The sequence below is a fragment of the Rhea pennata genome, chromosome 6, assembly GCF_028389875.1.
Source record: "Rhea pennata isolate bPtePen1 chromosome 6, bPtePen1.pri, whole genome shotgun sequence".
Classification (NCBI taxonomy): Eukaryota; Metazoa; Chordata; class Aves; order Rheiformes; family Rheidae; genus Rhea; species Rhea pennata.
The window spans coordinates 23,850,637-23,922,725 of NC_084668.1; the positions used below are offsets into that span (position 1 = coordinate 23,850,637).

Sequence of the window (72,089 nt, forward strand, 5' to 3'; positions counted from 1 at the left end):
GAGAGAGAAAAAACTAAGAGAAAGGTGAATAGTTTAGATGGCAAAGTAATAATAAGACTCCATTTGGAAACTTCTTAACTCATACATAGGAATTCTGGAGGTGTGAATAAGATAAAAATAATGATCTGTTCTGGATCTGAATATTGAACAATTATTCAATATTTTAATTCTGATTATGACATAAAATTTGATAATAAACATTTCTTTACCATTGCTCTTTCAAATTTATCTATTAGAGAACAAAAACAGTCCTTGCTACCCAAGATTTTATACACATATATACATATATATATATATATATATACACACACACACGCATGCACACATACACACACATATATTTCCTTATTATAGTTCTATAAAAAAATTGCTCCTTTGGTATATTTACAATATAACATTATAACAAATAGAGCCTTAGTAGTATTGCTATGTGTTACTGGTCACAGAAAAAAGCCCTACCATTTCTTTATTTAAAAACAAAAGTCTTATTTTGATTTCATTAAACCAAACAAAAAAAAAAAGTATAATGAGAATTTCACATATGTTGTCTTATCATTCACTACTGTTCTCAGAAACTGGTTGCTAGTGATAACCAGATACAGTACACAAACTGAATATTTACACTTCGTCTTGGGTTCCGATCTATGCAGGGAAGGGTAACTAAGCTCTTGCTGCCATTAATTCTTGAAGAAGTTTGCTTTATTTTTTAGCTTTTCAATATACATTTTCACACCCTCAGACACTGCTGGTAGCCAGCCATCATAATAGTTTGGGCTGGAAAGAACATCAAGTAGAATTTGTCAACAGGACAAATGTAGGGAAATAACTGAGGTTCTAAAATGTGAATCTGGGAGCTGGTGAGGGGATAGCACATTTCAAAAGAAACCTCTCAGCAATAAGAGGTCAACAATGACAGTGCAGAGACCGAGATAACATGATAACATACATTTAACACCCCCATTCCATTCCAGCTCTTCATCTGGGAAGGATTTATCCATATTTCCTGTGTTCTAATTGCTTTGTGATAGAACATACGTGGAACATATTACAAAGCCATTAGCTGATACACTTTATTGTAGGACTATCATACTCTGCCCAGTTCCTACACACACAAGCATTCAGGCCTGCCAGTAAAATTTTCATGAAGTGATAACATCCACTTGCACCTTATTGCACGTAGTTACATCTGGCAAGTCAGCTATTAAAAGGAGAATACTGATTCAGTGTTCTCTGCAAAGACTTAAGACTGTTTGAGAAACAGCTTTAGTTACTAGGAAGATAAGGTTTTAGTGACAATCAAATATACTAACAGAAGGTTACAAATATACTAACAGAAGGAAATAGAGCGACAAAAAAAAATCAATTTTGAACTTGTTACTTGCATAGTGTGATATATACTTACATTCTTAGTCTTCAAAATAATTTTTAATTATATATTACTTCTAAGGGTATCACTAACTGTAGTGTGGAAAGTAATTACAGCATTGTATATCCAAAGAAAGTACTTAAACTGACAGATGTAGTAAAACAGGGATAGGATGGATTGTCCTAAAGCATGTGGTTATTGCTTCAGAATGTTTAGGAATTTTGCAGTTGAATTAAGAAACAAGCAACGAGCAAATATGCAAAATCGTATGCAACCTACCAAAAAAAAAAAAAAAAAAAAAAAAAGGAAAAAAAAGGAAAGAAAGAAAGAAAAAAAAAGAAAAAAAAAAAAAGAAACCCTGCAGATGAGGGCTAATCTTTTCTACTGAGCCAAAATTCACAGGCTCTTTCACGCCCCAGAGGCAGGTAATCAAATCAATATGGAATCTGATTTATATATCAGTCCTTAATTCCCCGTAGGTTCTGTAATTTGGGGGTTTTAAAACCCATCTCTTAAGCTTTGTAAACTCAGGGCCCATTTGAAACCTTTCACTGCAATACAAGTTCCTGTTGAAAGGAGAGGGTCTGTAGTGCCTATCAGCCCAGACCACAACTGACTTTCAGTCAGCTCAGACGGCAGTCACAAAGGGTATATGTCTGAGATGTGGGAATCTGAGAAGGAGTATTAATTTTAACCCTGACTTACAAATCTTTCCAATTTATTTTTCTGTTTGACTCTTCAGGGATATTTATAGGGACCTGGCAAACATGTATTTCCTTCTCAGACTTCATCATCTTATGGGAATTGGTATGCTAGTAAAATAGCCTTTAGTTGCCAGATTCTTAAAATGGCTGCAGGAGGTCCAGAGTATGGGGACACCGGGCAAGAGGCATAATGTCATCTATATCTATCTACCAATCTGAGCAACCGGTGCTCTTACTATAAGCTAGGCTTATTGTGATGATTATAGCCTTCTAATATATTATACTGCGACTGAGCTTAACAGAGGTACTTTAGCAAGCTCACGAAAAGCAACATACCAGCTTCCCAAAGCAGAAGGTGTTTGGTCTTTAAGAGTAGCGATTAATATCACAAATTTCTGAGTACGGGATATAGAAGCACTCAGAGACCTGCTCTGTGGGCTAACAGGTATTTTTCCAGAGATTTTTTCTAATTTCTTCTTAGTCAGATGACTTGGGCATGGTGATTTGGGCACCTGGAAGCTGGGGCATATTTGCTTCATTATATATATTATTTTGTCAGATGGAGCTGATTTTTTTGTTCATATACAGACGGACATAGAAAATCTTCAAAGGCCTTACAAATATATTTTGTTTTAAACGTAAGTATCACCCTGCTATCACTAACAGTCAAGCTATCTTGTTTCTCTTAGCATTCTACACCTCATACGCCACTAATCTCAGGACTTTGTCTTGCCTGATACAAATTTTCATTAGCCTGAGGATGGCTCTTTTTGTCTTTCCTGACTGATTCAGGTTTAATTGGCCTCTAAGGATAGTAAGCTGCTTGAGGGTTCTTTTAGTATCTGTGTTCCTCTGCTGCTTTGCCAAATATTTTTTTTTTAATTTCATCTAGTAATTTGTTTCCATCAGCTTCCTTTCCCTACTCTCTACCAGAGACAAAGCTGCTACATTTCTCCCTCGTTATATTTTTATAAGCATCCCACCAGCAGTGTTTTCTGAAGAATCACAATTTACCAGGTAGCTCCACCTCTTCTTTGAAAGTCTATTCTGCTACTGTCCTAACAAATGGTTTAGTCAGAAGACTTTTGCACTTTGTCTCTAGTCCAGTCTAACTGAATATAATCTCAAAAATAGGTATGTGGGCAGACCACGCTACTTAACATCTTTCCAACAAGGCCAAATCTAGTATAAGGAAGTCAGAATGTAATTGAATCCAACAGAGACACTGTGAAAAATGGCAACTCCTATTCAAGGGGTACAGAAAAGTACTTTGTCTTTCAACTTTTTTTCTTTCTTTCTTAATAATCCTTTAGGATATCTTGGAGCTTTTCCCCCTTCTTCCTGTCTATCAGGAAAGAGTAGGATTCTTAAATTATTTCCTTTAAATTGAATCAAGAGTTTTGTTACCATGGCACATTGTGCAACCGTTGTGTTCTGAGTTTTGCTTTCATTCTCTTCTGTAGGGGTACAGGAACCTCCATTTCAGCAACATATTCTTTCCATGAACAGTACTGAATCTATTATTTGCCTGCCATACCTCTAAGTACGCTTTCAGGATTTCAGAAATAGTCCCATTCTTTGACAGTAACTAGCATATTTTAAGCTGGTAGCTCAGTTTGCTTCACTGGGCTGTCTTTGTAGCCAGTACACCTCTACTTCTCTATGCAGCTTTTGTAGCTCTTTTTTTCTCGGGGGGTGGGTGTTAGGATGGGAAGAGAAGGTCTCAAATTCTAATAGTAAAGTTTGTGGCAGCCAAAGCCCTCTGTCTTTTCATAAATGACCACAATATTTAAATAAATAGCAATTTCACATGCCTGAGTACTCTGAGGACCAAACTTCACCTGAGATAAATTCTGACCTCTCACTGGTTTTCAGTAGTGCAAGGCACAGATTTTGAACCATGACATTCTCAAATATGCTCTCATGGTCATGTCATATTCCAGTGTTCAAGAGCCTTTAAAAATGGAACAAACAACTCTTTCAGTATTTGGTCAATTCCTGGATAATAATAGCAGAAACTGTATCAGGAGGAGTCTAGCAAAAGTCAATAAATTAGTATACAATTTATGTCTCCAAACTAAAATTTGCACAGAAAGCTAAAACAGTGTGCTTTGTACCTTCTATTACTGGAACAGAGGGCAGAGGAAAGGACTTCAGAGAGATAAAAGGAAGAAGAGAGAAAATAAGAGGGAGAGGATAGAGAAATAAAATATTAAGAAGGACTGAAAGATGAAGGAACAAGTGTGCTTCTGACCCAAATGTGGTAGATGCTTCCTACTAAAGCAGTTGTCTCTAATTAATTTCTTAAATGAAATTCTGCATTCACTGAACATTTAGGGGGACAGGATTCTTTATAATAAAAAACAAATAACTGGAGAGGTGTTCAGAGTACTTTCTGCAGTCTTTCTTGAAATAAAGAGAGAGAAAAACATGAAAGTAAATAATTAAACAGTTTCACGCAAGTATTTATGCTCACCTGGCTGATGAGAAAGAGGAGAGAATGTTTTCCTAGCTCAGTCACTTGCTTTTAACAAGTCTTGGAGCCTTGTGCTACCTTTGCCTGCTTCAGAACACACAAGATTTTCATATTCCAAGAAATAATCACCTAAGATAAGCAGCAATAATATTTCTTTGCCTTAGTAAGTTTACATTTAGCTGAAGATCTCAAAAGATCCCTTTTATAAACAATTAAGTCACACGTTATCCAATAAACATCTGATACAGTATCTGTACTTCAGCCTCTTTTTGAAATCTTGGGATTATGAAACTATTTTCTGTTGTGCACAAATCTTCTACACACACTAAATTGACAGATCACAAGCTATGCTGACAGATATACAAACTAAACAAGCAAAGAGCAGAAAAGTTCTGGTGTCTGTGTTTTTGTTTTTTTTTTTTTTTTGTTTTTTTTTTTGTTTGTTTGTTTGTTTGTTTTTTCCCAGTTACAGCTATTTCAGGTGTTCCTTAAATTAAGTGCAGGTTCAAGAATACTCAAAGAGAAATTTCATTTTAAATTGCAGGGCTCATTCATATGTACTAAACAATGCTCTTGAAAAACAAATCATATTATGCATGCACACCAGTCTAAGTATTCAGGTTGCAAACTGTTGATACTGTACATACCATTTTTTTTAAATGTGCATAACTTTATTTTTGTTGTTGTTGTAAGCTTTTGCAGCTACTTACATGATCTGATCCTGAAATCTGCAGTCCCTTTTTACACTATCTGCAACAGAATTTCAAAATTAGCTTGTTTCTAAACTATGAAAAAAAAAAGCTATGAACATTGGGACAAAATTTACAGCCCTTGCTCAAAATAATAAATAATTCTCTTTAGTGATTTTTTTTGTAGTGCAACATTGAAGTGAGTATTACTGCGGCAATCCCTTACTAGTCATAAATGTAGATGTGAGCCTTGCCATTTTGAACTAAAGTGTAGTATTTGTATATTAATTTAATCAATAAATTATTTCTGAATTTGTACATTTAATTTTTATAAAAAGAATTTTTTTTTAATTGCATAAGCTTTGTTATATGAAGTTATATATATATGACAATACAATCTTACACACAGTATAAAAACCTAAGTCATGACTGCAGAAGACACATTCACACTTAGCTCCTCTGCGAAGGCCCTTTACAGGGATATCAGGCCACAATTAACTCTCTGTCCCCCTTTTGTGTATTCAGCATTCAAGAGTGGGGTCTGCATTTTGTTTTTCACACTGCCCCTCTTAGAGAAAGTTTTGACCACTTCTACCCCAATGCTTTCTGCCTACCACAAGCAACACAGGTGAGAGGCAGGAAACATCTCTTGTTCTTGCTCCAAGAGGCAGAGGAACCAAGAGACTTCTAAGAAAGAGAGAGCACTGTGGAAGAGGCCTCTTGAAGTGAGGCTGACAAGGGTCGTGAGAGGATTAAAGCTTGGAGGTGGACATGTCGATTCATCTCCGTTACCCTGCTCCGGCAGTCAGAATTCAGCTATGATTGCTCTGCATTCCCATTTGTTAACGTTTTGTATCATAAACCAAGAGGAAAACCTGTAAAAGAAGCCAGATCCTCCAGTCCTTCTGCCTTTGAAATAATTCTCATAGCTATTCCTTTCTCTAAGAACTCTTAAGATCTCAAGGAAAGCTCAGAAACACATCCCTCACTCTGAATCTCAGATGAGTAATTAGGCTTTTTTAGATGTCCAATTATGTATTTAGCACAACTGAAAATGGTGATATTCTAACCCTTCAGGTGAATATTGAAGGGGGGAGCATTGATTCTGTTTTTTAAGGGAATGCAATAGGAGACCCAGAATGACTATACGTATTGATATAGTTTTAAAAGATGTTTATTTACAGAAAAGAATAACTCCTACAGAAATATTTCAAGTGGTTAAATAACTATGTATTTCGAACACATCATATTCAGTAAAAACATCTATGACCCCACATGGAAAAATTACTTTGCAGCACCATAGTTAACTACTCCTATCTCAGACAACTGCCTTGGCATAAAGAGTCACGGACCAAATTATGGACAGATCAGTTGTCGTAATTTTTCCTGGGGTTTAAGCCAAGAATGAACAGCATTGGCCTGGATATCACACAGCTTCAAAACTTAGGCGATCCTTCGCTTTTCACCCCCAGGCCTAAACGCTGACCAAACACCGCTTAAAACTAAAGCCGGACTCCGTGTGCGCGTGGAAATAGCCCACCCCACAGCCCAGGCAGACCGATGAGGAGGAGGGAGGCAGTCCGGGGACGAAGCGCCCCCCTGCTCCCAGCTGCCCCACCGCGCCCTGGCGCTGCCCGCAGGCCAGGCCCGGACCGGACCGGCCCGGACCGGCCGGAACCGGCGCCGCCTTGCGCCTGCTCTGCCCCGCGTGAGGCACCTGGCGCGGCGCCGCAGCCCCGTGTCACCCCGCAGGAGTCGGTTACTCAGACAGCTTTTTCGGGCAATAAATAAAGCCAACACGCAAAGGACACGTGGAGATAAAGAGGCAAAAAAGCTCTATTTTTCACAGAACAAAACTTCTCTGGTAAATTTTCAGTCCAGCTCCTAAACATTGGTATTCCTCTATTTAAAAGGAAATGATGGGATTCAGCTAAGATATCTCTCAAGCAACAGTCCACAGTTCAATTTTGAATGTTTATCTTTTTTGCTGCCTCATAAATTGTCTACAATAATGCATACTGCCAGATAAGAGCTTTATTAGTCCTAAACCAATAATGCGAACTTCATATGGCAAACTTCAGCCTAGCATGTGCTCTCTTACTCGCTCTGCAGTATTGTCTAATGGAGCGGGTGGCCTAGCAGAAGACTTACCAAGGAAGTAAGAGAAGCACAAAGTCACAGGGAATCAAAAGGAAGTAAAGACTGCTACAAAAGCATCCTGAATGCAGAAAAGCTTTATGTATCACAGAAATTTAGCCTTCTCACCCCCTTTCCTGCATCTGCACCCGCCGCAATTCTACTCATGCTTGGCAGGAACCTGGACTCAAAGGTTTTGGTAGGGGAAGCCACAGGCTAGTCCTCATGAATTGCATTAGTTACTGCTGTTGCTCCTTCGCAGCCTTCTGCAGCCCTGCTTCAAGCCACTTGTCCAACGCATCTGCTTCTACCTCTGTCCCGCCATCCCCACTTCATTCTTTTATTCACAGATCTTCCTACCAGATTGTAAGCAGTTCCACAAGGGCAACCTTTTATTAACCATTTGTATAGTGCCAGGTCTTAAAAGGCTGGTGGGTTACCAGGTCACTTATCTCAGCTTTTCTTACCTAATCCTCCGTACTGCTCTTGAAGAATACAGTGTAGTGCTGCAATACACGCCTATATTTGCTCCAGCCACACTTGAACATTAAATGTTTGTTGATTTAAGGCTGTAGCAAAGGTACCAAAAGGATCCTAGGCTTACAGAGTAAGAGATACAGGCCACGCCAAATCAGCCTGTGCTCCAAACTAATGACACAAAGAACGTGACAGGAAACTGTAGGAGCTCAGAGAAGGGGAAGTACTGGCAGAAGAGCCCTGAGCAGGTTGTGGCCGAGCTACTCATAGCAGTAATTGTTACTTACCTTCATAGTTCTCCCCAGTAAACCTTCCATCAGCACCTTTCATAGTACTGGAATGAGAGTCTAGCAGCAGGGAAGAGGAATGGCACACAAAATACACAAAAACCCACAGCAACCAGAAGTAGTAGTATTTTTTTTGTCTTCACCAATCTTCTCTACATATTGGTAATAACTCATGCAGTGGCCTAGACAGAGAGGATAGGTATCAGGAATTGAGGAGTAAATGTAGATCAGTCCTATCAAAAACATTATCACAATGTCTCCAGCACGGAGCAATGAGGGGTGAACACATGCACAGAGCTCCAGTGATCTTTCCTACAAACTTCTACGATAGTGTCACTTCTTAGCACAGCAGCAGTGGTTGCTTGCAGCAAAAAGAATTGGGCTATGATTCTGATAAGTGTTTATCTGTCACATCAAACCACAACCTGATGGAAGAAAAAAATCTAATTAGGAGGCATCTGATGAAATAGCCATTTCTGTTTTCTGTCCAAAAACTATGAATAAAATTATGGGAATATCCTATAAAGGGGAGTAATTTCTATAAACAGAATAGAGCACCTAGGAAGGTATATGGGTAGTTGGCTTAGTGGGTAGGTGAGTGGGAGGCTTAGAATATGTGAAAGACCACTTTGGATAACCAAAATCTACACTTGTACTTTGTCCACACTGGGAACCAAGCTGTCAGAAATACACTGGACAGAGTATCCCAGCTCAGTCATTTCTCTGATGATTCTTCTTTCCTCATGGTCCAAGATGTCTGTACTTGAAAGATCTTTCCTCAAACAGGTGGGTTGAGTTTTATGATGCCAGTTGGCAGTTAATCACTGTTGCTTGAAAATCACTTGCTCCAGTGACCTAGCAGCATATAATCCTTGCAAATTATTGTTCTTCAATTAGTTTTTGAGAAATATACAAAAACACTTTAAGACAGAGAAGCAAATCTTGCTGTCTATAAACATGCCACTAGCATTCTCATGATTTGAGCTGATGTCAGTCTCTTCAGAGCAAAAAGGAAAGCCAAGCACATACAACAAAAAGCTCTGAATCTGGCTTTGGAACCTTTTTCCCAGGAGTATCCATCTCATGTTGAGTCCAAAATCTACACAAGTGGTCCTTTCAACTAAAGACAGCATAACAGGGCAGAGAAAGCTATTTCCTTGCAAATATTTTTCAGAGCATTATTCTACCAGCTTAACACTAATAGGGCTTGAGAATGTGCACCAACTTGCCCAGACAGGTGCTCAACCAGCTTCAAGAGGCAAAAGTGAGCTCTGGAATTGCATAGACTCTCTTTTTGGTCTGAGTCAGAAACAGCTTTTCTTTGCTTGCTTTCAAGCTTTCAAACTCAAAATGTTTCCTGTTAATTTAGTCTTTCACAAACTAAAGCATCTAAGCACAGAAGAAACTTTGTGATGCAAACCAGCATACTCACTGGTGCGGAAAGTGGACGCTATTCCTTTCTAGTAGAAACATCAAGGACTATGCTAATAGGGTCTTTCTCTGAAGGGTGTTTAGGGAAGGAAAGTTGTATATTATCACTTTGCAGACTGTTTTGTACCTCCATTAATTTCAAAACATATAAACTTTGCACTTTCATTGCAAAGCAATTTATGGTCCTAATGCCCACCAAACTATGGGATTTATTATATAGTCTGTAGTTGTCAATAGCTGTGAGAGATAAAGGAGACTTACCAATGAAACAAACAGTGGTCCTCATGAGTATGAACAGTTCTGGCTTCTAGATGAAAATTAAAAATCTTAAAATAACATATAACCCCTCCACACATATATACAGAGAGAAAAATGCATGTAAATGTTATATATAATACAATAGATAATGCATTGTGTACCTAAAAATTATATACACACTTTTTTAAACATTTATTTTCCAAGCACAAATGCTGAGCCATTATGCAAACAAGGTTCAAATCAGAGAGAGAATCTGAATTTTTAGCCTGCTGCAAAAACCAAAATCAAGCACACTGAAGAGCTTTTCACCTTTTTTCCCCCCCTCCCCCATGTGGCCTCTTGGACATCTCCAAAAATGGAAATGATCAACATATCTGGATTAGTCAGGCAGATGGCTCCTGCAGACCACTTTTTTCATTGCCAGGAAGGAGAGAAGTGTGGTCACAGGTTCTTGTGATAAACTGCTGATCCCATTTGCAGCAATTCTTCAGACTGTCTGCAATACCTAAACATCTCACCAAGACACTAGCAGACATCCTACAGACATGGATTATAGGGAAGATGTTCCAGAATATACAAAAGTAATAATGAACAACTCTGGTGCATCACATGGAGGTGGCCTTCTCGTGGAAAAAAAAAAAATCAACTGCCAGATAAGATCCAAGTCAGCTATTAAGACTCTTCTGCCCTGTTCTAGAGTGCAGGCTCTGCGCTTCTCCTGGTGATGTTTATGCTGGAGGACAGCCATCTGCTCATTAGTTCTTTACTTACAGAAGTTAAGAACCACCCGACAGGTGACTATTAGTTCCATTTCCTCATTCCTGATATCCTGAACAACTGTTACAGAAGATATCAGGGCTTTCCTGAAGCCATTGGAATGGCTTATCTTTCTGATTCCAGCTTCTCAAAATGCCTCAGGCCAAAACCTGGCATTTCTTGTTCAGACAAGCTGGAAGAGCTCTGCCCAGCTCTTTCCCTTCCCCTGAGGAAAATCTGAAATACTCAAACCAGAAATCCTGCTCTTCACAGGTGTTTCAAAGATTATTACATTCTTTTCACAATCATGTTGCCTCCTTGAACTGGCAAGTATCAATGATCAGAATCTGTTTTTCTCTGCTAGAGTCAGTAGTTCGTAATTTGCAAGGATCAAAACCATTAGTTCATTCAAGAATGAGCCCAGTAATGCTTAGATTATAGTAAATTTATGTATAGGCCTTGTACTTACAGAAGATAAGTACCATGACTGTTAAAACTGGTTGTTTTAAGCTCACGCTCTCTTGCAGAACCAGTTTTAAGATCTTCTTAATTAGTGATTACACCAGACTGCAATTAAATCACAGAGATACAAATCATCCAATGACCTAAGGGTCACCATTCTAAGAAGCCTCATGTCAAAATAAGTACATTAAACACTACAGATTGCCCCACTAAGAAACAAGAAACAGGCCAGCAAGCATCTTCAGGAACCTTTGATAATCTGTGATTCACAGATAAACCTGGAAAGCCTTCTGTAAGTCTGCACAATTTTGTCTTGGTATATCATATGCACTGCTGGTAAGAACACAAAAGCAAGCCATGAGGTAGCAACAAACCTAGAACATACTGAAGATCTTTTACTAGGGCTAGTGAATCTTTGCCTTAGAGCCGAGCAGAAATCTTTCAAAAATCACTACCATGCACCACGTGAACACACGCAGCAGTGTGTTCTCAAATAATACAAACACTATGGCTGTGAACCATTAGACAGAGGGCTCTTAGACTGTACACTTTCCATCTTATTTTACACAGATTTTCAGAGTTACTTTCTTCCAGAACTTCCTAGCAACAAATTAAAAAAAAAAAAGTCTCACCTAAACATTAATTAAACTAACCACTAAGCATTAAGGATCTGAGATACTAAGCAACTTTGTCTTCAACAACAAGGTGCGAAACCCTTAGCACCAAAACACACTTTCAGCCACAGATGCACACTGGTGAAAGTGTCATTCTATAAAACTTTTGTATTGAAGAGCAGTTTCATCAGGAAGGTAACTCTCTTCCTTGCCCTTTAAAATAATGCACAAATGGCTGGAGAGATGAGACACAGAATGCGAAGTATTAAAAATTGAAGTAGTTCACACCAACACGCTCTGAGAGCTAAAATAGTTACTGGAAACCAAGCCTACGTACCTGTCTAAAGGAGGAAGAATCAAAGAATATTAAAATATTGATAATATCCATGGACTGGTGCAAGCCGAAGCAGAATTTTCTTCTCTCTCAAGTGTGCTTTCCCAAATGATTTCACTCTCTCATTTTAATAAATATAATATTAAGCTGATTAACTCACTTTTCCTTGTTGCTCTAAATCACTTTTTCTCCCAAATCAAATGTGAATGCAGAAAACACATACTCTTCATCACCTGTTCTATCTCTTTCTTCTCTAGGCTGAACTCTACCTGGTTTATCCTAAATTATCCTGGTCTGTCCCCTGGCCATTCCATGCTCCAAGACTTTAGGCTTCTTTATCACAAATACAGAATTCTCACTTTCATTACAGCACTATATACAACCATTACTGTCCTTAATGTCACATTCTTAGTAGTCTTTCTTACACCACCTAAAACTTTCATCTTACTCTTCCCAGTCACATCTTCCAAGCTCACAGATTCTGTTTCTCTTGCACTTACTATTTCTTCCTGCCCTTTAAGCAAAAAGTCATTATCCTCTTTAGACATATTTCTCTATCAAGCCCATCGATATTACATCAATATCAGGGACTTAAATGCGTTTTTATTTTCATATTCTATAGCACAGAGCCTATGTTTTTTTCATACCCTGGACAATTAACATCACACCACCATACTATTAGTACATGCATGTGTGTGCACGCACAAGTATCTTGTGGAGATAGTAATATACCACCTCTTCCTCCCTATCTGCTGAGACTCACCCAAAAGCAGAAGAGACACTGCTTATTTCCCACCTCCTAAAACATAAGAAGAAAAATATGTGAGGTTATTAAAATGTATTATCAAATTACATCCTATTAATTAACAAAAAAAAATACAGTAAACTCAAGTCAAAAGAAAAAAAATAGTGTTTTATTAACTACCACACTGTTATAATACACTTTAAACGTACAATAAGGTAGCCTTTAAATTTGAGGTGGTTTTAAGAATAACAAATGAACAGATTTCCAAATATTTGTAAATAGGTGAACTGCAGTAATTATTGTTGTACATTTTTGGAAAATGGTATAGCACTTACAGACTGGCTATGTAACTTCATTTTGTACATTTTTCTATAATTGAAAATATAAACAGTAATTAAAAAATAAAAAGAAAATTCAGCATAATAAAAAACATATATGTTTATCAGTTAAATGTACTGGATACATACAATTTTTAAGGGAAGAAGCAAAAAGGAAAGATGGCTGATATTTAAATGCAGATTGACTAACCAAAAACTAAACAACAAACAAATAAAAACCTCATAAAACCCCTAGTTCACTATGACTATATCCATATGTTTGGGAGTACTGTCAATATGGAAGTGAGTTTTCTGTTGTATTTGCATATGCTATATTTTACTGGTAATTTACATGATGGCTTTTAAGGCCCTGGCAGACAGATGTTTTTGGAAAAACTATTTGATAAAAATCAATGCTGAGACGCAATACACCTTATTTTTGGTCCTCCAATGTTCAAGAGAAGGGATATACTTCACTATAACATTTGCCTTACCACCCAAATGCCTCAACCTATACATATTTTTTTTTAAACATTTTAAACTTTTTAAACATTGGTTATATTGCCCACCTTGGTTATTGAAAGAATATTAACAAGACATCATTTTGGCAAATTAAATCTTAAACATGGCTTTTCAATAGGATTTAGAAGGTGACTATCCCTAGAGTTCCATGTTAAAATGTAGTTTTCAAAATCTTACAAGAGTAATGCTTAAAATATTGTACATAGTTAACCTAATTAAAATAATTAGCTTCAAAATGACAAGTTGATGAGCTAAGTAAAGCCTACACTATGTAACATTTGCTTGGAAACTTGATTTGTCAGTTATGCATAATAAAAATTCCAGTCATCAAGAAAATTACAAAATTTCTTTTATCATAACATGATTTCTTTTCACCCATCAACTTCTTTTATCTTACAATAGATAAATACCAACATGTTCTCATTTTTACACTAAACCACACAGGATTGATGCATTTGGTTAGACTACCATTTCCATCGTTAAATTCATTTTTTTTAATATAACTTGGTAAAATCTCATCTCTTCTAGATTCCAAAAGTACCTACAAAACCCATGCAATTTTACCATTTTAATATACTATGGAATATCATACAAAGTAAGGCATTTCAGTGTCATGTATAACCAAGTTACTGTCAATCCAAAAATTTTTGCACATCAATAAAAAGATATCTAAGAACTTAGGAACAATATTTTTCTCACTACTGTATAAAAATAACCACAATTAATAGGTATCTTGTGTAATATTTACTCCATTGTCTCGTTTCCCGAAACTGTGACAAGCTGTAAAGGTATTTCAGTGTTGGTAAGAATATCTTGATTGCTGGTGCCAGATGTATTAACAGTTCCTATTCCTGAAACAGAACCTTGTTGAATATTTGCAAGGATAAGTGTTGTTCCTCCTGCAGTAATCAAAGTATCATCAGGTGTTGCTTCTACTGATGCCAGCACTGTACTGCTCGAGTGAATACCTTTTTTATTCTGATGTGTTTTAATATGTTTGGCAAGATGGTCGCTTCTCATAAAGCGTTTTGAACACTCTGGACAGACAAATTTCTTCTCACCTGTCACATAGGATAGAAGGAAAAAATGTGTTCAAGAACCTTCAAAAAAACACACGTACATCAAAAAAAAAAGAGATAACTTACTACTTGTAAGAGTCATAATTCTAATACCATCTATACTGGGGAAAAAAAAAACCAACAACCTGACACTATGAACTTGAATTATTTTTCAATTTGCTAGGTATTCATAACAAATCCTTTAAAAGAATTAATTTATTTTTCTGTCTCTTGGTGAGTTTTGGAAGATCTTTTAGACAAACTAAACAACATCACTATTTAACAACCTCAGGTTGCTGGTTTGCTGCCTCTACGTTTCCCTGCAATAAGTAACATTTAAGAGGAGAACAAACCCTACAGAATCATAGACAGGGAGGAGTACATGAGCTCCTTCAGAATCACACCTGAAGACAGAAAAAACACAGGATCACAAGATAATTCAGGCCAGAAAGGACCTCTGAAGGTCTCTATACTGTCCTCCTGCTCAAAGAGGGGTCACCTACTTAAAGTTCCTCAGAAAGTCAGAGGTTGATTAGATTGCTTAGGACTTTATCTACTCTGGTCTTCAAAAACCCTGAAGATGGAAACTGCACAACCTCTCAGGACAACCTGTTCCCAAAGCTGGCAGCTACTGTGGTAAAAAAGTTTTTCTGTATAACCATTCCTAAATTCTTGTTTCAATTTATGCTCCTTGTCTCTCATCTTCCCAACATGCACCACTGAAAAGTTTGGCTCTGTCTTCTTAATGACTGCTTTGTAGGTATTGGAAGGCCACTATTAGATCTCCCCCTTACTCTTCTCTTTGCCAGGCTGCATAAGCCCATTTCCTTCAGCCTGCCCTAAAAGGCAAATGCTCCAGTCCCCTGACCATCTTGGTGGCCCTTTCTGAACTCATCCCCGTGTATCAATGTCTTCCTTATACTAGGGGCTGAAAACTAGATGCAGTATTTCAGAAGCAGTCTAACCAGTGCTGAGAAGAAAGTGTAATCGCTTTCCCTAAATCTACCGTGCTTCTCTTGATACAGCCTAGGCCATGTTTGCTGCTGGCTCATGTTCAACTTGCTGTCTATTAAGACTCCCAGCTCCTTTTCAGCAGAGATGCTTCCCAAACAGTTAGTCCCCAGCCTGCACTGCTGTAAGGGGTTATTCCTTCCCAGATGCAGGATGTTGCATTTATCTTTGTTGCATTTCATCTGGTTCCTGTAGCCCATTCCTTCGGCCTGTCTGGGTCCTTTAAAGGGCAGCCTTACCCTCAACTGTACAGAATGGTCAGTCCAATTTGGTATCATCTATAAACCTGACAAAGTACATTCTGTTGCCTTCTCCAGGTCATTGATAAAGATGTTAAACAGAACAAATCCCAGGATAGATCCCTGCAGTACTACACTTTTTACCAGCATCCTAGTACACTAGGCCCCATTAATCACTACCCTTTGAGTATTCAGAAGGTCATTCAACAGTTTTTATCCATCTGGATGTCCATCCATCCAGACTGTAATATCCTAGCTTGGATATACCCATCCAACACGTCTAACAAAAACAGACCATCAAGCACAGGAGAAATATTTTTCAGAGGCATTTCAAAGACATTTTTCTAAGCAATGTTACATATTAGACAACAAATTATTATTATTATTTAAATTATTTGTGTATCTATTGTCATTAGGTTTTTCAAGTAGTCCAAATTTAAAGGTAAGCATCCTCTAAACTACATAGTTTGAATATTCTATCATAAGAATATGGGTTCAGTTCATAGGCATTTTTTTCTAATATGGACAAAAGATGTAAAAATCAACCACTCCTTGGCAAGGTGGAAGCACTAGTTTCATTTCTATTCTTCCTATTAGACAACAAAAATAACCTGGGGCCCCTGTATCTCTAATGAGCAGTCTAAACATGAAACTAGATGATATGAAACAATGCACCATCGCATACTCTTTCTTGATTTGTGAATTACTAATCCCTTGGACATCTAGTCCTTTACTTTCCTATTTAAAAAACAAGAAAAAAGTTTTAAGCTGGAACAGCAGTTCTACTCTGATTCAAACAGATAAAACATTGTTGAATCGAAATCAAAGTAAATCAAATATTAACCTATGTTAAATATTAGCTTAAATGCCAGTTCTGAACCAAAATAATGTGTTGCTGTTTTTCTTCCTCAGATCTACTAAAGAAGCTAAAATGCATAGATAGCTCTAAGTACTAGCTGATTTTAGAAAATTCATATTAATTAAATGCAATCCAATTAAAAAAAAAAAAAGTTTTCCTCTTAAAAGTCTCCCCCATGACACTCTTTCAGTTAAAGGCACCAGAATCAAAGACTGAAAACCTGTATGTGTTCTTCGGTGTCGCTGAAGCTCATCACTGCGGGTGAACCTTTTCCCACAGAACATCCAAGTACAAACAAATGGACGCTCTCCAGAATGCCAGCGGAGATGAGCTCTCAAATGTGAAGTTTTCCCATACACTTTGCCACACCCTGGTATGTGACAAATATGTTGCTTCTTTTTTCCCAAGTTGGAGCCTCTATTAAAAAAAAAAAAAAGAAAAAAAAAAAAAGTTTATCATTCTAATACATTCCTCCTAAATACTGGCCATATGTAGAAATGGGCTTACATATACCATTATATCTGCAAATGAGTCTGAGCAGCTTCCCATTTTTGTTTCAAAGAAGATCAGAGCCCAATATACTCTATAAGAAGCTGGAACTAAATTCTGTAATGATATCTGCAGCAAACTAAAATGGCAAGTTAAATTTAAATGATAGAAGTGTAATCTTTAACATATATGAAGTTGGAAATATAGTCATTGCAGCAGCTCATAGAACTTTGAAATTGGAAGAAATTTAAAATACAGAGACTTCAATTTCAGTTTTTACTATGCCAAAGACAGTTTTGGCAAAGAAAAACACACATGACTACAACTGCCAAAAGAGAAACTGGAGGTTTTGGCAACTGGGAAGAGAACAGATGGGACTTACGGCATCTTGGGAAAACCTGAAAAGCAGTTTGGGTAAGGATAAGCATACTAGCCTGAGTATTTCCACTAAAAAAAACCAGCAGTGAAACAGTTAATCTTGCTGACATTTAAATTAACTCCCTGGGATTTCAGAAATAAAATTCATCAAAATGAACACACAGTTCTCACAGAGTATAATCCAAACTCCTAAACTTGATGCCTACTTTAAGATGCTGCCTTAAAGAAATGGTAGGTGACTGATTCAGCAGAAGAAAACTGAAGGTCTAGAGAGAGAGCTTTTATAAAATCACCAGAGAGGTAAGTGCCTCTGAAGACCCAGAGAAAAAGATCAGTCTGGCCAGTGTAGGGCTTCATGACTGATTTATGCCAGACACTCCAGGGAACAGATCTGGCTGACAACAGTCATATGAATGGCAAATGCTGGTACAAGGGAGGACATTGTAATATGCAGCCAAGCATCAGGCTACTTTATTCATCAGCAATATTAACTTAAAACAGCCTATGTGGATTCTGAAATCAGTTTTCGGCACTCCATCCTCTGACTGACTCTATAGTTCTCAAGAGTCTCCCCAAGGCAATTTTATTTCCTTAGAGTGCTCAACTTCAGTGTAACTGTCTAGAGGCTAAAGGATTTGCCAAGCAACTATGAAACCTAGATTCTCATCCCTACTGCCAAAACAATTCTGTTTTACATCTAATGAGGGTTCAGTGTAAAATGCACACACACTTTAGGGAGCTAGGACTTAGAGCAGGCATTTCTGAGCATGCACTCTAAAAAACTGACAGTATCTAAATGGATTTCCAATCTAATTATTTTCCTAATATGCTCTAGACAGATCAGAAAGTAAGGAGATAAAATCCAGTTAAGTACTAGAAAATGTTTCTAAGAATTTAATTCTCAATTTAGAATAGGATCCATTCTCATACTGCTTTGTTCATCATTTTGGTCTATCTTGGAAGAACAAACTATCACTTTTACATATTAATTATTTTTCACAACAATGTAGGTTTTTACTTCAGAATAAATTCAATGGCAGCAGAAGTAGAGAGTATAGGAGGCTTCTGAGCCCCTGGTGTCGTAGCAGTAAAATCATAAGAGCCTATGGATATGGTGACTGAGATTCTACTCATCTCTGTCAATTCTTTTTTTGTTGCCACTTCTCAATCCATAGCCTGACTGAAAGTTCACTTCTCTGTTCTTCCCAAATTGCTTATAAATTTAATGCAAACAATACTATGACATCCAACATACCTGACACTTTAAGCTCTTCCTTCATTATTAGTCTTGACAAGAATACTTTTAACTCAAACTTTTTCAAATGTCCCAAGAAAAGATCACTACTTTGGACCAAGACAGACTTTTTTCAGACTTGTCCATTTCTTACATCTTCTACTTTAAATGAAACATCAATTTCTGGTAACTTTTGCTACATCTACATTGACAGGTTCACATCCTTCTCCTGCCTCTCTTCAAAAATTAAAAAGCAAAATTAACTCTAATGTCAAGCATTTACCTTCACATTATGCCACCTACAAACACCTTAGTGTTCACACATTTTGAACATTCAGCCAATCTCAAAGAATTTAGCAAAACATCTTTAGATTCCCCCTTTTCTATTTTCCAAGGTTCTGCAGATAGCAAGGCTAAGGCAAATTCTACCATACAAAATGCAGCGCATCTGTAGCGGTCTGATGAGCATTTGTCTATCAGCCCAAAACACCCAGCCCTCTTGACTCCAAGGGAGAAATTTATTGTTTTCCTCCTTCTGTTCCACCATCATCCAATGATTCGGTTCTAGACACTTCTTTTCCAGCTCCTCTTGTTTGATAGCTCAAGCCATCCAGCAATTATAGTGCTGGGGTTTTTGGCAATAAAGGCAAAGAACATCCATGCCTCTTCCCCATCATACTGTTGAAAAATCGAAAAAAATCTCCACAGGCTTTTGCTATCCTGTACCTTTAATTGCCTGTCCTATTCCATGTAACCGTAAAACGTGCTCAGTTTATGCTTATTATAACAAAATATTTCTGTAGTTGAGAATATATTTCGGTAATCAGAATATTTTTTATTATTTCATCCTTAAACTTCCTGCAAAGTATACTGTATTCCTCCCTTCTGCAATAATGAGCATAAATACTTTGTAACTTTGCATGAGACGGTATGTAAATGTGACACGCATTACAGGAAATGACATCAAAATTCTTTTAGAATAATTTTAAGATTCCAAAGCCAATCATTCAAAGGTGCTTAAAAGAAAACAGCAGGTCAGTGTTTTAGCCCAGATTGAAGGAAACCAAGGTTCAACTCCTGGTCAGTTTATTTTACTTAGATGGTGTAATATGCCTAATTCTAAGCACTTTACCTAACTGGTAACAGAATTCTTTAGTGGATTGTGAAGTCCAAAGCCAGTGGAAGATCATGAGTTCATAGGATGAAAACCATAAGACTAGTGGGAATGAGTAACTAACTGTATTTACTCTACACGGTCTCACACAGGCAACTGCATGTACACTTCATATGTACTCTAAACTGACTGGACATGAGCCAGATTCTGTCTGGATGCTTTGCAGCTGTGACAGTCTGGCATCGTGCCTTAACAAAGCCTGCTAAGAAGTCTTTCCTGCTGCCCTTTCTTGCTGCCATCGTCACTGAGTAAAGGGATATGACTCAAGTCAACACCTCAAGTGAGTCTTCAAACCAATTAGGATTTAAGTGTTTTTATAGCAAATCGGAAACCACATTTCTCAATTACCATGCAGAATGCAACGGTTGCAGCAGGAGAGATCTTCATCTATCAAGACTTTTAATCTGATAGTACCTAATTTCTCAGAGGAATACAAGATATTTAAAAGGTAAGCCATAAGTTTAGCACTGATTTTAAGAATGTGGTTTTAGAGTTATGTATCTGAAGTGGCACTCAGAAGTATTGTTCCTCTACAGATCAAGACTACTGTCTAGATATGAGAGAAGGGTGTAATTCCCACCTAACATCTAAGACTTAAACCTCAAACCTAGCCAGTCCATTTGGGATCTGAGTCATCCCTTGAGGTATGTCTTCTCTTCCCTCTCCCTTATCCTCCATTTGCTACATGGATTCAGAGCCACATGGCTTTAATTTACACATCTAATACACCATCAATGGCTCTTTCCTTCCTTCCTTCCCCCATGCCAAATATGATAAAGACAACAGCTCTCTGCTTCACAGAACTGGTACAAATATAAATACTTTGAAGGCTGCAACGTGTTCCAATTTTGCATCAGGAGTTAAAAAACAAAGGAAAAAAAAAAGCAAAAATAGAAAACAAAGAAGACAGGAAATGCCACATACACGACACATGAAAGTATGATAAAGTCCGAATATGCAAAACCACATACTCCTTTTCCTACCTCATTCGGTGCACAGGGGAGAGAGTTTCTGAATGAAGAGTTATTCAGTTTTTTCCATACTGATTTAATACACATGTTCCTTTTCTTTCCACTTATATATTATTTAAATACTGCATTAAATACAGTTATTCATTTCCCCAGAAATTTTTTCTCTTCATGGACACTCACAACAGTGTTAAGCCATTCACCAGCATTAACAAATTTATCTTGCAACACGCCTGTAGTGAATTTGAATTAGTATACTCATTTCATGGATCCAAAAAGGAGGCAGAAAGAGATTAAGGCCAAAACTGTCAAACACACACCAATTTGAGGTGTCAAGTTTGAGATACCAAAAGCACTTTTTTTTCAGAGAACTGCAGATGTTTACAATGCAGCTCAACCAACTTCATTACAGTGATGAACTCAGCACTTCTGCAGTGGAAGATATGGGGTGGATAGACAAACATTCCCAAAACTTCATAGTCCCAATAATTTAAGCTGAACTCCAAAAAAATGAGGAACACATTCTTGTAGTGGCACCCCTGTGAAAGATCTGCATTTAGATTTTTCTTCCTCCAGTCTCCTATCTTATTCCTACATGCCTTCCAAATTCTGCAATAAACAAATCAGACTACATTCACTGCACCATTCTGATTCATTCCCTTAGCGTCATCCTTCATATGCACTGAATGGCACTGGGCTTCCTATGGAAAAAATAGTGTGAAGTCATGTAATTAGAAACCAGATCATAATGCCTATCCACAAGGGACTGAAAGAAGTTGCCCAGGAAATCTTAACTTTAGCATTTTCCCATTTTCAAATTTTCAGTTTTGCAATCTGAAAATTATTTTAGGAACCTCTGAAGGAGGTTCTTGTTCTAAGAAACTCATAAAAGCAAATGTCCTGTTGTCTGAAACTGTACAGTCTCCCAAATGAATCAGCAGCAGAGTTGAAAGACAAAACAAAACACAGAATTACAGCATTGGAGATAAATGAGTAACTACACAAGCTATGGAACCTGATCAACATATGTCAGGAAAAAGGAGACACTATCCAGTGGGCTTACTTTTTTTGCTAGACTGTGAAGGAATTCCACATTCCAGTTGGAAAATTGCTCTAGCAACTCTAAGTGCTTTCACTCTTCTTCTGTTTCCCATATGGGCATTTACTGTTACTCTCCTCCACTATCCTGTTTCTGTTCTTGCCTTAACTCTTCTCACATCCTGATATCCTGTCCTACTTCTCCTATGTTGCACATTTGTTATCTCCCAGTCCTTCCCTTAGAGCACATTTCAGACAATCACCTATATTACCTATGTCTTAGCTCTTCTCAAATCTTTCCCAAATTCCTGTCTCTGAGTTTTGGTCAGACTGCACTTTTCTCAGTCATTATCAAAAGCATCTTTGAAAAGGACTCTTTCTCTCAGGTTTCAGCTTCAAAATTTGGTGCTATAGCAACTCCACTTAGGAGGAAGAGGATTATAAAGTACAGATGTATCTAAATTGAAGCTCCTGAATCCTGGAATAAAGCACGAGGAAGATGGACCCTACAAAATGCCTGTGGCTTGACGAGTATGGTCTGTGCAAACAACAATTTTTACATTTTTCTTCTACATTGAGGTAAATTTCAACTCAGTTTATACTTTGGATTTTCACAGGAGAGCAAAGGTGCACCCAGAACTTAGACTTCCAAGTCTGTGCCAGGTTTGAGTGAACTACATGTAGCATATTAACATGAGCAAACTGACATAAAAAGATGCTACGTAGCCTTAAACACTGATATTATTGCTATCTTCATTTGTGATGAAAATATATCAAAGCATTTTTGTATTAAAACACTTAATTTTACTTAGCATAACTATCTGCTATATCACATCCCTACACATACAAAAAGGGCATCTAGAACATACAGCAAAAACACAGAAGACAATAGAGGTATTTAGTCGGTACTCTTACAACTCAGAGCTATTGGACACTGATACATTCTTTAAAGAGAGCTCAGTAATTTACATGAGAATTCTCACATAAATAAGACCTTCCTTTTAGAGGGGAAAAGAAGTATCATCGAAATGGACAAACTCTAATATACAAAGCAAAGGCTGCCTTCCAGTATCAAATACAGTGTTACCCTAAGCACTTTCACCTGTAAAAAGCAGTCTGATGCCCCCCTTTCCTTTCTTATGTCTGTAACTGAGACATTTGAAAGGAAATGTTTTAAAATAGAATAAACTCTTAAGATACTTTCATCAGACGTGGACTGATGAAATCTGGTTTCCTATGCATTTATCTGAAGGCTGAAATGAGCAGGTATTTCGTATCTTTGAGATATCCATATTTCCACTAAATTTGACTGAAAACAACCAGTCAGTTCAAAATTTGGTATTTAGAGTTGTTATATAAACCTTGGTTTTCTTAGGAAACAAGCTAAAAAAACCCCAGATAACTGTATTTTTATAACATTCCAAGGGAATTAAACAATGAAAAAACTGCTCAATCAGTGAGGAAATGCAGGAACACAGGATTTAATCAAGTTCTTGACATGCAATAGGAAGCCAGTCACAGATGTGCACATTCCAAAATACCTCATTTTCATATTATTTAGGGCCATGTCCTAATGCTACACCTCATACTTGTAGTAGGTGGCAACTTACGCCAGAGTTTTCCAATTAATCTTAATGAAATTAAGCAAACAGGAGAGAATAATCTGCCCTTCCAGCTGCAAACACAGAAATAAAGGCAGCAGTCTTTTATTGAATAAGCTGTTTCATGTAAGCCTGTAGTTTTCCCTCAGCTGTAGACACTGTTGTTAGCTAAGAATCCTATTTTTTCTCACTAATGGTTTGTTTTCGGCATTACATGCATTATACAACATTAAACGTTACATACCTTCCACCACCTTCTTTGCAGTTGGGACATGTGCAAGCTACTCGTCGCAGTCTTTTTCCCTCTTGATGTGGTTGGTCCCCTTCCTCATCTACCACCTGTACTCTCAAATGTGTTAGATCATTGGTATTCAGTGTAGAATCACCACTGAGCTGCCACTCTTCTGGATCAGGCTCCTCTTCTTTAATCCTAATATCTGAGGAAAAGAACAAACACAGATCCATAAGTAACCCATTAAATAGAGAGAAGGAAACCATAATGATCAAATCTTTTTACTGTTAAGAGCAGTATGTCAGTCAAAAGTCAACATCGTTTAGTGCATGCTGACATTGCTTCTGTGCCCTTGTAACCCATAATGTATTTAAAAAGTTTATCTTACTATACATTTCAAAGTTGAAGACAAGCTATAACAAAGTATTGAAGTTTAAGTTTGAACTGTTCTTGGTCGGAAATGCTGTCACCGGACTATTCTCCTTGCTTGAAAGATGGGAAAAACTGTGAAACAAGAGGCTGGACAGAAAGTTGAAAAAATGTAAACGCTTGTTTCAAATGTTCCTGAGCAGCCATTTATGTTTCCATAGAATTTCTCAATTAATGTGACATGCAATACAAACAGACTTTCTATCTGAGCATAAGATAGTTTCAGTGTTCACAATGATACATAAAGAAACACAGGAAGTTAATTAAATGAAAGGTTTTGATCTAGGAAAGACTAAAGTCACAGAATCATAGAATGGCAAGGTTGGAAGGGACCTCTGGAGAACATCTAGTCCAACCCTTAGCATAGCCCATTTGGGGATTGAACCCATGACCTTGGCATTAGCAGCGCCACGCTCTATATCTAAGGAAAATATAAAACTCCTAGCCTTTGTTGTGCTAGCCCTTTCTTACCTAATATTTATGCTTTTGTTTTTATGCTATTCATAGAAAAGAAAACATTCACAGCAGAATGTCATTCAGCATAAAAAAGAGCTACTTCAAGATAAATTTGAACTTAGTGGTCAAAATAGATCTTTGCAGTTTCGTGAATGCAAAGAAAGCCTCCAAGCTCTCAAGCCATCTTCAGAAGATATTCACAAGTATATGCACCCTCTTCCCTCCCACCCCCTAGACAAGCACCTGTATATGCCTTAAATAGTACATACTTTAGGAAAAAGACTGAATCTTCTACTGGTCTTTCACCCCTCCTAAATTGGGGGTGGAAAAGCAAAGTCTAAACCCCAAAGCCATTAGACAAAACCTAGTCTTCAGTCGAAATATTCCACCTTTAACTCAAACTCCATTTTAACTAAAACCAAAACCCTTAACTATGGCAATTCTAAATTCCTTTTGGGAGACTTGTCAATGCATCAGCTATCGTCTGCATAATGAAGACACAGCTGCACATACTGCATGACAAAACACAACTACAACTGTGCTGAGTCAAAGCATAATCCTGGTCTACCTTCCCAAGCTCCTGCGTTCACTAGTTTCGAGACAAAGGATATACCTATACAAAAAGTGGCTTGGTGCTAGAAGCATCAGTCCAGCCTTCCCAACATCATAGTTTGCCTCCCTTTTAGTTGCAACTGTACAACTATTTGTAATTGTGCTGTAAATTAGATCATTGATGCAACTAAAATTATGTTCTGAGACTCACTCATGAGAGGATTATATTATATATAATACATTGTATATTCATATGTATGTAATTCCTTTTACCATAAGCAAGGATTAAAACACTACACAATATACAGATGGTTTATCAAATTTCAAGCTGGATGCTTACAGCCCAAGATAGCTGCTCCTAGACATTGCTCCACTTACAGTATCTTTAGAAAATGGCAAAATCCCCCATCTATTCTTATGCAACTAGGCTCCTAATATAAATTTAAATACAGCAAAGTGGTAAGGGTGCCAACAAAGGCCAATGCAATCCCATGTGTGTCTGTCACAAAGATCACAAATACACACTCTGGGCAGTTTTTCAAGACTGGATACGTTATGCAGTCAATGCAGTAAACATCATAGTTAAAATCCTTGACTAATCAAAAGTGCCATGAAGTGTGCATTTAAATAAAAACAGAATTTATATAAATAAAATCTGAAATAATATTGATAGAATCAGTCATTATATTAAGAAGATAATTTCATGATTATCCTCATACTAACATTAAACACTAATGCAAAATATAGTTATAAAATCAGTAGCCGAATTCAGTATTACACGCACATACCTCAAAAGAAATATGAACAAGTCCCAGTGAAGGAGAAAGGACTGAATTATAGAATGTATGCCTCCTCCAAAGACTCGGCACCACTAAAGTCAAACTACATATAACAATTTTAAATTTAAAAAAATCACAAAACTTCTTGAAATAAAGTCGAAGTAATATTGTATTTTTGCATTGTGTTTCTAGGTTATCTTTAGAAGATAGAAATTGCAGCTATTGCTTTAGGTATCACTCAGAAAAAGTATCTTCTACTCTAGGCACACAGATGAGTACAATGTAAACTGGCAATTTACAAACAGGACTTTCCCTAAAGAAAGGCCTTTTTAATATTTCATTATGCACAATGTTTTGCATAAAACAAAAGAATTATCAAAATGAAGTGTTTATTGAGCCTTTCTAGGATATAGTATAGCTAGAATGGATTGCATCAAATCCCACAGTGAAAATCTGATAGCCTTAACAAGGTTCTTCAAACCAACAAAGCTGCTGTTCTCCAAGTAGGTTTTATGTTATTGCGAGAGATAAGAGAAAATTCCATCACTATCTGCAGAGCAGGGGAATAATGAGAAGGGAGGGTCCTCACTGTAATTTAGACAACAGAAAGAAAAGAGTGGTAGAAGGAAGAAAACATGGAGAAGAACAAAAGATACAAGTCTTCACAAATGCAGTGGAACTGAAGATTATGCAAATTCATATAGATAGCAGCAATTCCACATTTACCTCTGGTGCTTCTCTGAACAGGCTCCATTCTAATTCAGTCTTAACTGACAGAATACTAGGTTTCTCATATTCTCTGCAATAGAAGTTGGGCCTAAAGAAATCAACACAAAGCAATCCCCACAATTCCTATATCTCATGACAAGCTGATGCAAACACTGGTAAATTTGAGTCAATTTTTATTTTCTACCAATTACACTCAAGCAAAATGAAAGTCACATTTTTCTTTATTATTATTTCCATGCTTTCACATTTCTGTATGCTCCAACTTATTCATTGAGTTCAAGACTTAGTACTACATCAGTGTAAAGGGGAGATTTGGACATAGTTATTGTTTCAAATTGTCCACAGATTCTGAAAACCATATATTCTGTTCAACTTCTTCTTAGCACTTACTGAGCTAGATCTGTTTTAGGTTTTGTGTTGCCCCCCAAGGACTGAAACTGGGATTTTGGTGTACAGTAATTCAGTTCCAAAGGGAGTATTTCACAGTCACAGGAAACCCAGAGCTAACTACAAAAATGGAGCAAAATTAAGTGTATTAGGTGAACAAAATAATAACTAGGAGACTTGTTTATAGAGCTTCAGAGAGAAGTAACTAAAACTGAAAGGATGCAGATGCAGCTAAAATATTCCTGAGTGTGTTTCAGCTATAATCTAGTGTAGAGAGAATTACTGCTGCCTGCTAAAACAGCCAGGTCATTTACTTATTTCATCATGTATCAGATTAATGCATCAGTTAAACTGAATCAAAAGAGAGGTAATAAGCCTTACCTTCTATCTTGGTTTGCCTCAACTGGGACATCAAGAAAATGTCATCTTATTCATTTATGAGAAAAGTTATTAGTTTATCCACCAACCATAAAAATGAGGATAAACTGAGAAGGGGGAAAGGGGCAGTGGAAAACCGCTTCATTTGCAGGCTTTACCACCACCTTAATATTTGAGTATGTCTGTCACGTAAAGACTGTGCAGAATCTCACTAACAGCATTCTCAGAATTTCTTGTGACTGTCTCCAAGCTGTGGGCTTCCAGTTTAGCTTCTTTTCCTAAATGCCGAAAGCCACCATGCTTTTTCACTCAACTAAGCTTTACAAGATCTCAATCTGAGATCGCACGTAACTTCTTACCAGTTCCCTCACAGCATTACAAATTGTCTGCCTGCAATCTCAATGTCTTGTAATGTCATGCCTGTTCATTTATTTTTCCAAACAGATGCTTCCCTTTCTGCTTCCCCCTCCCCCCCCAAAAAAAAAAAAAAAAAAAAAAAAAACAGATGTGAATTCTCATCTCCTTACCATCTTCTGTTGTTGATTTGGTTTTCAGCTTTCTCCACAGTGCAACCCACACTCCCTCAATACCTTTAGTCATACTGCTTATATTTCTGGATGTGAGGAAACTTTAAGAAGAGATGCTCAACTTCTCAGAAATAGTCTTTGTTTATTCCATCTAAACTAAACTTCCTCTAGCCCAGTTATTAACAAAATTAAACTCTTAACGCGCCAGCTGTCCCAGTCTTTCAGACAGCAAAATCAACAAAGCAAGTAACTTCTACCTTGATTTACTCCCCAGCACTTAGCTGAGAACTTTTTATTATGTAACAAATTACAAGGCAATAGAAGAGACTCCAGGGAATGTTACCTTGAAATATTTGAGAAACTAAACTTGAAAGATTATCATCTAATTTCAACAGCTATGAATCAGATCTTAAGTTTCTAAAGAAATCAGTTGGTGTATACAAGTTCAAGAACAGGACCTCACATACTGAACATTTAAGTACCAACAAAATGATTAAAAATACAGCCGTAGGTCATCTCTTGCAATATATATCAGATACTACCTCTCCAAGTGACTCTATACATTATTCTAAGCCATTTATTTACAAATTGAATAATTATGTAAGCCAATACTATCACAACACATATTACACATCAAAGAACAGTTACTTAGCCCAGAGTAACTGCAGTTCTTTGAAATGTGTTGCCTACAGAGATTCTCAAGAGTTTGGATTCTTACAGAGAGTGATGCCCACTGCAGCCTGCTCTTACTTTTTTATTTCTCATAGTTGAAAATGTAAGAAGAGATAACTAGAAAGCTGTAAGAAATGTTGATCATACTCAATGTAACACAAGCCAGGAACTCCAAAAATAGATAAGGAAAGCAGGAGGACACACACAGAATTCTGTGAACAGCAGGATTAAGTATTCTTAAATAACAGTATTAGATTGTTAGTGGGGCAAACAACAGACTTGTCAATAACAATTTAGGAAGGCAGAATTGTTCAGTAAGTATTTCTGTTCTGTATTTGGATAAAGGCCAGATAATAGTTCTATCACTAGATGAGAATGAAATGCTTCCCACTGACAATACATCAGGATTATGATTAAAAAAAGCTACTAAAATAAAGACTTAGTATATCAACAAATCAAAATAATTTTCATTCAGCAATTTTAAGAGATGACTGAAGAGTTCTCTGCAGTTTTAATACTGTAAGCCTTGGACCATCTGAATGCTCCAGTGGATTAGAAAAAAGCTATCACTGGGATAATACTGAAAAGGGGAAAACAAGGACTCAAAAGAAGTAGAGAAAGATTTAATGCCACTCAAGATGGGACTGTACTGGATTCTAAAACAATACTTTTTTTTTTAATCAATGCCATCACTGTTGATGTCATGTACCTGAGACTTCTACATAACAAGGGACTTATTACAGCATAGCATTTAGATTAAGAAAACTGAAATTCAAAATGAACATTGAATACAGGGATTAAAAATTGGCATGAACTTTAAATGTAGATTGAGAACTATCACTTACATATGACAAATAATAAAGCGGGTATGTCACCAACAATGTGATTCTTTCACTCCTTTTGTCCTTAAAAATTTTTACCTTTTGAAACAACCTGTCTACTGCAAGCAGTAATGATACCTGACACCCTCTACAACTTCTCATCTAAACTATCACCAAGAGTGTTGTCTTTTCAAAAGGGCAATCACAGATAGGATTGTATTATAAAAAAAAGTTGCTAGTGTCCTTGGTAGAAATTTCAGATGATTTTTACGAGCCAGATGCCCTAAAAAGTTAGCTTGAGAGATCTGGACCAAAGTACATGATCCCAAGAGGAGATTCAGAAGGCAAGGTGATGTACGGAACCCGAAACAAAGGACCAAAAGTGCTGAGACTGCAAAAAGATGGAGCATGGGTTTTCAGCCTTCTTTTCCAGGTAATGAAATAGTGGAAATAAAATCCCTTGCCTCTAACTTCAAGGATACGCCCCATTCATCCCTAGATATATAATGGAGTTTTCCTTTTGTTTCAGGAACATTTTATTAAAAAAGGATATGATAAAAATGAAAAAGAGTGAAGTACCTCAAATTGGTTAAGAGAATTTTTTGTTATCATCCTGAGGATCTCTAAGCCTAAGACAAACAACCATGGGTTGTAAGAAGGAAGTGAATTAGATTCTCAGCTGCTTTGGAATGTAGAGGGGGGAAAAGCACATATAGCACAGAGGGCAGATGCTAAAATTCAATGTTTTCAAGATAAAAAAACACAATTCTATTCCATGGCAGTAGATATGGCATTAAAAAAAAGAAATCAGACTAATTAAAGTTATGGAAACTTTCTTACAGTTGAAATGAGATAATTTACCATATGCTGTCACAAGCAAGTTTGTGAAACACATAAGTGCATCGTCATCTAATTCTTCTACAGTTTATTAATTTTCTTTTGAAAATAAAGAAGTAGGGAATGTAATTCAAGCATGCTGAAAGCAAACTATTTACCCAAGATTGGTACATAAATAGATCTAATTCTTGCACTAAGTTAAATATGTCAGTTTCCAATTTATTTTTTTCGTATTAAAAATAGAACAGTGGGAGAATCATTCTTTAACTATTTTGATTTCATGCCTTGCAAGCTAAATAAATAGCCTCAAATTTAAAAGGGATATTCCAAAACAGATGTTGCCAGACAAAAATATTTACTTAATATCATTGCTTCAGCTTACTTGATGCCTTTCATAAGATTTTTTTTTAAATAATCGGATTCAATTTCATGTTGACGTCCTGCCCTTCTTTCAAAAGCCTGGTATAAAAAGTGCCATAAAAGAATGAACTGCAAAACTGTAAGTAAAATTAAAGAGGTTAGAAACAGGAACAGAAAACCCAAAGAACACAACTGTAAATACTCCATTCTTCTTCTTTTTTTTTTTTTTTTTTTTATTAGTTATTTCATCTAACAGATTGTAGACCTCTGCCTCACAAGATACCAGCAGATGAAAGAGAAGTTGTTAGTCACTTAGGAAAATATTTACCTAGAAAACTGTTTGCCAATTTTTTGGCAAAAATTAGACTACCTGAATTATTTCAGACTTATATCACCATGATAAACTTCAGGTTCTGGCAGGAACCGAATGAAGCCCCTACAACAAACAGCCAACCACTCCTACTCTCTCTCCACCAGTGCGAGTTGATCAGCAGGCACGACTGTATTCAATGGCAGCAAGCACATGAGTCTATAAATAAGCCTGCAGGAGAAGGACCTAGGAAGACGTTAGAAATGAAGACCACAGTTTTGCTGTAGCACTTTGAGTCAGCTGTTGAGAGGAACTCCTTTGACTTTATTCCAACTGTAGACCACCATCTTGGAAAGAAATAGTGTTATATAAAAATAAAAAACTATAAACTATTTTCCAGCTCACCTATGAGCTTCTTCAGATGCTACTGAAATAGTCAAAAGGAGTACCAAAAAAAAATAAATCCTACTTTTAATAAAAAGTGAAGTAGCCTAGATCAGAGGTGGTAAAACTGCCAGGGAACAATCAATCAAAAACGGTAATTCACTGCACTATTAACTTAACCGAGACACCATTACAATTAGATTTTGGTTAACACCATTAAGTGTCCTCTGTATAGGCAATGATATTAAGGGAAAAAAAAAAAAAGCCATTAAAGCTGGTAAATCTGAAAATTCTTTCAGATGGAAGAAACTGACAAGATAGGAAAGATGAAAACAAGTTAATACATTTCACTAATCCTCTGGTTTTTTTCCAAAAGGAATGTTATTTCATGTAAAATGTGTGTTCAAGGAGGAATTGTATAAACAGGATGACTAAAAATAAATACCTTTCTTGGACAGGTAAGTTGCTAAAGAGTAATGCAAACTGTGTGCATAATGCCTCTTTCTGTTACACACAACGCAGTATTTTATTACAAAATGGTAACAGGAGGAGTAGACTACTAGACAGCTTTCTAAAGCTTAATTTCTTTGCCTGTGTTAAATACACAAATACAATCTGATAAAGCTTTTTGTTTTGAAAAGCAGTCCTGAAGAAAGTTTCAGATATGACCAACTGATACCCTTCCTCTCTCTCCCTCAAGAGAACACTAAGCACAATAAGGAGTAATACGAACTCTAGTAAACATTCAGAGAGAGACCAAACAAGCTAATTTAAGACTTTTTTAAAAATAAATTCAGTGCAAATGGAAGGCCCTACATGTGCGTGCCTGGTAAGGCAGACATTTTGTTAGAAGTAAAATTACTGAACATTTTTCAAACTGTATATTAACAAGACAAAATTTAGTTTCAAATTAGGGTTGCAAAGACCTTCTATTATGTAAACAGTGTAGGATCTAGGATAAGACATTTTTTCTCAAACACTCATAAGAACATTAAAGATGTCTTCCATTGATTATCTGGATAGCAAGGCCTAGAAGAACATCTTTTGTAAAACAGGCCAAAGTTTCCAAACTCTGAAGCAGAACCTACAATTTTCACAGCTACACAGCTAACAGAGCAGTATTTTTTATTCAGACTTCAGATAATGACCCAGACTCATACTATTTTGCCTCAAGTAAAAAAAGTTCTGCTAAGTGAAAACAGAAAATACAGCCTGACTGGAGGGAAAGCATTATTTTCACTGGCATTTCTGCATGCACTTCACTCATGGTGAAGGGGGAAAAAAATAAGAAATAAATTCTTTTCATCTCACTTCAGAACATGTTGGTAATTTGCAGAAATGAGGAATGAAGTAACCTCTCTTTAGCTTTAACTTCTCTCATTCTGCTGTTCCTACCACATATCTTCCCCCTTTCAATTTAAAATTAAACTAGTTTTCCTTATTTACAGGTCAGAAGAGCAATGTATTTTCCCACTCCAATAAAATCATCCACTATCTTCACCTACTTGCATACTTATTCTTTAGTCTAAAGAAAGGCTGCCATACCATACTGTAGAGAGTTATAATAAATAAGACCACCACCACTGAACAACAGCAGATAACTGAGATAGTATTTAGCCACTCTGATACGGACAAAATACCATATGAATGTGGAAAACACTGAAGGTCAGTCGAGAAAATTCAGTCTGATTCTGTTAGTTAGAAACAATTTTATACTGATAAAAAAGCGAGTTTCCTGTAATGTAAGGAGGGACCAATTAAATTCTTCCCAAATTTACGAGATGACAGTTTTAATATCTTCCAGTTCATTCACTATTTCTAGACATGCAGGCAAAATGTCACTATAAATCTCCACCCCATCTCTAATACAACCAGCTGTTCATAGCCATTCACTTCAGGCAATAGTTTCTACTATTCACCTACTATTTCTGCTTATTTGATCACATTTCATATACTCCATTTACTCACTTCCATTCACATAGGAGATTCCTTACAGGAAAACATAGCTAAGAAATGGTTGATAGAATGCCATTGCATTTGATTATGAACAAGTATTAAAACACTCTCCTCTTAAGGAGAGTCAAGAGACTAACACCACAGCAGGTTCCACTTCTTTCTCACAGGTCTTTTCTTTTGGTTCCTCCTCTCTGCTTTCCCTTTTTATCTTTCTTCTCAAGTTTCTTCTATGTCACTCCATAAGCAATAACATGATCTACTGATCCTGCACCAAATACAAACCTGAAAAAATGAAGCAGTTCTGACCCCTCTTATATTTCATATTAGCCATAAGGCTCTTATTTCTAAGTGTTACATAGACATTTGAGTTTAGCTATAATACCATGCAAAATACATGCATTTTGCTACTAATCTCTAGACCCACTCTCCTCATCAGTAACAAGATGCAACAGGGACAAACTAACATTTCTGTGGTCACAGGGAAAAGTTAAGAATCAAGTTTACCCGCCATGGCTAATGCTGCGAGCAACACACTCATCTTGTTAAGCGCTGTTGCCTGCAAACCAATGAAGAGCAGAAACAACTGGCCTAGGTAATTTTTCCTTGATAAGTCAGTAATATAGAAGTCATTTCCAAAACAGAAAGAACTAGAAAAACATCCCAGATTATTATTTTAAATTCAAATTTTAGATTCCAAAAGGAATGCCACCTTCCTGACAGAGAATTTACCAAAGGCAGTAACCATGTAAGGATTATAATGAGTAGGCCTTGAAAGAATCCCAGTTCAGCAGTTCCTCTTGGCATTTTTAAACTTGAAATTGCATCCTTCTCACATATTTAAATGGGCATACAATATATACATTTATGTTTTAAGATAGTGAACCATAAATGTTAATGAACCAGAGCCTTAGTTCATGCGATTAGAACTACTAGTAAACAACTAGTTTACTACTTCACAACTAGTAAATCTAGTGTTTTCCAAGCTATTATTTATTGTATTTCTCTCCCAGATTACCAGGCCTATTTTATCAGGCCTAAATTATCAGATTACCCCATAGATGTGATTAAACACCTTCAGGTACAGCAAGATGTCTTGAACCTCAATCACCTCTTATATGTTCTTTTACCTAAAATAAGCACTCATGTTTAATTTCCATTCTTTTAAGAAAAACCTAATTTAAGAAAATTATATTTCTTACCTGCTCACAGAGATAAAACACATTGTGAAGGTTACCATTAATATTTGTACATACTGAAACATAATACAAATAAGTAGTACTGGAATATCATGCATGTTCTTAAGCATACCCATCATTCTGATGTTTGCATGCTTGTTTCCCTTCTGCTTATATGAGCTTTGTACATCTTAGTTATGCTGATATTAAATCAGTAAGAAATTAATTTAACAAAATATGAGATCAATAATAGTACCTCAGAGGTCCACAGATTTTCAGAAATTAAAAAACAATAGCAATAGATCTTCCAAAAAACTTGATCTATTCAGGACTGGGAAGGAATGGGTATGTTAATGACACCACTGTCCTGGAAGTGTGGTAGCTGATGGTCAGATTTCCCCCTCCTCAATTTAGAATACAGATTTTTCGCTTTATTATACTTACAAACATTCTTAGACATTATATTAGAAGTGCTGTTAACTAATATGACCAGTAGGGAATTAAAGGAACGTATAGCTTAAGAAGTGGGATGGGAATACATTCCATCATTACTACAGTTTCTTGTGAAATAGTAGTTTCAAATAAAAGCTAACATGACTTTATTTAACCCATTGTATTTTGTAGGCTTCTGTAGCAAGACAATAATCTTACAGTTATCACCATTCAAATTAACTACATGCAATAAGAAAAACTAATTTTACACAAAAGAGTAAAGTAAATACCTGCAGGACTGCCGGCATTTTCTCCTTGATGCAGCTGAATACCAGCAGAATCTATAGAGTTTACTGTAACTGTCTGTAGATTTGGCAATTGAGCAGTGCTTAGACTAACTGGAGTTGATGTCAACGCCCCACCTGCTGCAACTTGACCAAGAGTGAGAGTCTGCACAGGTGTTAGAGTTATTTGTTGACCGGGTGCATTCTGAATTTGCAAGTTCTGCAAGTTCTGAACTCCTTGCACTTGAAATGTCTGCCAGGTTATCTGCCCAGAAGGGGTCACTGTTTGTGCCTGAATTAAAAAAGTTCCAGGATTCAACTGCAGCTGAAGATTTTGAAGAGCCTGCTGCGATATACTTTGACTTGCTTGCACACCATGGATTGTCTGTTGCGCAATACCTTGTACAATCTGGGCTTGGCTGGTTGGCTGCTGAGACTCCTGAAGCTGTATGTGTTGTACAATTGGCTGTGCTGTGGAGACCTGAATATTCTGAGCCTGCGTATCATCAGAGACTGATGTCTGGATGTAATTTCCCTGAAGATCAGAACTGTGAACTTGGCCACTAGTTGTGGTCAAGTTGTTTGCATTTTGTTCCAATATACTTGAACTGTCTATGGTAACGGGCAACTGTGATGATGATGATGTTGGCACAAACAAGTCATTATCAGTGGTGGTTTCTGTAATTTCAGGAGAAACTTGCTCACCAGTCCTTTCAGAAGTATCTGAACTATCCATGGCCTGTCCAGTATTTATCAAGTGCCCATCTGCATTAATGCCTGCTGTCATCGTTTGAGAACCACTGCCAAGTCCCAGAGAATCTAGATCAACACTATTGATGGGTACAAAAGTAATATTTCCTGGCAGTCCAAGAGGGACATTAGCAACTACTTGTGCTTGGCCAGGAAAAGAAGAACCACCAATTGCAACTCCCTGAACCTGGACCTGACCAGACTGTGATAAGATATTCTGAATGTTAGTTGATGGTGTTCCAGAAGCAATTATGGTTTGATTTGAGCCAGGAATGATCTGAATTTGACTAGTTTCTTGATTTATAGCACTATTATCAGAAGAGGTTGCAAAGCCAAGCTGAACTTGCTGACCATCCGCCGTCTGGATCTGGGGTATTACTTGATACTGTACATTAGACACTGTACCATTCGATGAATCTGATCCTGGTGCAACAGAAAAGATTTGTTGATTTTGCAAACTCTGAATAGGAAGGACATACTGCCCACTTGAAGTTACTGTGGCAGCACCTGGAATCTGTACTATATTACCAGCTTCATCCTTTATAGTGGCAGGAGCTGCAGACAAGACCTCCCATCTATTTGGAGTTCCTGCTAATTGTACAGAAGCCAAATCCCCTGTCTGAATAAAAAAAGAAAAAAGAAAAGAAAAAATTAGAACAAAAGACATACAGATTACATGCTAGAACAATCATGCAATTTAACACTAGAGATAGATGAACTACTGAAAAACATGCAGTGCAGCCCATATAAACAACAGCAGCTGGATTAGAACTACAAAATACAGAGTTGGTAAGTGAGCTAATGCCTAAGTCAGGGTAACCAACCTGTGGTTTTGGAGCTGCATGTGGCTCTCAAGCAGGTCAAATGCAGCTCCTGTGCCATGGCTACATCACATGACCAGCAGCAGGGTTATTTTGGTGTGGGGGCTGCTGAATAATCCAAATCCCTAGCTGTGGGAAGAAGGGAGCTGGCAGGAGATGCTGAAGCTATCATCATCAGGTTATCCTGGGACTCAGCTGTACTCTTTACCTAGCCCAACATCTACTGCATTCAAATGCAGCGAAGCCATGTCACCCATACCTCCTCCTAGAGCCACATTGCTTTTTTGGCTCTCTAGTGGGTGCACGTGCATATTATGACTGTGTGTGTTTGTGCATGTGCATACCGACTCTGTGTGTTCTTGTGCATATTATGTGTGTGCATGTGTCTCAGCAATATAGTGTTAAAAGATAGCTTAGTCACAGAGTTGGGAAGACTACATAGCCCCTCTTCAAATTGCATGTAAGAAAGTCTTAGCATTTATAGGCTTATATGAGTTATGGTTTCGCTAGCAAAAAAAGGCCTCCAGAACTAAGGACTTTTACACTGAAATCACAGTTGGATTAGTCATATGTATCTGTTAGAAAAAAAATCTATCTTCATTAAGTTGGAACAATAGAAAAGGTCAATGTTTCAGAACGATCCATGGATGGTTAATGATTAAAGAACCCTAAAGATTGATGTACTATGCCTTTGTTTCTTATTCAGTAAAGGAAAGGTAAATTGCACTTACCTTTCTTTACCAAAGCAAGCTTTTTCAGAATAGAGTATTAAGAATTAGAGTTAATATCCTGCAATGCTTAGCCCAGATTTGCGTAGTCAACAACACGGTATTTTAAACAACCATCAATTTAAAATCATGTAGGTAAGTTTCTCCTGATTTGTTCTATGGTCCTACAGTAAATCAACGGAATGACTTAATATTTAGTAACAAGTAAGTGACTTATCTTACAACTCATTCAGCATTAACTGTGAAACTGATTTGGTCTTCTTGGCAGAGTTCGCAGTACATAGAAAGAAAAGCTAGTGTGTCCTTTTGCTCTGATTCTATGATCGTTCCTATTAGGGGAACTACCAGAGCATGTCATAGCTTCTTTCTGATGCTGCGCTCTGATTTCCTTTAGGATGAAACCTGGATATGCCAAAAACAACACATAGCCAACTCTCGTCTAACATGTCACTTGTCTAACATGTCATTGAGATTTAGCCAGCCTGAGTTAATCCTGTGCCATGCATCAGAGTACGTTTACTCCACAATCTAAGCTAGGCAAAGCCCTAGCTAGATTCACTTTCTTATTCTATTCTGAGCTGCAAGACTGAAATGTTTATATACACACAAAAAAACTTTGAAGTGTGTATATTTATTTTTTAAATATGAATTTTATTATTTTCTGATAAGAAAACCCATATCTTGGTTCTAAATATTTTTAATAGCTTTAAAAATAATAAACTGAATCATCAAGAACAACTAATTTCAGGATCTTAATGCTTTAAAGATCAGAGGAGAAAAGGGGGTCTCAGTAATCTCATTCTACAACGCCTTCTTATGCTGATTATACTTTCATATAAAGATTGGATTTAAATCCTTTAGTATTTCAAGCTTATCATTTATGAGATTAGAAAAACTTCTGCAATATTCTATAATGTACCATCCTACCTAGAAATAGGCAAAAAAAATTCACCTTCCTCTATCACATTAGCTTTATACTCTGATGTTGAGTAATAGTACATGCAGCTGCTGGTTGCTGAGACGCTGAAAAGAAAGTTCATAGCTAATCAGTCTACCAGTACATAAATATTTATTAACTGAACATTTTATTACACATCAGAAGACTGAGAAAAGTCATAAGTAAACAGCAATCACAAAATATAAAAAGCAAAAAAAAAACCTTTGAGCTGTGCTATTATAAAATAAACATATAACATGTTGATCATATCCATTAAAACAACAAGGAAAGTAAAAGTAATAGGAACCATTAAAAGTCTGATATAATTCCTTGCTGATTTAAGACTGCTGTGTACAACCAAATGTTGAATGTTTAGGCTACAACTGGACTGACTTAATAAACCACGGTATATCAATACAAAGAACATCCCCTCCAGCGAAAGTTTAAAATCAACCTATCTCCCTCACAATACAGAAATGGCCTACCTTTTATTATTATTATTATTCCCCTCCTCCACCAATATATCTTGATTTCCACATCTCCATTCAGTGGCCTTTACCATTTTCATTTTGAGCACAAAAATCCTCCTCACCTTTCTGCAAATGCTCTAAAAATCTTCCCCCAACTCTGCTCTGAAAGGGTTTTAGTTCAATATAGCCACTTTCTTAACAAATGCACTTGACAATCCATGGAGAAGAAGCATGGTCATGCATGCGAAGCTATGCTACACATGGTATATGTAACTCCTGTTATTCACATGTTGCGTTTACAGCTGGCTATATCAGGGACTACCAGATGAATCATGAGGAGGGAGGGGCAGAAGAGGCTGAAGTCTTCAAGAAGCTCTCTGGAATCTATCAAAATTACTAGCATTAAAGCAGGAAAAAAACCTCTATGGTAAAGACTACTCAAGGATGATCTCTAACCTCAACTGGTCATTGCTCTGTCATAACAAGCTCAATTGTTACACCCTTTCTCAAAGATTGAAGAGCTGGTAGGACATTTCTTGGGTGTCCTTTTCCTAATAAAGGGTAGCAATCATCCACATCCACAAGCCATTAAGAATTATTTTAGTTCCTCAAAGTCCTAACACTGACATATTAGCATCTACAGCCCACATACCTATTGATCCTTAGAGCATAATCCTAAATTCAACTGTGTGATTTCTCTCTCTCAAACGTATGTGAGAAATACTTAAAGGATAGACATAAAGCAACAAGTCTTATCCTTAACAACTGATAGACAGACAGCAGTTATTTATAAGCCATTCTTTTAAGAAAAGGTCAGATGGTTGCAATTCAGAGGTTCTGTGTCAAGAGGAAAGGAAAAAGTTCTGAGGAAAGTTCAGCATTAGCATCACTTAGCCAAGGCGGAAAGAACAGGAAGCAACGGGAGTTTACTGAAAGTAGTAGCAGGAAACAAGAGACAGGAACAGAGCAACAACAACAACGAAGTAGCTTAAATGGGGCACTGGAAGAATTGAAATCAAGTGGTATGTTCGCCTGAAGAAAGGTCAAGTGTCCCCAAAGAGTGGAAGCAGCAACTGCTGCTGCTGCTTGTCTTTTTATTCTTTAGTAAGGTTTTACAATCTGCAGTAAGTAACATAATGTGATTTCTCTCCCTAAGCTGAAATTCTCATCCCTGAAGAGTAAGAGGTGATACTAGTAATTGCATATTGCTCAACCCATTCAGAAGAAACTGAAGGAAGCTTAAGTTAAATAAAGAAGATGACAAGAAACTAACACACACAGAAGATAAATACCTTTAAAAGGTGACAAAACATGTCAGGATGGGACTAGGATATCCTTCACCAAAGTAAAACTGGAAAGGGAGAAATGTCATCCCTCCATACATGTTGTAGGCTCATGCATTTCAACAAGCCAGACATGATTAACCGGACACATGCCATTGAGCAATCACTATTTTTTTGCTGAAGAACTAATTCATCTGTACCAGTCTGCTGTGGACTGCTTTTACTGCACACTTTTCAGAAAGTCACTTTTGCCCCAATTAGTCCTGGAGCAAAAGCATCAGCAAATCTGATGAAGCATCACATACCCAATGAGCAAGACTGGCCAGTGTCTCATCCAAATTGTTGTTTTACGAAAGAGTTAGGGCTCTAACGCATGAATTTAATACCATGTGTTTACCAAGCTACAGGAAACTATCTGTACATTCTTAGGTTATTACAAACATTAAGATAAAATGCACTTGCTTCAACTCTTTCATTAAGGTATGAGCTAATACATTCTATCTTATATTTGCCATAGGTTAAGAACATGCTCAACACCAGTCACTGTGGTTCAATCGACACAAAGCTGCTGTCAAGCCAAATTAATTCTGTTGCATGTTTCAGCCCTCTGCCAATGAAGCCATTCAATTCAGAGAAACACATTAACCTGTATCAAAAGTTTAAGAGAAGCAAATACTGTTTTGGGGGAAAGTATTAGCTGAGGCTGCTTAAAATGTTATTTTAAAAGATTTGGTAAAACATATCTAATGCTTAAATACTATCTCAATTAAGGAAGATGTACCTCTTTTTGCTTGAGATAGACAACTGGGCCAAAAACTTCAAATTTTTAGCCCGTTTTTATCACTAGAAGTTCACAACCTGTCTAAACTAAAACATTGTGTCCCTGACGCATCCCTAGGAGAAAGAAGCAGCTACAGTATTAATGAATGAGACACTGCAAGAAGGAGGCATTTTTAACCAGATTGTCTGTAATGTCTTTTTTTTAATAATAATCTGTATTTAGCTGCATGACTAACTAGAATTTTGAGTAAGAGTTTGCATTAAATGGTTTGCTTTCCTTATGCCTTCAACTCAGGTGCCAAAGGCTCTACCAAATCATAAAAAAGGGCAAGAAGAAAGATCTGAGGACTACAGGCTGATCAGCCTCACCTCAATCCCAGGGAAGACAGTGAAACAAATATTTGTTTCTATTTCCAAACATATGAAGGACAAGAAGGTGATCAAGGTAGTCAAAACGGATTTATGAAGGAGAAATGATGCTTAACCAACCTGATAGCCTTCTACTATGAGATAAGCAGCCTGGTAGATAAGGGTGAGATGTTTTTTATCTTAATTTTCAATACCATCTCCTATAACACCCTTATAGATAAACAGATGAAAACTGGCTAGGTAAGTGGACAGTGAGGCGGACTGAAAACTAGCTGAACAGTCAGGTTCAAAGTGTAGTGATCAATGGTACAAAGTGCAGGTGGAGGTCAGTCAATAGTAGCATACTCCAGAAGTTGACGCTTGGGCCAACACGGTTTAACACCTTCATCAATGACCTAGACAGTGGGACACAGCATGCCTTCAGCAAGTTTGCAGATGGTACAAAACTGGGAGGAGGAGTTGATACACCAGACGGTTATGCTGCCATTCAGACAGACCTAGACAGTCTGAGAAATGGAATTCTCCATTCCAAACAGGAATTATCAGGAAGGAGATGAAGAGAAATGCAAAGTCATGCACCTGGGGAGGAATAATCCTATGCACCAGTACAGGCTGGGAGCCAGCCATTTGTAAAGTGCTTTGCAGGAAAAGATCTGGGTGTCCTGGTGGCCAGAGAGCTGAATGTGGGCCAGCAATGTGCTCTTGCAGCAAAGGTGGGCATACAGCATTAGGAAGAGCATTGCTGACAGGCTGAGGGAGGTGATCCTTCCCTTCTACTGAGCACTGGTAAGACCACATCTGGAGCACTGTGTCCAGCTATGGAGTCCTCAGTAAAAGAAAGACATGGGCACACTGGTGTGAGTCTTGCTAAGGGCCACAAAGATAAGCAAAAGATTGGAACATCTGACATAAAAGGAGAGAGCTGGGACTGTTTAGCCTCAAGAAGAGAAGGCTCCGGGTAGATCTCGTCAGTTTATATAACTGCCTGACTGGAAGGCTGTAAGGAAGACAGAGGCAGACTTTTTCAGTGGTACCCAGTGAAGGGACAAGAGACAATGGGCACAAATTGAAATATAAGAAATTCCATTTAAATATAAGTTTTGTTTTGTTTTTAAACTGTAATGGTGATTGAACACTGGAAAAGTTTCCAAGAGAAGTTGTGGAGTCTCCATCCTTGGAGACATTCAAAATCCTGGACACAGTCTTAAGCAACTTGCTCTAGTCAACCCTGTTTTGAGCATGGGGTTAAACTGAATCTCAACAGGTCTTTTCAAGCCTCAACTGTTCTATGAAACGTTTCTGTGACATTTCACATTTCCAACCAGTGTTTGAATATCTGAGACTACTTCTTCATATACGTTCTTCATGTTGTTTTTAAATACATAAATATTTTTAAACGTGTATATTTTCATAGTTACTCTATAACATCTAAAACTATAAGAAGGAATAAAAACAGAATGTTAAGACCCGCCTTAAAGAAGCTGTAGAAGAACTTCTACGCTTAGTTCTGATTCAGCAATAAGACGACATCATTAAAATGGGAAAATGGATCAACACTTTAAAAGGTGAGCTTCTGGACAGCAACTGAGAAAGGAAAATATTGTTAGGCATTACTTTTTACCTGACGTTTGTCAGTTTTGCGCAAATATAAAACAGAGACAGAACAATACCATGCAGACTTTTCTACAGTGGCTGAACGCATTTTAGCGCAGCTGTCTGCAGCAAGACGTTTAGCATCAGGAGCCATATTATCATCCATAAAGGAGAAAAATGGATGTCAGAACAGCTTTATTTAGAGTGTCATCAGAATCATTACATAGGTCAGAGGACCAAAAAGTATGGATGACTACGGCACATGGCATTAATCCGTATTTTTGCCAACTGCAAAACATGAAATTTAAAATACCCTCACATTTCTCTAACTTATCCTATCAACAATCCCAGTTTCCACCCAAACTGAGATTAAGCAGACAGCTTCTCAAATAATTGAAGTAATGCTCCAAGGCATACATAAGATGAAAATCTAGAATTTCATCAAGTTTTGTGAAGCCCTGATATCCAATTCTAAAGCTCAAGATGCTCCATAGCAGTCTTAGAACACTCCAACCTTTATTTGTAAAAAACACAAAATGCTTTGTCTACAATAGAGAAGCGATATTCATTTTTAGCCATATTTTTAACTACTAACCTCTCCAAACGTTAATTTTCCACAAATTATTTACATGTATTGTCATTTCCCCACCAAATCTCCTGCCCTCCTCTCCCCTCCCTCCCCCCCTTTTTTTAAGCCAAAGACAGCCTGGAGAGCGCTAGATGCAACTACCTCTGCCACAACTGGAACAGCCAACTCTGACAACTCCCATTCTTTGGCAGCTGTCAGAGCCGATGGCTTTCTCAGCCAGCCTGCCGGTTTTCTTAATTTATCTATCAGTCTTTCCACCCTACACCCCCATCAGTCTTGAACTGTATCTACACCCATCCCAGTCATGCCTACCACAGCTGTAAGAATGACCCTTGGGAACATGTTAGCTCAAGAGAATCTCTTTTACTTTGCATTCCAATGAAGTAAGAGCACGCATGCAATCAGTTACCTTCTCCACTCTGTAGCTTCTTAAACAATCATCTAACCATCAAGACTTTGCTGGACCTAAATTTTAGAATCTACTTCCTCCTTCCTTCCCTACGCACTGCTCTCCCATCTTCTCTGTTGCTTCTCCTCTTCACTTCATGCTAAAATCTTTGCAGATGTTTCAACTGAAATAAAACTAGAGCATAAGTGTTTATAACTAAACAAAAAATCAAGAATATTAAAGTATTCAGTGAGAAATAAGTAAAAAAACTAAAACTTCTCAGACTTCAAATTCCCTAAAGAGAAACACAGCCAGAGAAGTCAAAATACATGGGCTGTCATTCTAGGTCAGGCAGCTGCACATGCCATTCCAACAAGGCTTCATACATACAAGTAGGCAGGAATAATCTGCGAAGAAGTTTCCATGACAAGCATTTGAACCAACCACGGACACACAATTATGTCACTAAGATAAAGTGTCTCAGGTAGGGGGGTTGTGAACTCCAGGATTAAAACAAAACATTAAAACCAAATACAAGTAGATAGAACACAAAACACTGGTGTCAGATACTCGCAGAGAGGATAAATCACAGTAGCAAAGCCAAAGCAGAAAGACTGCAGTCTCCAGCATCAATATACAAAGACAAGATCAACAGTAATGTCTGCTGATGTTTTCTCATCCAGATATAAGTACAGCTCTAACCAGAATCCTGGGCCAAGTTGTAGACTAAAGATAGTCTGCCCAGTTCACTGATAAAGGACCAAATAGAGAAGAGGGTTGAATCTAGTTCTGTAAACTATCCTCTTGACCTGCTTTTAACACCTAGCAGTTACCATGTGCACTAGTCGCTTTATTTCCACTGTAATCATTTATGTGGCATAAAAGTGGTATCCAGACATAGAATCAGAGAACAATTTCAATTGGAAGGGACCTCTGAAGGTCATCTAATCCAATCCCTGGGCTCAGAGCAGGGCCAAGTAGATCACAGCAAACATGACCACATTTGCTTCAGCTCCTCCCCAAATCCTAGACATTCAATATTCCCTGCATTCCTATGGGAGTTTGTTGCTGCTGCTGTTGTTTTTAAGTCATTCTCCTGGTCTCTTAGGGAGCAGCCACAACATACCACTTCAGACAGAAAAGCGGTGTACAGTAACCAACTGGTCTAGCATACTCTCCTCAGCCCTGCCATTTCCTACCAAGTCAATGTCAGTAAAACATTAACAAAATAACCTTAGAACACAGCTCTGCTATACTTATATGTGAAAGCTGTTCTATTGCTTCTAGAAGCAAATGCCTTTACGCATTTATCTTCTATTGTCTGCTTACACAGCGTGAGAATTCTACCAGATATGCAGCAGTCACAGCTACATTCCAAGTATGGAAGATACTGGGAAAGGATTGCATCCCAATTGCTAAGTTAGGCACTCTGACCCATACACATGGATCAACCAGATACATCAGTAATCCTGGGAAATGGGAGAGCACTGCAGTTCTTAGAAAGATCAAACCTGTGTCCATGCATGTAAGTTTTGTTTTCCACGCATGTTACCAGGCATCTAAAATTGAAACCTTTTTGGATCCTCTCTCCTTCTCCCACCCCTCAGTAAGATGCATTTGGAGACCAGGAAAATCTTTATTGCATTAATCCCTTTCAGCATCCTGTTTTTCACAAGGAACATGTTTCAGGGACTTTACTCCCTCCCCTTCCGTTATTAAGGTCATCTTAATTAACTTCAGTGTCTAGTTCAGTTACTATAGGTATCTGCTTCAATTTATATTTAGCTTCCACCCATAACATTCAGAATCATTCAAGAGAAACAATGTAGGAGAGTAAGAATGATCAGAGTGCTATAACAGATCCATGGGATGGGCCCATCTCCATGTTTGAAAAGTATTAAGTGTGTTTGCATTTACATTTAGTTTTAACCAAGGTTTCAGCTTCACATAAATTACTTCTATGTTGCCCAGAAAAAGCCCCCTTATACATAAACATAGCTGTAAGTGAATTTAATAATGTTCTAATGTAGATGAATTAGAATAATGTTCTACTTTGGAACTAGTTTGTCTGTTTAGAACTATTAGGAACTACTTGCACAGTACCAGCACACGAACACCCATTCAGTCCTAGCACTGCTCATGCTAAGCAATCAACTCAGTCTCAAAATGCATAATTCCATCTTCAGTATGGTATCAGGTTTAAGGTAGATATAGGTGGAAAACACTATTACATAAGCATCATTCATATATCAATGTACATGTTTATGCAAGAAAGATCTGACCTTCTACTGTGCAGAACTGCGTACATCTGGTATTATGCAACAAAATTTTACAGGTATCTGGGCATTGTGAGGTGCCTAAAAAGATTTTTAAAAGTATTCTCTGTCATTAGCCTTCATCCTGCTGCATGACCACAGACAACTAGTTTGCCTCAGTTCCCCTTTATGCAAAGCATGCCAAAACAGACAGGTGAAACTGTCAAACATTTTGAAGTTTAGCTCCCGAGCACTTAATAAATTTAACATTATCATTAATATTTTGACATTTGTCAGAAGTCTTCCAAAGCTACTTGGTCCACCAGTACAGTGCTTTGCAGTCTTTTTTCAATCTGCAGAACCCCAAATATGTCCACGACTACGGTGTAACAAGTTTAAAAAACGACAGATTTGCTTTAAAAACAAAAAAGTGATTTTTTCCTGCTTGTTTTAAAATCCTTTCTGCAATGAGGTAATACATGCGATTTCCTTAGGGCTAGGACCAAAGAACACTTAATAGCGTCATATTAAACATAGCTAGTAATGGTCTTCTTACATACCAACGTTTTTAGACATCAGTTACTTAAAAACACTTTACCTCTATTAACTCACTGTGGTTATGTCAAGCTTTATGAGCACAGGTCAAAAAAAATTTAGCTTGACCAGTTAAGGAACACAGAGAGGTTTCTGTAAGCCTCTTGTTATGGAGATGGTTAAACTAGCCTCTACTAGTGTAGATTTCTAGTCTGCAAGATCCATCTCATCACACAAGGTCCCAAGGTCATGAGGGCTCCTTTCAGAGCAGGCAGCACAGGAGAGATAAGGACAGAAATTCAGTTTGCAGTGCGAGGGGCCGCATGATAACTGTACCTAGAAAAGACAGCGTTGATACAGGAAGCAGCTCGCCGCCACTGCGATCGTTTCTAAACAGCCATTTTACTTGTAACGGCGTCCCCGCCGACAGCCAGCCTTCATTTTGTGCTGCAGCCTGGGCGAGGCGGCCGGCGGCCGGCAGCCCGCCGGGCGCGCTCAGGTGGAGGTGAGATGCCTCCGGCCTCGGCGGGCGCCCGGCGAGCCGCGCCGGTGCCAGGGCCCGGCGAGGGAGGTTTCCCGCCTGCCCCCGGTTTTGAAAGTAAACGAAGGCGCCGCTCCCAGCGGCGGGGGAGGGGGGAGCCGGGCTCCCGCCTCCTCCCGGGAGCCCGGCTCCTCCTGGAGAGGCAGGGGAGCCCGGGGACCCCTCTCCTGGCAGGTCGGCCCTGCTATCGTCCCTCCCCCCGGGCGGGCAGTGCCGTGTGTCCCGTCCCTCCCCCCGGGCGGGCGGGCTGGCTGGCTGTGCCGTCTCTCCCCCCGGCAGGCCGTGCGAGAGCGGCGGGGCGGGCACTCACCGCTCCGGCAGAGTGAGAGGCGGCGGCGGCGGCGGCGGCCTCATCCTCCTCCGGCGACGGCGGGCCGATCTTGCTGCAGGTGGCCGCCAGCAGAGCGAGCGGTGACGGCTGCGCGTCCTACCCACAGGGGGCGGGTTCAGGGAGAGACGGGGGTGGCGGTTAGCGCGGGGCAGCGGCCGGGCTCCTCGCAGACGCGCGCACAGGAAGCGGCGGCGGCGGCGGCACCGGCTCCCGCTCCCGCTCACAACGTGTCACCCGGGGCAGGGGGGAGGGGGCGCGGCGCGGCGAGGCGCGGCGCGGCGAGGGGAGGGGGCCCGCGGCCCGGCCGGGCCTGCGCTTACCTGGGGGGCGGCCGCCCCGGCCGAGGCCGAGGCGGCGCCGTTGCCGTGCTGGAGGTACTCGCTGTGGCTGCTGCTGTCCACGTCTAAGGCAGCCATTTCCTCTTGTTTCACGGGCTTCTCGGGAGCTGCGGGCACAGCGGGGAGGGGGAGGGGAGCGTCACTGACGGGAGCGATCACCCCCTCCCTCTCCTCCCTCCCTCCCTCTCCCCCCCCTAACCCCAGCGCTCCCCCCGCCCTCCCGCACGGAGCCCTCCTCCTCCTCCTCCTCCTCCTCCCCGTGCTGCTGCCCCTGCCCCTCTTCTCCCTCCTCCCCCTGCTCCTCCTGCTGCTGCTCTCAGTGCCGCTCTCGCCTCGCTCGCACACGGACGCTCCGGGGCCGGAGCGGGGAAGCGCAGGGCCGGAGCAGGAGCAGGGAGCCCCGCGGGGCGGCTCGGTCGGTGCGTACGTACCGGTCATGGTGTGCGTGCGAGCGGCCGGCTGGCTGGCTGGCTGGGCGGGAGGCAGGCAGGCAGGCTGGCTCGCACACAGGCCCTGCTGGCGGGGGCTAGGCGGCTGCCGCCGGGGACATGCTTATTGTGCTCACGGGCTGAAGCGGCGGCGGCGGCCCGAGCCTACTCCGGGGTTTTTTTTCCTATTTTGATTGACGGTGCGGGAAAGCCGAAAGGTGGGGCTTGCAGCGGGAGAGGGGGCCCGGCCGACACCGCCGCCCGCCCGCCCGCCTGCCAGCCCGGAACTCCCGCCCACGCCCGCTCGCTCGCGCCCATTGGCTGCGCCCCGCCGTCGCCGCCGCTCGCACTGGCCGCCGCGGCTGTCAGTCAGGCGCCGGGGGAGGGGGGGGCGCCCCATGCCGAGGTGGCTTCCTGTTTGCCAGGGCTTGTGCGAGAAACAATGAGGGGGACCCGCCGGGCGCCGCGGCCTGCGCGGGGCCGGGGCCGGGGCCGGGGCCGGGGCCGCGCCGCCGCCCGCCCGCCCCGCGGGGGCCGCGCAGGGGCGCAGTTGCGCGGCGGCCCCGCTCCGCTCCGCTCCCCTCCCCCCGCCGCCCCCCGCTCCCCCGCCCGCGGGCGGATGCGGCGCGCGTGGGGCCCAGGAGGCGCCGGGCTGGAGCCGGGCGCCTCCGAAATCTCCCTCGTGGCGACGGTCGCTCGCAGCCGCTGACAGCGGCGCCCCCGGGCCCGGCGGGGCAGGGCCCGGCGCCGGCTGTGCCGCCGCCGCCGGGACGGCCGCGCCGGGCCCGTGAGCTGCCCGCCTGGGGCCGGCCGCCGAGGCGCGGGGCCGGGCCGGCAGCAGCGTGAATCACTCGCTTACTTAGGCGAACTGGAATTTCTTTAAGGAGAGAGAGAGGAAAAAAAAAACACGTTAAGGGAAATTAGTGAAATTCCTGTCATCAGTTCGCTGCTCTGTCCCTCGTGTTACGCAACACAAAGGAAACGGGTAACAGCGATTGCTAAATGGAGACAGGAAGCGTGTTCAAAGCATTATATAAGTATATGGTGATACAGAAGTTACTAGCGATGGGGCCTGTTTCCTTATTGCACAGCTTGGCTCGCGGAGGATCCCTGTTAAGGTGGACGGCTTCCGCGTGGCCTGTCTTAGCTTCCAGGTGCACGTGCAAGGGTGATAAACAGTGCACAGGGTAAAGCAGGGATTTTGGCCCTTAACTTGTGGACTCCACCGAGGAACCCCTTTTTCTTAGTTAGCTTTCATGCATTTCTTAGGCTTCCAGGGCATTTGTGAATCAGATCAAAAGGTCTTGGCTTAAAACTTGAAAATACTCTCCTTTTACAATCTTTAAGGCAGTTACTGAGAACTGCCTAGAAGATCGAGAGAGCACATCCCATAGCTTCAGACATATGGGTTACCCCGAAGGACCCCCTAGGAAGTTAGGTAACAGAATTATGGCCAGGATTTTCATTACCTTCTGTGAACAGAGAATAAACACTGCTTTTTATTCGGGCCATCACTATGACCTTGCAGAAACTGCCCAGAGATTCTGTCTGGTGCCTTAGCCTAGAACCATCACAAAACAGGAAAAACACAGAAGAATGTGATTTTAGTACTAGAGGATCATGACGGAGGAAAAAGGGCAGTATCCTCTGTGTCAGCAGAAGATTGCTCCTGCTGTGCAATAGGTGTAGCCTTGAGCGCATTTGCTTTTGCTAATACACTAAGCATGCCTTCTGAAGTTTTGCAGACAACTTTAAATAGTAAGTTATAAATTAATCCCAAAGATGTTTGTTACAGTTCATTTTTTACAGGGTATTAAAAAGTGTTTTGAAATCTTTATATTGGTTTGCATAGTCTTTTGTGATTCTACTTTAGAATCCGTTCTTCATAAGTTAAATAACATGCCCATGAAAGAGAAGGTTTTTCTGCAGTTCACGGTTTTTATTTTAACAACAGCATGCTTAGATGTGGGACATGTAACAAGGAACAGAAGTAACACTTATTTTGGCATAACATAATAACGTCAGAAGTAATTTTTAATATGGTAGGAGCCAGGATATACAACATTTAAAAAAAAAAGAGTCATTATCTATGTATGAGCAAATTTTAGGGGAAAAATGAAAATGCAAGATTACACGATGCACAGGACTGTAGTAGCTAAAAAATATGCAGCTGATACAAAATCTCAGGGTTTTTTTGCTATATCAGAAGTTGAGAGTGAAATGGATGATATCCTTTCATCCTAGAATCAGAACAGATGACTTTGCACTTCTGATAACCTAGCGAGTGACTCAAAGATTGATCTGAAAGAGAAATAACCCCTGTTCATTACCTCGGAAGGTAGGAATGATACTAGAAAATTTGCACTTGTTAATTAGCAAGGTATTTCCAAATACTGTCAGTGGTGTTTTGCCTTAGATTACATTATTTAGGTCTTAGACTAAATATAAATGCTGATACTTCTCCTGCAGTTGGACCTATGTTGAGAGCTTTACGAGTTCAGTGAGATGTTTTTGATACAGAAGTTCACGCATATGGATCTGATTGCAGACTGGTGACCTCACTGCAGTGCTTTAGGACAGAAGGATTTGAAAGATATTAGGATTGATTTTATATATTAAAGAGTTTTGCAGTGCCATAAAATTCAGATGTGAATAGGCTTCCCAGCACCAGCTGAGGGCTAGTTTTTTTTCTAGTCAAGATGTAAAATTAGGCAGACACTGTGATGGTAGTATTAAATACAGGTAAAAAGAGAAGCGGAACATTACAGAATAAACGAGCATTAAAAAAAAAGATAAATTACAAGCAAGTTGCAAAAATTCAGGTATGCTATTAGGAAAAAAGGGGCTAAAATACATAAGTAGAAATGTTAAATAAAAATTGATTGGTAATAAAAATGTATCTTTATTTACCACGTTACAGTGCAGATCAAAAACACATCAAGAGCAAAAAAAATCAAGAAAAAAGGGAAATGAGAAAAGACACTATTTGCAGCATTTTGCTTAGCAAGATACTAGAATCAAAACATACTTAACTAGAAGAAACCTGGAGGTGTTGAGGAGAACATCATAACAGTCCTGGATAATCCACACCTGTGAGAGGTGGTGGTCTTGCTGCTTTATCCTGGAGCTGATATCCCCACAAAGGCTGAGCTCCATGCCCAATTAGAGGAGCCATTGCTTCCTCTTTCTTGAGATTACCCACCAGATGTACCATATGAGATCTGAATAAACTAACCGTGAGCAGATTATTAATAAGCTTTACCTCTTCAAGCCCTTGCCTCCTCTTTCCAGGCTGCTTGTGGTAAACTGCAGGTCCTGTGATGAATTCTGGATATATTTTCTGAAAAAAGTGTTGTAATTTGAGGTATATAGATGTAGAGAAAGCAACACCAATCTATACATGCAAGAATAACTCTACTAGATACCAAAATACAGCTAATTCAGAACTGAAATAGAGCCTCTGCAGTAAGTAGCAATAGAGTGTAGGAAAGGAAGTAATGCCTACCAGATTCTGATGAGACTTCACAGAAAATTTTGAAAGATAATTAAGATGCAAATTGGAAAGAATTCTAAAACTAACATCTCTCCTGTCATTCAGTTGTAAGTTTAGTGCTATATTTGACCATTGTAATTTAAATTTCATCGATTTAAATCTTTGAGCTCGGTCTCTATGACAGTATCAACTCAGTACAAATTCAGAAAGAAGTGTACCACTTAACACAACTTCCCTCACGTACAGTGCCATCTACACTTGGAAATGTATTTTCTCTCCATATATTCCTTTGAGCCTTCTGAGTTACAATATATTATTTCTGTCTTCAGTAATTCTTTCTTTCAGTGACTCTGCATTTAGTTAAAGGAGCATATAATTGAAGGATTGTTGGAATGTGGTCCAGTTCAGTTTTCACATCTGTGTTGGTCTGTTCCTCTGTAAAGAGGTGTTTGTGCCATGCTGTAACCCGGAACGCAACTAGACAAGATAGGAGGAAAGCATTCGGATGTGGTATTCTGTACCAGTGGGAAAACTGAGATTCAGGTTGGTTTTGTTCAAAAGGCTGGGATTTAAAATGAGGTTGAAGAATCAATAGGAGTTCAATTCAACAAGTCAACTTAAATCTTTAACGGAGGGAGAACAAGCAGAATAGCTGTAAATCTCATGCCTGAAGAAGTAACTGGAACCAAAAAAATTGACAATTCAGAGGAGATATCCTTTTGAAATCCTGTTACCTTCATCTGTTGAAAATTCAAGTGAAATTTTGACACACCTATGTTTTATTTTCTAAGTACCAAACATTTACTCGCTACCACAAAAAACAAGGTAGCGATAAGGTGAACTTACTAGAATCCATCTTCATCCTGAATTTCAGCCTTCCTCTTGCAGTTGAGTCTTAGCCAACAAGAGCAAGGATATAAGTACTATTCCTAGACATTATGCTATTTCTACATCTCATACAGGCCTGTTGGTTTAACAGTATTGGGAGGTCTTTTACAACAGGGTTGCAGGAAAGACCCATAGGAAGTTAACTTCTGAGGGGTCTTGAATCAGCACATAGTAGTTGGAGGTAGTTGCGTGACGGAGTTAATCCCATTAGAAATCAACAGAGAAATGATTCCTTGCTTGGTGAAAAATCAGGAAGGAAGCAGCTGTGGTCAGAGAAAGGTGTTGGCTGGGACCCTATCATCGTCCCCAGGAAGCACCTCCCTACCCTGAGATGAATGGCTTGAGCAGTAGGTGTGTTTTGACCAGGAGAAGCTGAGCCAATCTAACAGCTCACTGACCTCGCCCAAAGCTTATCAACTTGCTGAATTGCCAGAAAACCACCCCTGCAAAAAATACTGCTCCCCACATACCAACCTACATTGAGTCGAACGAGATACAGTAGGAGACAGTGCAGGACTCCGTAGGGAGAAGCAAATGAGGAGAGGTAGGACTCCCTTCAGCAGCAGCCATTAGAGTGTCAAGTTGCCACATGGCACAAGAACTTGCTTTTAGTCCTGTTTGTGCAAAGTGCTTTCTTTTAGCCCAGAATTTCTAGTCTCTACATGAGCACAAACAGTACTCAAGAGTGTCTGAAAAGCCCTAGAGCTTTATATGGCTGCCGTGAATATTAAAGAATCTGTACAGTCCTCTGCACAAGTGCAATAATGCCAAAGTATAACCATACAAAAGACAAATAATATTTATTAAAAACAAAATTGGAGTTTGGAAGAGCTTTTTTGTTTGTTTGTTTTAAATGAATACGACATAAAAATGTTGTTTTTTGCCTAGTTGTCTCCATTCAACAACTCTATTAAACAAAGGTCAAAGAGAAATCTCTACTACTTGGATCCAGCTTTTAGCAGGGTGACACTTAATTGACTCCACTGGATCTGCTCACATCCAGTGAAAACTGTTCCTGGGATGAGGAAAGGCCTACCAAACTAGCGGACACAGCACTAAAAGCAGGAATTGACCAGTTCCAGGCACTTCCTGCGCTTAACTAGAGGCCTGTGAGACACAGCCTAGCCGTAGGAGGAGGAAGAACCTGTGAATAAATAAATAGCCAAGCTACCCAGTCCCTGCAAAGATCGAAGGCCATGACTCTTCACCAACACAGATGACAGATCTTCAAAGAATGGGGCCAGCAGAACGTCTATCTGAGCTCCTCACCTGCCAGTATAGGAGGACAGTCATCTGGAACGTTGTTTCTGCCCTAGTCATTCCATTTAAAATATTTTTTTAGGCAATTAGGACAAAATAAATCATGTTCCCTTTTAGTCAGAAATTCTTTCTCATTTATTACAGCTGTAACTCTCCACGGGTGATAATTTTTTTTTCTACATTCTGCAAATTCTCGAATTCCATGGGGATAATTTCTAATTTGATTGGTAAACAAGCTCTGTCCTTAATAAGATGTTAAGAAAAAAATATTTCTGTTTTTTCTTTCCAGCATTAAACTATGTGACTAAAACAGAGGAAGAATTTGAATGTCCTGTGCATGTGTTTTTTCATGAATTGTATTGTCTAGTTTTCAGTTTTGTATATGTGTAAATAAAGAGTACCTTAGTTACATCTTCTCTGTAAAATCTGGGTGCTTTTTTATTCAGCTGGCAGCTTATTCATTCTACCTAAGTAAGTACATTTTTCACTAACAAAATCTTGTTTCTTGCAAAGAGGAAACAGAAATTTGTCTGATATATCTCCCTTCTGGAGAGAGCAAGACAATATTTGTGACAGGAAGAAGCAGACAGGTATATAGCTGAAAACTTGTCCTTCAGCAGGTAAGATCACTGTAGACAGGAGACACAGCTCTTTGATTTCACTTCACTCTACTGAGAAATATATGTGTAATTTTTTCAGCTTTCTAAAAGTTACTACCTTTGGAGTCCATCATTCCCCTGGTTATTTATGCTAAATTTCTACCTGCCAGAGTCCTCACAACTGATACACTTTAATGAAAGAAATAATGAAAAAAAAATCATAATCTTTATGTAACATTAGAAAAAGGGTTCAAAGGAAAAAGTCCATAACCACAATTTCTAGGATCAGTAATACAGTGTCTGAAGACCCTTTTCCACAGCCCATCACAAGGTCACAATGGAAATAAATAGGTATATAGATATGAGATATAGTGGAGAGTCACCTGAAAGAAAACATGTCTTGTTATGTATGTTCTGCTGGCATAACTCTTTCTCCCAATTTAGCATTTTACTTTTAATAATACTAATAACACAGAAAATTAAGACTATTGTGGAAATGAAAGACTTTGGCAAATTATATATATGCACACATGTTTAACTGCAAATTTCAGAAATTAATAGTAGCGGGTATGTACTCTGAAAAGAAAGTGATTTATATATTTAGGGGGATGAAGTCATGCCCTTCTAGGAATTTCAGTCTGAATTCAAGTTCCGCAGGCGAGAGAGGCCGAACTCCCCAGCTCCCCCTAGGAGAAGGAGGGTCTTTGCCGTCCAGAGAACAGCCCTTGCTCTGCCTGGAAAGCGGCAGCTTCCCGGGCAGTCGGTGAGCAACACCACGTCCAGCAGCCTGAAGGCTGGAGGATTACAGAGCTCTGAAAAGTGACAGAGAAGTGGGATTGCATTTTTGTGTGTAGAGTCGTGAACCTGGATAACACCTCTAGACTCTTGCTTTTAGATGAGGGTTTTTTGGTTTGTTTTCTTCAAGATTTGTCTGGATGGGGTCTTAGAAAGAGAAGTTGTGGGCTGCCACCTGCAGAAGAGGGCTGCGGGCTGTGGATGGCCAGAGCACCTCGCGCGAGCGGTACCTGATGCACGAATGACTCGCGCTCGTAGCTGTTCCCAGCATTTGCTTTTGGCTGGCGCTAGGCTGGACTGCGCCCAGCCCATGCTGTCTCTAGACTAGATCCCCCCAGAGGTGCCTACTCTCTTCTCCCTCCTGTGCAAGGAGTTCTGATGGTTTCACATAAACCCTTTTTTGTTTTGGCTACAAGCATAATTTCCTGAAAAGCAAAATTAATCATTAAGAGTAACAGAACAGATTAGCTTTGGGCCTTTTTGCTTCTGCATACCTTTTAAAGTGGGGGTAGAAACCTTTAGGACTCCTTTCAGGGTGTTTTGTTTGTTTGTTTGTTTGTCTTTTTGCATTGCAAAAAGTCAAAATTTTAAATTTGGACAGGACAATAGTGACATATGTCCACCTCATTTTTCTGCGATACCACAGACAAACAGAACTACATCAAAAACACCAAGGAAAAAAACCTGAGTGAGGTTTGCGATTCCAGTTCTGATCATAAAATAAGCTGTTTTCAGGAAAAAAAAATTAATTAAAACTTACCTAGGAAGCACCTTGGTAAAAGAATCATCAGTCTGCTTCAGCTTAGGTCTGGAGGAGACACATTTGAGACTTTAAAATGACAATAATTAACACACTGATGCTGTTAACATAAAACAGAAATAGGCATTCTTTAACTGCTAATTAACCCTTGGCTGCCTGGAGGCATCTTCAAAAAACTACCAGTTTTGCAGCTCACTAGCAATCACATAGTTCACGTTACTTCTCAGACCATGCTACAGTCCACTCTTGATCCTTTCGACCTGCTTTTGCTTCAGTTACTACACAGCCCTCCCAGTCCAATGACACTTGCAAATATCTGTACTTTGCTGCAGGTATCCTATTTCTGAAAATTAATTAACAGAAGTTAATTATTTCTTAATACATTGTTTCTCATGTGCCAGTTAGTATCTGAATTATTGAAGTGGATCAGTGCTATTAGTTTGTTTTCACAAAGTTGCAAAACTCAAACTCCACTATCATCTTAATTACTTACAAGTGAAGGGTAAAATGCCTTTCTTTCCATGGCAAAACTCCAAAAGATTTAATGGAGACAGGATCTCACTGCAAGCCTATGTTCCCCAAGCATTCCTTTGCTCTCAGCAGGACCACTCAAGCACTGAAGGCTAAGTATGCATGCAGTGCATAAGCCTAAGCATGCAGTTCCAGGGCAACGATTTCACTACATCTTTTACTTTACCAGTAGTAAGGCCAGGTTTTCAGCAACACATGTTATATTTAAACAGAGTGGTAATTGAATTCTGCTGCATGGAAAAAAAGATTTAATTCATTTTCCTTCTCCTCTCTGGAAGAAGGAGCATTACAATACTTTTTTCCTAGCCTGGATTCCTACAGAAATTAAAAGATTTTTGTGATCGTTATCTCCACCTACTTACAATAAATCTGTGTGTGTGCGTGCATGTGTGCACATGTACGTGCATGTACATACTTGCATGTTGTGCAAGAGAAAGACAGGGAACAGGAACAAACAGAAGCCAATTTTAACCACATCTGACAGAGCAATAAAAGACTCAAAAATGTTACATTCCTATAAATTTCATGGAAAAAAGACTGCTAAGTAAAAGAAAAGCGACCCACTGCAGCTTGCGTTAAACCCTTATTAAACACCAGGAAAGCTGCAAAGATGAAAGGTGTTATGAATACCCACCCACAGGAAAAGCTGCAACCAGCGCTTCCAGCTTTGTAGACCTACAAGAATCCAAGGACAAGAGAGAGCCCAAGGGAAACTAAGCCCCAGCAGACCTCCAGCTCCTGGTCTGTGCTGGATCTCTACCCATTGCTGTCCAGCTCTGAAAATGATGTACTTGATTTTGTCTGTTCCTTATTTTTTTTCATACAGTATGATAACAACTGATGAAGTGCAGAGATTTGGCTTTGAAATCATCTGTGATTTCCCAAACACGGTCAACAGAAACACAAGATAAAAGGAAGGGCAAGAATTTCTTTTCAGTGATCCCATGGGATGTTCCTGTCGGATTCCCAGTGCTCTGCATGCAGCACAGCAGGCAGGGAGGAGACCGTGTCTTCAGCTTCTTGCACCCTAGAGAAGAGAGGAAAAACTTCATGCTGGGCCAGCCAGAGCTCTAGTCTTAGCAAGAGCCAGTGCTGTTAGAAAACTCTAATCTCACTTTTTATTTGTCACATCGTCCATTTCTACAGGTCTAACCATTCCGTAAAATCTGACTGAAGGTTACACAGCTTAGGTCTGCTTTCCTGATTTGGGTGAATTTTCTGTAATATAGTAGTGGCATCCATGTAGAAGATGTAGCAGGAGAAGGAAATTGGGCTTCTTGGGGCCGTCGGCCTTTGCGGGTGCAGCGCAAGGTAGCAGAGCTGGCAGCGGTGCCTCGGTCCTGCATCCCAGCGGAGTCACAGTACCCACGGAGACAGCCCTTCTCTGCCCACCGCCTCGTCCCACCTCGTCCCCACCACAGCCAAGATCCAGGGGGTTAGTAGGAGCTGAGCGAGTGTCCAGACATTAGTGTCCCATCAGAGGCGATCTGGGGTGCGCTGGCTCTCCCCAGGCGCGGGAACCAGGGGAAGTGCGTCCCGTGGTTTCCATGCTGGGTTGCAGCGGCCATAGCTGGGCCATTTCTGGGCCATTTCTAGACTGCTTGGAGGGGAACAGCAGATCTCGGCACCTTTTCTGAACCCCACGAGAGCTGGGATGGGAGTTTTCTCCAATAAAACGCAGTGGCTTGCTTTTGTGTTCCTGGGGCCCAACTGTGGTCAGTCACCTTGCTGCTCCGTGCCGCGGCGCTGTCAGCCATCTGATGCCTTCTTCTCACTTGGATGCCAAGGGAAGACTGGAAGCGAGAGAGGGTCCAACCCACTCACTGCAGCATTTGCCTCGCAGCACGTTTCTGCCCCGTTCAGGGCTGGGGCATGCCTGACAAGGCGGCTGGCTTGTTTTACTCGCTTCAGAAGTGCCTGTTTACCACCTGTCAGTCACTGGTCCAGGAACCAACTATTTTACGCCAGCATTTGCAATCCCTTCTGGATGACTGCCTTTCTTTTTATGTTCCAGTCACAGTAATTCATCTTTCATCTGTAACTCTCTTCTGCGCTGTGCACTTCAGACCCTCCTTTGCTAGGCACGTTCACCTCTAAAAATATCATCCAGGAACTTTTATTCTTCTTAATGTTGTGTAGCAAGGAAAGCTGGCTCTCAAGCTCAGCAATCTTGCTCGTAGGTGCTCGGGAAATCAATGCACGTGGACTCCCTTGGACGCCTGCAGCCACATCCAGCACGGCTCTGATTCCCGCTCCTTCACACCCCACACAAAGGAAGGAGAGATAATGAAAGAATTCAGCAGCCAAATCCAGCTATTTCCCTCTTCTTCCCAAAAAGGTTAACTCCAAGAAAAACACAAGTGCCCGTTCTTGTCACAGGGTGACAAAGGGATGTGTGTGGCATTATTACTATTCTTGCTGCTACACGTATGTGAGGTTAGCCTGAAATATTTTTAATGATTTTTTTTTTAATCTTTTGTTGCTAAGAGAATAGTAATGATCTGGCACAGTAATAAGAAATTCCAGTGCCTAGAGCAATAAAATTAAGTTACAGTCTTCTAAACCAGCTATGTTTAGCAATTTTATGGGAAAATAAATATCCATTCTCTTCAGTGTGTTATAGCTGTCAGTCTTTTTCTAACGCAGGTCTAAAATAAATTGGGCAAGTAGCCTGATTTTTCTGCTCTGTCATTGATTACATAAAGATGTAGAGAGGACATTAGATGGCATTTTTGTTGAATAAGTAAATATTGAACAAACTGACTTTCATTTTAAAAGTATAAGTGAACAGTACGCATAAAACCATAGAAATTTGGTAGCGCTTTTTTTTTTTTAATGTGACACTAAAGTTAGCCATTGGAGCCATTATATTCCTGAATGAACGGTAATTCCTGTAGTAGGACAATTCAGCATAAACATGCACAATAAAACAGGTCAATTAAATCTGCAAGTTAATTGTATGCAAGGAGGAAAAGGCAGCATCATCCCTATTTGCTGTTTCCCAAGGAGTTAACTCGGTAGGACTCCGCACGGACGAGAGGTTAAGCACACGGTCGGCTCCTGACGGGGACCTGGGTCTGCACGGTCCTGCACCAGGCTACAGTGCTGACGGTCGTGCAGCACCGCGGGCAGAAAACGTTTTCTTACCTGTACGGTTTGCAAGCAATGAGGGAGGCACGCTGCGAAACAGGTTTTTTCTAAAGGCCACAGAAAAAACAATTTTGGGGATTTCCAAACGATCTGTGAAAATTTATAAACTGCCTCTGGCCTCCCCACGAGGAAAACCAATATATTTGTCACAGCCAGTACAAAGCGACCGGGTTCGGCTTCCTTAAAAAGCACGAGTTAGACGTTACTTTTGTCAAACAGCAAATAAAAAGCATTAAAATTCGCTGGCGACTCCCGGCAGGCAAGCAGACGCCGCTCGGAGCCGGCCGATCGCGTTCCTCCCTCCCGCTTCACCGCCGATTCGCGCGCCGGCTGCCCGCTGCGCCCCTCGCCCGGGCTCCGGCGTTCGGCGCTCCTGCCCGCTCCACCCGGCGCCAGGCAGCTCGGCTCCGCGTCCGGAGGCCGCGAACAACTTAGCTCACATCTTGGAGGCTGCGGCCGAACAGAGCGAACGCAGCGCGTCTCGTGAAGTTCTGCTCTGGGCCGTTCTTCCCCCTGCGCTCTTGAGCAGGACCCCAGGAGGTTTGCTACAGCTGGAGGACAGCAGCCCTGGGTCATGCAAATCCGGGGCGGACGGGGCAGCAAAACTATTTTCTGACTCATCACAAAAGATCAACATAGAAAAGAAGAATCTTCAAAATCCTCTCAAGATGTTTTAATATAAAACATTAGAAGTTGCACAGATGTGATACAAGTCACTCCCAAATAAACAAAAAGTCTGAAAGCAGCTATTAGGATAGCATGCAGTTTGTAGTAACACTATTAAAGCTAAAAAAAAAAAAAAAAAAAAAAAAAAAAAAAAAAAGAAAAAGAAATACAGACTTCCCTTTTGCCCAGGAACAGCCAAAATGCAAAAAATATTTCTGGTAACAACAGGAATTACTGAGAAAATGGTCTCATATTTTCCAGGCTGTGGATAGTGGAAATGCACTGGGCTCTCGCTAACATCACTTAAGCCAAGCGGGTTGACCATGGGAGAGAAGCTCCTGCTGGCCATCTGGGCCAGGCACCCCAGTTTTTCTTGAAGAACTTGCAAGAAGCAACTAAAATATCATATAACACTATCTAGACTCTTACTAACAAACTGTTTCTAGCTAATTACTGTGTCTGGCTGCTCTAAGTTAGAAGCCTCTGAGCATGAGCCGGTACTAGTCTTTCATCGAGTATGGTGGTGCGAAGACCACCATCTCCCAGAAGTCTCCTCAAGAGGACTTCATGCTAAACTCGGTGCTAGCGCTTGAGCTGATGGCTCGCTTGAACTGTTTCACTGGTACGGTCAGACCGAGCCTGGTGCTCAGGGGCAGCTCTAGGAGGACTCTCCTCCCAGTGCAAGTCCCAGGGTCTCCCCAGGTGAACTAATTCTTCTGGCGTTTTCCTAACTGCTGCGCTAGGTGGGCCGCGCGGGCTTGCAGAAGAGGGCGTCCCGTTCCGCCCAAGCACGAGAGAGCGCCGGGCGGCGGCGAGGCGAGCGCCGCGCTCCCGGGGCCTCGCGGGGCCGGGCCGGGCCGGGCCGCGCTGCCTCGGCAGCGTCCCACGGGGCAGGCCGGCGCGCGTCGGCAGCAGCGCCGTCTGCTCTCTCGCGTCCCTCCCCAAAGTTCCTGCCTCGCTTTCCTCGTTCGCGCCGCTTTCTCCTTTCTGCTCCCTTCCTCCCTAGCTCTGCTTGGTATTTATAGAAGCTTTACTTCTCTTTTGTTTAGCTTTGTGCCTTCTGTTTCCTCGTTGTTCTCGTTGTTTCCACCAGAAAACAACGGGTTTTTTTACCCCTTCCTGTTCAAAATGCACATTTGGAGCAAGCAGGGATCCGTGCGATCTCTGCACTCCTGCGTGACAACGCACGGCGCAACAACGGAGAAGACGGGAGGAGAGCGAAAACGAGAAGAAACAGGGAGCGCGGCCGCCTCCTTTGCAGCCACCGTGCTGCCCCCGGGCAGGGCTGGTCCTCCCATGCCAGCATCGAGCCACCAGGCCAGTTTACACCGAGAGCAACGACCGCAGCACCCAACTGTCGTGGGGCTTTGCCTCCTCTCGCCTGCATGCTGCCTTCACGTGATTAGGGGGTCGCTGCCTCCAAGAGAAAACGAAACGGTTCTCCAATTACTTTGGTCAAAGTAATCCTAGAAACCGCTTTTAATAACAGCAAGTAATTTTTAAGTATCCTCCTGGTACTGAGTGATACCAGGTTTTCAGAAAATCATCAAAAACATATTGCAAGGTGTTAAAAAAAAAAAAAAAACGCTGAATTTTCTGAAGTGCAATATATCAAAATCCCACCCTGTGAATCCCTTCTGCGCAGCTGAGCTCTCCCTGTTACGGTTCTGTGCAAGCGTATTTCCTCCCCGCTCCCCCAGGTACCGTTCTCTCTGTGTGTACGACAGTAACAACTGCGCCTTTACGAAGACCGAACACAACCGCCAGGTCTTTGTAGAGGATGATTAACAGCCGGCAGTGAATCTTAGCACTTATTCAATGGCATATGAATGAGTTATGAAAATTCTCGTTTACTGGAGAAGTAATAGGATATCATGCCATTTGCATATGTTTTGTCTCTTGCGTGATAGCACATTTATGATTTTAATAGTTTAAAGTGAGAAATATGTACACAGATATTACACGTTTGTACTCAGGCAGTCCTAGCTCAATGAGTTTGCCTCTCCTTCTGTCATTAGTGAAATCCCCTCTCCAGCTGTATCTAATCCAAAGTCCTCAGGTCCACCCTGAGCAGACCTGAGCTCCTCCAGCATTCCTGGGTTCGTTTCTTGAACGGGATCTCTGCTGTCGCACATAAATTATCTTGATTAGTGCCCTCGCATAGGATACCTGGAGGTAAATGCAATGGCATTGCAGTGTTCTGAAGTACACGGAGCCCCTAAACTTATGTGCGCTTTTCATTTCATGACAGAAAAGCTCTATATCGTTCTCTAGGATTTAATAGCTGAGCATGTGTGAAAAGGAGCAACTCCATAATAGGGAAACATCTCTCAGCTCTAAGGCTAAAAAACAATCATAGTAGAATTTAAGTGAGATCAGTGGTCTTTTTAAGCAGAAATACTAACAGTCATTGATAAAAATGCAAAAGGAGAAGAATTTGCATGCCTACAAAAAAAAAAAAAAAAAAGTAAAAAAATACAACCTATTCCCAGACTCCACAGAGTCAGTTCTCTTCCAGGCTACCAAGTATGACAGAGAGAAGGAAGGACTCAGATCCAGGCTGAGGAAATCTGCACTTCTGCTGCCAACTTGCACGACACCATTTCCCCACTTCTTTTCTCCCCAGAAATACTGGTGTGCCAGGAGATTGCACCCACTGCAAGAAGCATGCTACTCTTACCCCTATGCACATTGCCACAGAAATATATACAGACATCAATATTTTTCCTTATAAAAGAGTATGTATAGAAGCCTGCAGAAGAGCTCACTGCCTGGCTGCCTGCACTGTGCAAAACTGGGGAACCAAAGCCAAGCACCGAAGGCGGGAGGTGCCTTCATCCTGTGCACCACCCCAACTGCAGGGATAACCACTGGGCAGAGAGGGACACTGAGCCCTCCAAGCTGGGCTCCCGCAGTGAAGGAGGCCCTGGGAGGCCACCGAAGACCAAAGCGCGACGCCATAGTGGGCACCGTCTCTGCTGTTACTTGATTGTGCATTGCTACCTAAGGCAGACAGGAAAGAGCTTGGGAAAACTGCAGGAAAAGGGGCCTTAACATCTGAGCGGGGGCCTGTGAAATGGCTGGCAATGCAGCAATTGCTGTTGCTGTTACGCCACCACATGTGCCAGGCAGCCCAGCTTCTTTTAGAAGTCCCATCATGATGGACCCGTTTGGTCAAGGCGCACTGCAGCTGGAAACATGAGCAGTTAGCACTGATGCTGCTGGCAGCGAGCTCCACACTATTACTAGAACTGTTACTGAATTGTCTTCCCCCCTCTCCCCTCACTGCAACCTAAAAAATCCCTGTCGGCCCTGTAAGTCATTCACACCGAAGGTCTGTTTCCAAAGCAGCAATCTGAAGAGAGGATGGGGAATAAAATCCTTCCTGTCCTCCGCTGCAGCACAGCGGTGCTCAGAGGGTGACCTACAAAGGGAGCTGCGAGCCCGTGACCTCCTCTGCCCTCTTACGGGATTTTAAAGGAGTCTTGAATTTTTTGCTTTGAAAACTAGTGGGGATGTGGGAGAGGTTCTGCATGATGGCTTGTTTATTTGTTTGCTTTACTTTTGAAACGTAGGTCTCATCTCTCCTGGAAGGGTCTGGATAACTGGACAGCTAACGAAACAAAAATATTGCCTGTGTCAAGGGAGTGAAAGGCAAGAGAGGAAAATGCATTGTTTAAAATCTATTTTTTGTTTTTAATCTGACTGCTTAGCATTCCTTCTTCCTAGTTAACATCTACTGGAGCTCAGTCATACACTGACATTTTGGAGAAACAAGGTCTCTAAAATTTTCAAGAGCTCCTAGCATAGCCTCTGTACCGAACACCCATCCTCCAGCCCACAGAATATGCTTTTCAGGTAATAGCAACATTTTGTATTAGGTGCATTTTGAAGCTCAAAGCAAAAAAAAAAAAAAAAAAAAAAAAAAATAGAGAATGCAGTTTTGTCTTCTAAGTAACTTCCTACTGCCTATCTAACCAGCATGCAAAAGAAAATAACTAAAAAAAGAACAAGTAAGAATTGCCCTTTAAATTACCTATGGACAGCAAAGGTGATGAATTGGAGATGTTTAGTTTTATTCCTTTGCAGGTTTTTCTTCTCTGCACTGCAAAACACTTGGTCTATGGTCCTTAGCTAGTATCTTCTGCAGCCTGGTATCAATGACCATGTTGCATTTTGAACAGCTGAGCAGAAGGACACACAATGAATACTGCACCTGATGTTATTCATTGCAAAAATGAGCTAAAAACGGGTCCACTTCTGCACCAGTGCAAAAAGCCACTCTTGGCAAGAGAGAGCTTCCTGGAGTTAAATTATGTTCAGTAGATGATGACGATGGAGATGCACGTAATGAATTTGTAACTGTGGGAGGCAAAGCATAGTTTCTGACCCAGGTGAAATCTAAAGCATTTTGCTAATGTCCCGTGCTGGATTTTAGGGAGAGGACAAGAAGCTGAGCCCAGCCACCACGGCCCTGCCGGACGGGCAGCTCATGCGCCTGGAGCCATTAACACGACGCCACCTTCCCCAGCCGCAGCAGCCTCATCCCGGCTGCCAGCGCAAGTGTGGATTGCTACGCTGAACACGTCAGAATAAGTCAGTAGTTTAATAGCCACGATTAAGGCTTTTCCAAATCCATTTATCAACTGTAAATTATTCTGAAATAAAATCGCCTCAGCCAGTCGGCTGTGTAGTCCCTGGACCCATTGCTATATGCTTATTTCTCAATTAAGTGAAGCTCCGCACCCCAAGTAGCTTCCTGGTTTCTGGACATTGCAAGATGCAGCGCAGAAATCCCCATCTCCTGCTGGAGAGCTCACCAGGCTGTTCCCAGTGCAGCAGGGCAGATGGCATGGGGGGAGGCTCCCAGCTCCTCGAGCCACCCCAAAACTGGAGGAATAGGCAGCAGAGCCCCCGTGGCCGGTGCAGCCAAGGTCGGGGCCGTGGCCGGGAAGGGCAGAGCCTCTGCCAGCACGCGAAGGGAGCTCCTGCCCGGCAGCACGGTGGGGACAACTGGAGGGGGCTGCCAGTATTTAAATATACGTGCTCCAAGCTATAACTTACGTTGCTTTACCAGGGCAGCCGGCATACTTCAGTGGTGCAAAGACAGATTGATTGTGCAGCTTACTAGGAGAGATACCGAAATCTGAGAGGGATAATATTAGATCGTACACTTGGTCTTCAATCAAAAGGAAGATTATTCCCCATTATGTATTTTTTATGCAGTGTTTTACACAGCATGAGGTCAAAAGTACCAGGCAGCGAGGCCTCGTCTTGCCTTCAGAGACTTATTTTGCAGGCTGAAAGACACCTCCTTAGTCACTGCAATTACCTGCTTGAATCTTCCCTCACTTCTATAGGCTGTCTTGCCCATTAAATAAGTTAACTTTTTTCTCGGTACTTGCATCCATCCAGCGGCTGTAGGTGGACTTGTGATACATTTCACAGGCGCTCCGAATTGCTCCCCAGTTTGCTTTGCAAAACCTGGGAGTCACCTCCTCCTCTTCCCGCAGCAGCACCCCTCCTGCCTAAAAAAACGTCTTAACGCTGGACTCTGGGCTAGCCTGCTACGCACCTTCCCATCAGCCGGTCCTCAGCAATTTAGGCATTGCTCACTGGAGGCAGCAGCAGGGCAGGGAATGGCTCTGCCATGGAGAAACCGTGACAGGCTGCTCTTCATCCACAAATCAGAGCTAGGGTTTAATCTGCAGATGCTGAAGTTGGTCTATTGCCAGCATTTAAGACAGAATAAGAAAAAATAAAACAGGGCTATGTCAAGCCATATTGTATGTGCACTCCTGAATTTTCTCAGAACTCTCAGCATTCTGCATTAGACCCTAATCACAGAGCCAAAACTGGATGATAATTCAATATATTTTTTGGCAAAATATAGGCAACTCGGATCCAATTACACATGGTTGAAGTTCTAATAGGTATCTCATACTCACCACTTTTAAAGTTTGCACAAAGTATTAAGCTGCAGTGAGCTCCAACTTGCTTTCTGGGCAAACATGAAAGAAGGTTTTTTTACTAATATTTGTGAACACGGACCATGGACTTCGGGGCAAGTCACTGGGCATCCAGCTAGTGTTTTAAGGCTTGACTTTATTATGTATTGCCTGGGGCAATACATAATAAAAAACAGTTTCGAATGTGTCACTCCCTCTGTGGGTCCCCTTTGCACGGGTGCGCACGCAGCTGAGCTGAACGGAGGTTTAACAAAGCGGCGCTTGGAGCCGCGGAGGTCCCTTCCGCCGGGCACGAGTCGGCAGGGGGACCAGGGCCGCGGCTGGCCACCAGCGAGGGCCAGGAGGCGGATTTCACGTTTGCGCCTAGATACGCACAATCCAGACAAGATTGCTCTTACCACTTGGAAACCAGTTCAAGATTGGAGCCAAACTCGGCAACAGCAAAAATACAACCAACCAAAAAAAAGATTAAAAAAAAACCTCTCCCTTTCACCCAACATTCATAAGCCTCTTTAGAAGTCTTTAATTTAAAATGAAACACAAGCCTGGCAGCTTGCCATAGTAGCACACAGCTTTTAACTGACCCCATATGTAAAGTCAACCTGAGAGAGCTGTTAAATTCTTTAATCCAGCCCTCCAGCCCCCTACAGGCATGTTTCTCCTGTGAACTGTGGAGCCAAATTTCTGCAAAAGCAAGCTTTAAATCTGGAAACATTAACTATCCTCCCATGTAGTTACAGAATAAAAGTATTCACCAGGACATAATGAACAGTAAACCAAATGCACGAGTTATGGGTGACGCCGACTTTGTGTCTCACTGCCTCGCAATGCAGATTTTTCAACACCACGCGCATCCTAAATCACAGTTTGCCCCACGTGGAGGGAGCTCAGCCCTGGCCCTTCTGCAGCGCTGGGGTGGGGAGGCCACGGTAGGTATTTATTTATATCTGCCCCAGAGGTATTTGCTACCAGAATTACGATGTCAGTGTTTAAATGGGAGCTCTGCTGACACAGTAACCAACAAATGAAAAAAAATCTTTAAATTTTGAACATACTGAAGTGACATTTATTATCAATATAGATATGGATCAGCATTGCTGATCAACTCTAAAAGCCAAAACAAGAGGGGCAAAAAGCTCTCCTGGCGTATGCTGAATAACCACAATAAAAATCCCACATGCTGCTTTCTTGCAGAGAAAACCCTTTCAAACATGTTCAGCCTTGCTATGGAGTGCCTGACTGAACTTTTTTCCATTTTAGGTAAAATGAGCCCACCTTATACTGCCTACGAGCTGCCCTCTCCTTTCGCCATAAAGCATTTGGAAAGTGCTGTTAACTCTTAGTAGTAGCACTCTTGGTAATGGTCACAGCAAAGCCTATGTTTTAATTAGACTGTGATACAAGGAGGTTTTCTTTCATATCGTGTGAAACGTAGAGATAAGGTTTATGGAGAGTATCTTTAGGTGACCCTGTGAAAGCCTATGCTTTGCCATTGCTGTTGATGTCCACCCCAGCGCACTGCACAGTAGCTGAATTCTGCTCCTTATTCCCTAGCAATTTTTTAATTTTAAACTGCATGGCAGATTCAACCCCCAGAAGAAAAAAGATATAAAGCATTAGCTTTCTTTGGAGCAAAGAGACTAAAACTGAAGCACAGGACATACTTAGTGTTTTTCTTTTTCTTTCTTTTCTTTTTTCTTTTTCTTTTTTTTTTTTAAGCTAACTTTGGTGTTATTTGATGCAGGAAATGACATGCTCTCTCTAGCTACATTTCTATGAAATCTTAAGTGAAAGATTGCTTCCAGCAGAATGCCCTGAACAAATCTGAAGAGATTTTGCAGAACATAAGATTTCAGAGCCCAATTAATTCTCTGATTAAGAAGTCACAATGGGACTGGGAACAAGCAGCTGTGATCCTAGTCTTTCTCCTTGAATATGGTTTATTAATGAAGTTTTAAAAACAGGAGATAGGAGAATAGGACTGGCCTTTGATGTATGTGATATGCCATAAACTAGAACCAGTCCTCCAGATTTTTGCTTGTCAGTTTTGCATTTAGTAAACAGAAGTTGCCTTTAAAGAGAAATTTAACATGATTACAGGTCTCCCTCCATGTCTGAAGTTCTCTCTTAAAAGTAACCTCCATATATTGCACTCCTTTCACTTTTCATGATGTAAAAAGAAGGTCTGAAAGGTTTGAAAAGCATTGCTTCCTACTTACCTCTTTTTCCTTGAGTCCCAAAGACGTGCTTAAGCTTGTCCTCCCCAGTTTTTAGGGGATCTGGGCTTCTGTGCAAGGCAAGCAGGGCTTCTTCACGCCTACAGAAAAGACAGGGAAAAGGGAGTTCCTCACAAAAAGAGCTTTTCTTCTAAGTGTAGTAATAACCATCATAAAAATGAATACAGTCTAAATAAAAAACACTCCCATGTATTGAACTGGGATATCATGCACTGAAAAAAAAGTGAACCTATTTCAGCCAGTTCGGCAGTCAGCCACAGAGCCTTACAGAAGAGACCTGCCACTGTATTGCTCAAAAACAGACAGCTAAAACCAAAACCCTTTCAAGGTCTTCTTTGCACACTAATAATCAAGTGGCACAATATTATATTTGAATAATAACAACAAGTAGCACTTGTTTCTACAGATTTATATTCTTAACAAATACAAACCTCCAATTTTAAACTCTTGACTAAAAATAGGGAAAAATGTCAAACTTTCCCCTGTATCAAGGAATCTGAGAAACTTATCTTTACACATGTCGGACACATACAAATCCTAGAATAACGGGTTACCTAAAAAAGAGTAAGGGAAAAAAAATCACACGGGAGTAGAGTATACTGACATTCCAATATACTGCAGGGAGTGAAAATTGTCTAACCCCCTGAAGTTTGCAATGCCTGTCTAAAGTACTGTGTACTCCCTAAGTAAAACCTCCTGCCCCAGAAATCCAAGGGAGGGTGAAAGAACTCACTTGAAGGTTTGTCTCTTTGAAAAAGACCTGAGGAAAGAAAAAAGGTCCATTTCAGGGCTCATAGAATAAGTGTATTTAGATACTCCTCCTTAAGAAAGGACCCAGATGCAAGCAAGGCTTGTGCCATAGTTTAAATCCAGGTTCCCAGAAAAAACTTGCTTACAGAAAGATCAGAAGATCTGAGGATCATTACTGCAGAGGATTCTGAGAAATTATCTCCTAATGCACAGCTGAAGACAGAACTAGTCTTGGTCTCTCTTTGGCTTGAACCTCTACTGAAATTTAATGCTGACAAATCAAAAAAGGATATATCCAGAATCTGTAACCCTGATAAAAATGGGAAATCTGTATCATCTTAATCAAAGGATATGCCACCCTGAGCTGGATCTGTGTCTTGTCCCTTGGCCCCATATGACTCCTGTGTGCTAGAGGTTAAGGGTTTGTTAAAGAATATCCGTTTTGATTAAGTGTCACATACGGTGTAAAACATCCTCTTTATCATTGGAAGTAAAGGTTGGGGGCCAGACAGTGCCTTTTAGTGAGCTTCTAATATAAATTAGGTGTCTTAGGTAATGGGTGGTTTTCAGACAGGATTGATCTTTCTATGGTCCAGTGAAAGTAGGTGTGTTTGGCGAGATGTCACAAAAGCAGGCTTCCTGGCACCTATACTAATAGGCTGGTTACCCCTTTTGGAGTAGGACTTGAAAAATACAACACAGGAATCCCCCCTCCCCCAACTTCTTCATTTTCTTGATGTAATGGGCAAAGGTCTAGATATCCTTTACTCCTTTGGTATTTCAGTCCTTGTATTTGCAGTATCACTGAGTGAATCTTAAGCCACTCATCTTTTTAGTCACTTACAGCTCCCTAAACTTGCATGAACTTAAACACGAAGCTGTTATGAGTAGACTGGGTTACTTACTATTTTTATCAATGTACAACCTTTTAAGAAAAATATATCAAGTACAGCACCACCACAACCAAATGATTTCTATTCCCCATTAAGTCCTCTGTGGAAACTTTGATTGCAGAGAGACCTAGAGAGAGCTGGAGAGATGTTAAACCCTAAGTTCCCCTGCCTCAAAAATAAGAGAAAACATGCATTTATATAGACATCAAAACGCGTCTGTATTTTCCTCTTTATGAAACAGAAATTCTCTCTGCTTTGTGCAAAGAGTGGCATGATCAAAAGCCCAAACCGAGCACATGAGAGCAAGAAGCTCTAATTCAGAATCTAACCACGGACCTCAGGTAAAGAGGGTATATACAAAATAAACCTTTCCTTTATAGTTCATTGACATGTTATAGTTAAAACTTTTTTGAAAAGTTTCCATGGATTTATGAAGAAGTGAAAGCACAAATGCACAGTAGGTATTCCAGGCTCATAAATCTGACCAGTGAACAAGATCCAAAAGTCATTAAATATGGAGGAACAAGTTACAAACAGTATTTTAATATTTCACTTTGTTTCCCACCTACCTGCTGATCACTTGAACACTAATAAATATCAAAGTTTGTTAAAAAAAATTAGATAATCAGAATCTATTCTGAGATCAGCCTTATAATCGAGTCTATTCCAATCCTTACCGAGAAAAGCTTTCCATGATTCCCAGTTTAACTAGCCAGGCTAACCAAGATTTAGAACCCGAATATCCTTCATTTGCTAATAAATTAAAAAAAGTTGCATTTACCTGAATACGATAACAGAACCAGGCCTGAGCTGTTACCTTCCTTTCTGTTTACTTCAGATAGTGTGGAAGACCTGTGCGACATTTTCTCTTTCATATCTCTGAATCGCTTGTGCTTGTTTTTGCTTATTTGCTCAACGTTGTAATGACGCAAGCTTGTCAAAGTGCTCTTAAACATCTTTGTCTTATTAGAGACTTTTAAAAGCCCACGTGAACGGTTGAGGTTTGGATATTTTTGGGTTTGTGTTTTGCTTTTTTAACAGTATCGAATTAAAGACATCTATTCTCACAACCCCCTGCTTCCAATTTTTTCCCCAGTCATCACTTCACATATCTGAAGGGTGCCAGCGGAGCCAGCAGCATGGCAGGCGAGCGGTTCCCTCTGCCCATCATATCCGATGCTGCAACATGCAAATAGACAGGTATTTTGCAGGCACGGATGCTCAGAGCGGGACCCTAAGGAAACCAGCAGGGACGGATTTCACTACTGCAACGAAGCCGTGCAGAAATGCTGGTTTGCCTCCACCTGATCCCACACTGGGTCGCTTTGTGCCTCCCCCGCGTCACTCAGCAAAGGTGGTTCTCACCGTCTGCGAATCTGGCTTCATCACGCGTCGGCGCTCCAGAGCGATTCGAGAGCTGGTGCCCTCACGATGCCCACGGGGAGACCTGGTAGTTTTGCTTCACTCACCAAAGACATTAGCTCTCAACCTTTCCAGCTAGCCAGCCTGTTTGCTCTTTCAGCTTTTTAGAAGATACAGGAAGTACTAGAAGCATAACATTGAATGGAAGTTGCCTAGATGATCACTTTTTACTCTCTTTATTGTGCTAACGGGAACACAAATTAATAAAAGTTATGGCA

General features: G+C 40.4%; 1 protein-coding gene across 2 annotated transcripts; it reads right to left on the reverse strand.

The window, feature by feature from the left end:
• Positions 1-12,905: 12,905 nt before the first annotated feature.
• Positions 12,906-48,750, reverse strand: SP3 (Sp3 transcription factor). Of its 2 annotated transcripts, XM_062578946.1 has the most exons (8): positions 48,462-48,750; positions 48,013-48,137; positions 47,672-47,788; positions 36,602-36,692; positions 35,330-36,496; positions 23,868-24,060; positions 16,962-17,158; positions 12,906-14,635 (listed from the first exon to the last, which is right to left on the reverse strand). In XM_062578946.1, the coding sequence occupies exons 1-8, from the start codon at positions 48,466-48,468 to the stop codon at positions 14,319-14,321; spliced, it is 2,214 nt and encodes a 737-aa protein (XP_062434930.1). In that variant the 5' UTR covers positions 48,469-48,750; the 3' UTR covers positions 12,906-14,318. The 2 variants fall into 2 exon arrangements, with proteins under 2 accessions (XP_062434930.1, XP_062434929.1); XM_062578945.1 differs by having other exon boundaries at positions 35,330-36,692.
• Between the last annotated feature and the right edge of the window lie 23,339 nt (positions 48,751-72,089).

Coding starts and splice junctions, on each gene's coding strand:
- SP3 (XM_062578945.1), bottom strand. Junction 47,789..48,012: donor CCGGGGCGGCCGCCCCCCAG/GTAAGCGCAGGC, acceptor CCCTGTGGGTAG/GACGCGCAGCCGTCACCGCT. Junction 14,636..16,961: donor ACACCGAAGAACACATACAG/GTTTTCAGTCTT, acceptor CCTATGTGACAG/GTGAGAAGAAATTTGTCTGT.